Source organism: Bos grunniens, chromosome 27 (assembly GCF_055505025.1).
Source record: "Bos grunniens cultivar Pamir isolate PY7600 chromosome 27, Bosgru_T2T1.0, whole genome shotgun sequence".
Taxonomy (NCBI): domain Eukaryota; kingdom Metazoa; phylum Chordata; class Mammalia; order Artiodactyla; family Bovidae; genus Bos; species Bos grunniens.
The window spans coordinates 8,161,514-8,233,346 of NC_141191.1; the positions used below are offsets into that span (position 1 = coordinate 8,161,514).

General features: G+C 43.0%; 1 protein-coding gene, 1 long non-coding RNA gene and 1 pseudogene across 3 annotated transcripts; all 3 read left to right on the forward strand.

Moving 5' to 3' along the window:
- The first annotated feature begins 12,687 nt into the window (after positions 1-12,687).
- On the forward strand, positions 12,688-15,189 carry LOC147343481 (protein FAM90A15-like). Its single transcript, XM_086379665.1, has 4 exons — positions 12,688-12,790; positions 13,233-13,341; positions 13,842-13,947; positions 14,482-15,189. Exons 1-4 carry the CDS (start codon positions 12,688-12,690, stop codon positions 15,187-15,189), a joined length of 1,026 nt encoding a protein of 341 aa, XP_086235791.1.
- Positions 15,190-22,467: 7,278 nt separating this feature from the next.
- Positions 22,468-26,283, forward strand: LOC147343482 (uncharacterized). Of its 2 annotated transcripts, XR_015156233.1 has the most exons (3): positions 22,478-23,698; positions 25,920-26,025; positions 26,099-26,283. It is a non-coding gene; the product is annotated as an uncharacterized LOC147343482 (long non-coding RNA). The 2 variants fall into 2 exon arrangements; XR_015156234.1 differs by lacking the exons at positions 25,920-26,025; positions 26,099-26,283 and adding an exon at positions 24,721-25,125 and having other exon boundaries at positions 22,468-23,698.
- Positions 26,284-35,953: 9,670 nt separating this feature from the next.
- On the forward strand, positions 35,954-37,283 carry LOC147343483 (uncharacterized; annotated as a pseudogene).
- The last annotated feature ends 34,550 nt before the right edge of the window (positions 37,284-71,833 follow it).

The following is a 71,833-nucleotide window of genomic DNA, read 5'->3' on the forward strand; positions in this document are numbered from 1 at the left end:
ACCATCTCCCCAAGTTGCTCAAGTTCAGGTCCGGTGCATTGGTGATGCCATCCATCCATTCCATCCTCTGACACCCTCTTTTTCTCCTGTCTTCAATCTTTCCCAGCATCAGGGACTTTTCCAGTGAGTCAGCTGTTCGAATATGGAGAAGGCAATGGCAACCCACTCTATCACCATTTGCCCTGCTTCATTCCATACTCCAAGGCCAAATTTGCCTGTTACTCCAGGTGTTTCTTGACTTCTGACTTCTGCATTCCAGTCCCCTAATGAAAAGGACATGTTTTTTGGGTGTTGGTTCTAAAAGGTCTTGTAGGTCTTCATAGAACCATTCAACTTCAGCTTCCTCAGGGTTACTGGTTGGGGCTTAGGCTTGGATTATTCTGATATTGAAAGGTTTGCCTTGGAAACAAACAGAGATCATTCTATGGTTTTTGAGATTGCATCCAAGTACTGCATTTCGGACTCTTTGGTTGACCATTATGGCTACTCCATTTCTTCTAAGGGATTCCTGCCCACAGGAGTAGATACAATGGTCATTTGAGTTAAATTCACCCATTCCAGTCCATTTTAGTTCACTGATTTCTAGAATGTCGACGTTCATTCCTGCCATCTCCTGTTTGACCACTTCCAATTTGCCTTGATTCATGGACCTGACGTTCCAGGTTCCTATGCAATATTGCTCTTTACAGCATCTGATCTTGCTTCTATCACCAGTCACATCCATAACTGGGTATTATTTTTGCTTTGGCTCCATCCTTTCATTCTTTCTGAAGTTATTTCTCCACGGATCTCCAGTAGCATATTGGGCATCTACCAGCCTGGGGAGTTTCCCTTTCAGTGTCCTATCATTTTGCCTTTTGTACTGTTCACTGGGTTCTCAAGGCAAGAATACTGAAGTGGTTTGCCATTCCTTTCTCTAGTGGACCACATTCTGTCAGACCTCTCTACCATGACCCTCCGGTCTTGGGTGGCCCCACAGGGCATGACTTATTTTCACTGAGTTAGACAAGTCTGTGGTCCATGTGATCAGATTGGCTAGTTTTCTGTGATTGTGGTTTCTGTGTGTCTGCCCTCTCATGACCTCTCGCAACACCTACTGTCTTCCTTGGGTTTCTCTTACCTTGGACGTGGGGTATGACTTCACAGCTTCTCCAGAAATTGCAGCTGCTGCTCCTTACCTTGGACGAGGGCTATCTCCTCAGAGCCACCCCCCTGACCTTGAAGGTGGAGTACCTCCTCTCGGCCCTCCTGCACCCGCGCAGCCACCACTCCTTGGCTGTTGGGTAGCTCCTCTGGGCCACCGATGGTGTGATCACTCACCCAAAGCCAGACATCTTGGAATGTGAAGTCAAGTAGGTCTTAGAAAGCATCATTACAGACAAAGCTAGTGGAAGTAATGGAATTCCAGTTGAACTATTTCAAATCCTGAAAGATGATGCTGTGAAAGTGCTGCACTCAATATGCCAGCAAATGTGGAAAACTCAGCAGTGACCATGGGACTGGAAAAGGTCAATTTTCATTCCAATCCCAAAGAAAGGCAATGCCAAAGAATGCTCAAACACAGTTGTACCCATCTCACACGCCAGTAAAGTAATGCTCAAAATTCTCCAAGACAGGCTTCAGCAGTACGTAAACTGTGAACTTCCAAATGTTCAAGCTGGTTTCAGAAAAGGCAGAGTAAGGAGAGATCAGATTGCCAACATCTGCTGGATCATCGAAAAAGCAAGAGAGTTCCAGAAAAAAACATCTATTTCTATTTCATTGACTCTGCCACACCCTTTGACTGTGTGGATCACATTAAAGTGTGGAAAATTCTGAAAGAGATGGGAATACCAGACCACCTGACCTGCCTCTTGAGAAACCTGTTTGCAGGTCAGGAAGTAACGGTTAGAACTGAACATGGAACAACAGACTGGTTCCAAATAGGAAAAGGAATACATCAAGGCTGTCTGTTGTCACCCTGCTTATTTAACTTCTATGCAGAGTACATCATGAGAAACGCTGGGCTGGAAGAAGCACAAGCTGGAGTCAAGATTGCCGAGAGAAATATCAACAACCTCAGATATGCAGATGACACCAGCTTTATGGCAGAAAGTGAAGAGGAACTAAAAAGTGTCTTGATGAAAGTGAAAGAGGAGAGTGAAAAAGTTGGCTTAAAGCTCAACATTCAGAAAACGAAGATCATGGCATCTGGTCCGATCACTTCATGGCAAATAGGTGGGGAAACAGTGGCAGACTTTATTTTGGGGGTCTCCAAATTTACTGCAGATGGTGACAGCAGCCATGAAAGTAAAAGACGCTTACTCCTTGGAAGGAAAGTTAGGACCAACCTAGATAGCATATTGAAAAGCAGAGATATTACTTTGCCAGCAGTGATAGACTTCCAGTTGAGCTATCCCAGATCCTGAAAGATTATGCTGTGAAATGCTGCACTCAATATGCAATATGCACTCAATATGCAATATGCCAGCTCCCAGCATCTCCCCCTTTTTTATTTCTTAAAACAGCCAGATGCAGCTCAGTCGCGAGCTTCTGAATGTTCTGCCGAAGAATCCTGACAATACAAGGAAGAATGATTATGAGAAGCAAAATTAAAGCACCAGCAGTGACGTACACAAGGATATTATACAGGATGATTTTCCTGAAATGAAGTTAGAGAAAGTGTGAAAAAAGTCATTAGCTGCTCCAGCGGCGGTAAAATCCAGTCGAGAGTGTTCCAGGGTCTGTATTTGATTATGAAGTTTTCCTAAGTCCAGGCCAATGTCAGGGCTGTTCCAAACACCTGAAATACGATTTGTAATTTTTTTCCCATTTAATCTGTCTCGTTTACCTTTAAAGATGTCACGCATATCCACCAGTAATCAGCATGGCAAGACAGAGCCATTTTCACTTTTAAAGCCTGTAACTCAGTCCCAATATGCATTATTGCCTCTTCCAAGGCATCTACCCTCATCTCCAACTTTCTGTCTATAGCTTCCTGTGTTGCTAGAGTTAAAGAAACATTTTTAGACATGGTATCAACATATTGGGCAGTATGCACTTGTTGAGTCAATGATATTGCTCCCGCAGTAACAGAAGTAATTGCTGCTATTAAAGCTGATATTCCTAAAATAAGTAAGCCCACAAATCGTCATGATCACATTAAATCTTGTAGTTGTTGTAACACAGCAAGACTATAGTTATATCAATAAGTGGTTACATCATAAGATAAGGTGGATGTTGTAACACTACAAAGGAGCAAACATTATATTGAGGGTTTAAACAAGATGAGAGCATACATTGTTCACAAGTCACTACATTGGGTCCACCAGTGAAAGTCATATGTACATTAAGTTTTCCAGAATCGTTGGTAAAGAGAAAAACATAAGGAGAGGGTAGACAAGCCAAAACAGCATAAGTAGAATTATTTTCTGGTTGGAGTTCGTGCTGCAGCAGCCCCGTCGGTCTCGCTGGGATCTCGATGTTGAACTTGCCTCCCCTTCCGGTGGGCTCCTCTTTTGTGATCAAAGCAATGGGGCAACCGAATGTCTGGGGGACTGCAACATGGCGAATCAGTCTGTCTGGGATCTAAATTGGAGAATCTGCATCCTGTGGAAAAATACAAGCACATCCTCGACCACTAGTTAATAATGGGTCAGGACCCTTCCATTGTCCTGAGAGGAGGTCCTTCCATTTGACTAATGGTTTTGCATTCAATTCCTCTGGGCACCAATGGTGAAGCATTGCAGTAGTTCCGGCTGAATCAGTATTTAAAATATTTATTACGAAAAGAGCACATGGCAAGATTTGATGGGGAGAACTATACTTAAACTCCCATTCTTTTAGTTTTTGAATTTGGATTTTTAATGTTTGATGCGCTCTTTCAACAATGGCCTGTCCCTGGGGATTATAAGGGATGCTTGCATTATGTTTAATTTGAAACTTTGTACAAAATTCCTGAAAAGACTTAGAAGTGTAAGCAGGAGCATTGTCAGTTTTCAAAGCTTTTGGCAGGCCCAAATATGAAAAACAAGTAAAGAGATGTTGTATTACATCTTTAATTGCTTCCCCTGTACGAGCAGTTGCAATAATAACATGAGAAAAGGTGTCTACAGTTACATGAACAAAGGACAGTTTTCCAAATGAATAAACATGAGTTACATCCATTTGCCAGAGTACATTAGGTTTGAGACCGCGAGGATTAACTCCCATAGGTAGACTATTATAAACAGTGGGGCAGTGTAAGCAAGAACGCACAATCTCTCAAGCAGTCTCTCTGGGAATTTGGAATTGATGTCTTAAAGCAGTAGCATATTGATGATGAAGTGAGTGAGAGGCTCTGGCCTCCTCAATCACAGTAGCCATTTCATTTCTGGTTAACAAGTCAGCCAAATCAGTAAAGGCATTTAAAGGGCTGGGCAATCCGGAATGAGCCCGAATGTGTCCAGTGAAAAATATTGTATTTCTTTTCCAAATTTGTTGCTGTAATTTAGTTAACAAATGAAATATGGTAGTTTTATTTTCAGGCAAAACCACAGTTTTAATGTGTGGAAACAACCTGACAATATACTGAGAATCAGAATAAAGGTTAAATTCCTCATCTGCAAACATAGCAAAAGCCTCTATGACTGCTGTTATTTCAGCTCTTTGAGCTGAAGTTTCCTGTGTTTCTAAAACCTTTTGGTGATTTTTAGTAACTATGGAGGCTTTACCGTTTGCTGACCCATCAGTAAAAACTATTTGAGCATTTGGAATAGGAGATTGTTTACATCTGACAGGAAAAATAACTGGATGTCTGGATATAAAATTCAGCAAAACATGTGAAGGTAAATGATGCAAAAATTTGACCAAAATAGTTTCCTATAGCAATCTGTCAATTTTCAAACATTAGAAGAACATCAATTTGTTCTTTATTATATGGAATTACAATTTCTGATGGCTCTTTACCAAATAATTCAATGCTCTGCTTTTTTACTTTAATATCAAAGTAGCTATCAATCCTGGATAAGAAGCTGCTACTTTTTTACTTTGAGCAGGAAGATGGACCCACTCTAGGGGGCCGTTTTGCCGTAAAACCAATTTTTTGTCTGGCTACCCCAATTACATCTATGGGGGTTTTATGGCAAAGGAATTGTCAAGCAGTTGTCAATTTAATTTTTTTTTAATTTTTAAAATTTACATTTTAACAACATAAATTTAGAGATATGTTAATTTAGGTCTAATGTTTAGTTTAGGTCTCTGTATAAATTTAAATAATAAATGTATAACCTCCTTATCTCAGTTTGGTATACAGATATACCTAAATGCAAAATGTATTTATATATGTATTTATATATAGCAACAAGTATAAACTTATTGACATATAATATATATAAATCAATATACTTGAATTAATCTTTATAATTAATATATTAATTAACATATATTACAGCAATACAACATGTACACAGCTAATACCAACCAACACAAACCAATGTACTGCAATAATACATGTCACACATACACAATATAATTATACAGTATATAGAACATATATCATCACAGCACATCAATCCATACCAATTAATATCAGCCACACACACATTATATTACTGCAATATATATTTAATTATACAGTATATATATAATATGCATATATAGTATACATATTAATTTATATACAAATTAAGTATAGATCTATAAATAGAATTAGGTATACCTTTATTATATCCATACCTAATTAGGCAAACTGTAATTAGGCAAATATATTTATATTATGTATTTATAACAATATATAAAGTATTGTTAATTGTACCTCCTGTTGATAACTAAGAAATTGCGAAAACCCTTCTCTGAGTATCTCCTATTTGAGACAGCACGTCCCTCCCCCATAGGGTAAAGGGAACCGTAGGAACTACATAGGGTTGGAAAGTTCCACAGGTATCCTCAAACTACCAATCTAACATTTTTTAACTTTTAACTACTGTGGGGGCTTGAGGGCAAATGAAATAAAATTTGACCCCTGAACTCTATCAGGGCAACTTGCCAATCATCACTATTTTGTTAAAGACTTGTAGTTGATCCTTATTGAATGGAATTATTATATTTGCTACTTCTTTTCTAAAAACTTCCACACTTCTTTTTTCCTCCTTTTATAATTAATTGTGCCACCGAGCTGGGATAAGATAAAACTACTTTTCTTGGGGTCACTGGTAGATGGAACCAATGGGTCTTTTTGTCACAAGCACCTTGTAGGTGTATGTTTTGTGGCAAGAGTAATTAAATCTCATCTTCTGGTAATATTAATCCTAATTAACTGATCATTTAAAGTCTCATCTACTTTAACAAGAGCCGGCTCTGTCTCATTAGTCAACTTTCTCTTAGAACTGAAATTAGGATCGCTTTTTAAGCAATCAAACAAAGGCTTTAAATTTGCAGTAGTCAGTTTTAAATGTGGGCGTATCCAATTAATGTTCCCTAATAATTTTTGGAAATCATTTAAAGTTAATAAACAATCTCTCCACAGCTTCAAAGGGGCATTATCAGTTTTCAAAAGTTTTGGCAGACCTAAATATGAGAAGCAAGTAAAGAGGTGTTGCACATCTTTATAGGCTTCTCCAGTTATCATTTTGTAACTAAATCTGGTCTATAGCTTTTTAGATGACAAGCAACTATCTAATCTTTGCTTGAATACTTGGGGAACTCACTACTCTTCAAGGTTTTAAACTCTCCCTCACCTTTTTCTCTACAGCATTTCCACCCCGCATACCACTTTCTCTAATCCCACCAACTCATTTTCAGTAGTATATGTTGGCCAGGAGCTGGGTCAGTCTTTCCCAGCAATGTTGAGACGTCTGTTCCTGTGTCTAATAGCCCTGACATTTTATTTTCTTGAATTAAAAGATTTTTAAAGGCCTTGGAGCTGTAATTTCCTGCACCCAAAAGGCTAGATCACTAGATCTAAATGCTCTGTGGCTCTTAGCTTGAGAAGTCAAGTTTTTTTCCTGTCTGATAAGGTAAAAGCAAAAACTGTGTTATTCTTTGACCTTTATTAATTTGCACAGTTTTGGTAGGCGGCGAGATCAAAACTTTAATTTCTCCAATATAATCAGAATCTACTACACCATGCACCACCGAAATTTTTTGAAAAGAAAGCGAACTATGTCTCAGCACAAATCTTACAAGGCAGGGGGCCAGCCACTCCCGTTGGAATCGGAGCAACCAGCACGTCAGGGGTTAATATTGTTGCTAAATCCCCTTACCGTTCTAGTTTTCTCTTAGCCTTCGTGAGACCCCCCTGTGGGGGTTTTCTCCCAGGAGCATGCTCTGAATATTGTGCATGCAGTCTGTTTTAAAAGCTCCACAGTTGAAAAAACTTTTTATCTTCCTCAGGCTTAGGCAACACTTTGAGAGGCTTTGGGGGCAAAGTGGGAAACTCTTGGGCCCTGGAAGGCACAAACGGAGGCGGCAGCGATGGCCTTAAATCAGAAAGTGGTGGATAAGTTTTTTTTTTGTTTTTTTTTTAAGGTTTGCGCAGAGGGGGAGGGAGCTCTCCAGGGTGCCTGGTCGCAGCATCTCTTACAGTCTCTCTCTCTCTCTCTCTCCCTCTCTTCCTGCCTTTCTCACTTTTCTCTCCCCCTTCCTTTTTCGCTACCCTTCTCTTTCCTTCGTTTTTTTCCCTTTACCCTCTTTCTCTCTTTTTCTTCCCTCCTCCCTCTCTTTCTCTCTGTATCTCTTTTTCTAACTTCCTTTCTTCCTTTCTCTATCTTGATGCGTTCCCTGATACCTTCCTTCTCTGTTCCTCTCTCCTTTACACTCTTTAGCTCTTTCTCTATTTTCTTTCCTTTTTTCTTTTTCACTTTTTTTTTTCTTTTTATTTCTCTCTCTCTCTCTTTTTTTTTTTTTTTTTTTCGCCTGGGTGAGGCCCCCTTGAGGGGGTTTTCTGCAAGGAGCAGGCTCTGTATATTGTGTATTTTTTAAAAGTTCTTTTGTTTAAAAGAAATCTTTTTTATCTTTTTCAGCCTTAGGCAATGCTCTGGGAGACTTTGGATGTAAACTGGGGAATTCTTAGGCCCTGGGAGGTGCAAGCAGAGGTGGGGTAGTCTCCTTAAATCAGAAATTGTTGGATAAATTTTTAAAGATTTGTGTAGAGGAAGAGGGGGCTCGTCAGGGAGCCGAGCCGCAGCGTCCTGTAAGCCCTCTCCTTTCTCGGGTGGTAGAGCACAGTCTCCCTCCTTTCCTTTGTCAAGGGCAGAAAATATGATCTGCGCAGAAGGTGGAGACCCACTACCATCCACCGCTATAGCCTCTCCCATAGGCTATCCCACAGCCTCATGACGAGGGTCCAGAACATTTTAAATCATATTTATAGGATAAGTTTTTAGTTGTTTTTTTTTTACCTTCACCCAAGTATCTAAATTAACAGTACCCTTTTCTGGAAACCAAGGACACTGTTCTTGTACAAATGAAAAAAATGATTGAATGGTAGATTTTTAAACTTTGATTCCTCTCTTACTTAATAACTGCAAAATTACTCCTATAAAGAACTGTCTTTCATTTGATTTAGTGTTACCCATGTCAGAAAATTAAATATAGTAGAAGATATAGTTTTAGTTTTCAAAGATCAAGTTTCTTTCAACCTTTTAACTCTAGAAACTGGGTTTTCTCTCAAACCCCTTTGACACTTTCAATAAAAACCGGGTTTTCTCTCAAACCCCTTTAACACTTTCAATAAAAAATGGGTTTTCTCTCAAACCTCTTTAACACTTCCCACCACTACTCTCCCTGTCTGTCCTACAGGGGGGTCCGCGGCACCCTGGGTGGGGGCCTATCCGTCCCGTAAATTCAACACTTTCTCAACACTTTTTCTGAGGTACCTACCTTCGAATTAGCCTGTTTGGGCACCACCTGCCGGGGTCCAGCCCTGACTGATCCAGGGTATTCGAAGAAGAGACGGCATCGGCGACCTATTTATTTAAATATTCATCAAAGATATAAAGAGTAATAGAATGAGGATAGCTCAGTGAAGAAATTCAGTGGAGAAAAGAGGCTGAATAATTCAGCCAGAAAGTGAGAGAAAGAACGACATGGGGAGACCAAGTTTTGTTGAACAAGGCCCGCACTTTATTTTCCAAAGTAGTTTTTATACCTTAAGTTATGCATAGAGGATAATGGGGGAAGGGGAAGAGTCATGCAGTAAGCCAGGCTTTCTTCCTGCAAACTTATCATATGCAAAAGTTTAGGTGATTTGCATCATCTTCTGGCCCGGAGGCCTGTTAACATTTTAAGACCCTTTCTTCAGAAAACTTATTTTTCTCTAAAGGTGATTAGTCAAGCGCCACCCTCCAAAAGCATTAGATAAAGTTGCATTCCTACAGAGCAAAGGTGTGATGGGCTATAAAAAGACAAAGAATTAACTCAAGGGTCCAAGGTTACAAACACTGCCAGGGACACAGCAGGTAAGGGATATGGAGACTTAGCAGCAAACATTGGCCCAACAAGTGAAAAACCCTTCACCAATACAATTTCTAATCAATCTTTTAACTGCTCAAAGGAGTCTGTATTTAGACAGTTTAGAACATCTCCTGCCTCTCACAGTTGGGAGGCTCTGAGCAATCACATGTGGCCGGAACAACCTATTCAGGCAGGCTAGAGGACTTCCAAAGGAGTTTGTAGGTTGAAACACTATCACACCCAGGAACTTTATTAACTGGAGCTGTAAGTTAACTCTTTTTTTCAGAGAGAGGTAGCGGGGGACAGCCCCCCGTAAAGTCAGAGGTGTAGGTGAGAGCACAAAGCAGAAAGTAGGCAGACTCTGGTTTTGGGGGTAGATGCTCGAGAATTTCCAGGGGGATTCCAGAGGCTTGATCCCGCCTTTGCGTATGCCGAGCCTCCTTCCTCATGACCTTTGCCACAGGCAGAGTTCCTCACGCTGGCTCCCGGCAGTGATAGACTTCCAGGTGAGCTATTCCAGATCCTGAAAGATTATGCTGTGAAAGTGCTGCACTCAATATGCAATATGCAATATGAACTCAATATGCAATATGCCAGCTCCCAGCACACACATGTATGTCCATTGAGTCTGTGATGCCATCCAACCATCTCATCCTCTGTCATCCCCTTCTCCTCCTGACTTCAATCTTGTCCAGCATCAGGGTTTTTTCAAGTTAGTCACTTCTTCACATGAGGCAGCCAAAAGATTGGAATTTCAGCCTCAGCATCAGTCCTTCCAAGGAACACCCAGGACTGATTGCCTTTAGGATGGACTGGTTGGATCTCCTTGCAGTCCAAGAGTCTCTCAAGAGTCTTCTCCAACACCACATTTCAAAAGCATCAATTCTTCGGTGCTCAGCTTTCTTGAGAGTCCAACTCTCACAACCATACATGACTACTGGAAAAACCATAGCTTTGACTAGATGGTCCTTTGTTGGCAAAGTAATGTCTCTGCTTTTGAATATGCTGTCTAGCTTGGTCATAACTTTTCTTCCAAGGACCAATTGTCTTTTAATTTCACGGTTGCAGTCACCATCTGCAGGGATTTGGGAGCCCCCCAAAATAAAGTCTACCACTGTTTCCACTGTTTCCCCATCTATTTGCCTTGAAGTGATGGGACCAGATGCCAAGATTTTCGTTTTCTGAATGTTGAGGTTTAAGCCAACTTTTTCACTCTCCCCTTTCACTTTCATCAAGAGGCTCTTTAGTTCTTCAATTTCTGCCATAAGTGTGGTGTCGTCTGCATATTTGAGGTTATCAATATTTCTCCCGGCAATCGTCATCCCAGCTTGTGCTTCATGCAGCCCAGCGTTTCTCATGATGCACTCTGCATGTATGTTAAATAAGCAGGGTGACAATATACAGCCTTGACGTACTCCTTTCCTGGTTTGGAACCAGTCTGTTGTTCCATGTCCGGTTCTAACTGTTGCTTCATGACCTGCATATAGATTTCTCAGGAGGCAGTACAGGTGGTCTGGTATTCCCACCTCTTCAGAATTTTCCAGAGATTGTTTTGATCCACGCCATCAAAGCGCTTTGGCATAGTCAATAAAGCAAAGGAGGATGTTTTCTGCAACTCTCTTGCTTTTATGGTGATCCAGTGGATGCTGTAAGCATCCTCCCTACTGTGCGCTGCCTGTTCTCACATCTGTGTGTTACCTTTGTCTCTGCTGTGTTTGTCACTGTTCTGGTTTGTTCCTTCTTTGTTTGCTCTCACTCTTCTACCCAGGAGGGAAGTCCTCTTGTCTTTGCTTTCAGCCTCTGACTTAATTCATCAGCATCATAGCACTAAGGTCTCTCCATGTTCTGGAGAATAATAACATCTCAACTGTTTTTCTTTGTCTGGCTGATTCGATTTCCATTGAATATGCATACTATTGAAATCCCAAAACATTATTTGTTCATCCTTAGTTGAAACATGTATTTCACATGAGCTAGGTACAAATGAGACGCTGAGGACAAAAGTTCCAGGAAACAGACCCTCAGCCATGGATCATCTAAGCTAGTAGAGAGGAAGATAATTTGAAGTGAGTTTGTACTTGAAAATTGCCTTCCCTGATGTTGAATGGGAGAGCCCAGTTTTCCAAATAATCGCACTTATTTTTGATTTTCAAATGCCTATTCCTCAATATTAAGTGTAGCTGCCCCCTAGCACAAATGTTTGTGTACATGGGGGCAGATCTTTTATCTCCTAGATTGTGATACATGTAACCCAAATCTCTAAATTTAGTCTTCTGAGGATGCAAATCCAAATGCAAGTTAGTCTGGGTCCTAATCTGTGTGTCAGTAATCAGAGGAGAATATAGAAATGTCTGGGCAGTTCAGTTCAGTCGCTCCATCATGTCTGACTCTTTTGAACCCCGTGGACTGCAGCACACCAGGCTTCCCTGTCCATCTTCACCTCTGGGAGCTTACTCAAACTCATGTCGATTGAGTCAGTGATGCCATCCAACCATATCATCGTCTGTCGTCCCCTTCTTCTCCAGCCTTCCATCTTTCCCAGCATCCAGTCTTTTCCTGTGAGTCAGTTCTTAACATCAGATGGCCAAAGAATGGGAGTTTCAGCATCAGTCCTTCCAGTGAATATTCAGGACTGATTACTTTAGGATGGACCGATTGCATCTCCTGGCAGCCCAAGGGACTCTCAAGAGTCTTCTCCAACACCACAGTTCAAAAGCATCAATCCCTCAGCATTCACCTTTGTTTACAGTCCAACTCTCACATCCATACAAGACTACTGGAAAAACCATAGCCTTGACTAGATAGACCTTTGTCAGCAAAGGAATGTCTCTGCTTTTTAATATGCTGTCTAGATGGGTCATAGCTTTTCTTCCAAGGAACCAGTGTCTTTTCATTTCATGGCTGCCATCACCATCTGTAGTGATTTTGGAGCCCCCCAAAATAAAATCTGTCACTGTTTCCCTACCCATTTATCATGATCTTAGTTTTCTGAATGTTGAGTTTTAAGCCAACTTTTTCACTCTCTCCTTCCACTTTCATCAAGAGGCTCTTTAGTTCTTCTTCACTTTCTGTGAAGAGAAAGATCTGGACAGGAGAAGTCAAATTGTCAGAAACCTGGTCCCAATGTCATGATCCCCATTTGGGGTCGATAAGGCAGGGATGTCTCTGTGTCTCTGCATCAAAATGACAGTTTCTTCTTCCTTTTCACAGAGGAGATCCAAAAATTAAGATTGAGGAGAATCTCCAGTAGGTGTGGAAGATGGCTGGTCATTACGGATGGCTGAGAGCCTGCTGACTCTTTCAAGACCAGAAAGTGAGCAAGCAAAAGCCAGGACCTGGGAGGCAGATGGCTCCTGTACCACAGGAGAAAGACTCCATGGTGAGTGGAGGCATGGACCCGCAGGGAATCTGTGGGTGGCATGGACTGCGGAGACAGGGTTTAGACCTGGAATATTCTGGGTCCATAACTCATTAGTGCATTCACATCCAAAGATAGCTGCCTGGACCTCCCTCCCCAGCAGATCGGGCCACTCAGAGCCTGGGAGGGACCACTGGGGCTCCTCGGGGTTATGTCTGCCCTGGCTTCATCCAGATCTTTCAGTGGGGCTCTTACAGTTCACCTTAGACCGCCAGCCCCTCCTCCTCTGATGCTCCAGATGAGGGCTTTGGGAATCACAAGGTTGTAACTACCCTGGCACCTGAGGGACCACGTTCTTTCTCCAGAACCAGCATGCAACACTCTCCATCCGTCCTTTCATTCCCTTTGGCCTCGTGCCTGTGGCTTCTGATGACTCACTGGCCTAGTTCTCCTCCACCCACAGGTGAAGTGTACGGACTGTGGAGCCTTTGGGCACACAGCAAGGAGCCTCAGGTGCCCCATGAAGCGCTGGCAAGGGGCACTGGTCCCCCTGCCCTTGGGATCCAGATTTGGTAAGGAGAACCTGGCATGGAAGCTGCAGGACCCACTTAACCTTAAGGGACCCCAGGGACCCTTAACACGGCTGAGAGAGAGGAGGAGGAAAGGCAGAGGTGAGCGGCAAGGAGGTGGGACACAAGGTCTGTGCTGTAATCTGGAGAAGGTTCCTCTCCTTGTCGACACTGTGCTGAGCCATCTCTAGAAAGGACAGGGAAACTGGGGAGACAGAGACAGGAGCCACATCCTCAGTGGCCACACTCGGGAGCTCACACTAGGCCCTGAAGTCACTAAGGAGAGTGTGGAATACTCACAACTTTGCAGCTGACCAGCCTCAAAGCCCTGGAGGGGTCTCTGGAGATGGCGAAGGACATGGGGTGGGGGGATCTGCACAAAGGCAGAGGGGTTCAGGTCCTGTGTCACTCCCAAACTAGAAAAGGGGCTGGGCCACAGCACCGATGGTCCCAACTGTGGCAAGGACACTGGATTTCTGACACTTGACATGTTTGTGTTGCAGGAAAGAGGAGCAACAGAGGAAGCTCCTAAAGCGATTTCCCAGGAAGCCCCACAGTCGGCAGCCACAGAGCTGGAAGGAGGAGCTCGAGCCTGGCCTCTGCCTGAGGGTCAGTTTCTGCTGGGCCCCCTCTTTAATCCACTGGCCTTAGTTCTGTCTGTGGGAGGAAACGGTCATGTTCTTTCCTGACCAAAGTCATCATTTATTTTTCAGAGGCCATTTTTCATGGTGCTTTGATTTTGCATTCTTACACTCATGTCTGGTGAGATGCTGGCAGGGACATGGAAGTGATTTTATCAGCAGCTTCCAGAGTTGAATCCTTTAAGTTAGAACAGGAGTCTGTAAATTGTGATTCATCCTCCAAAACTGGACATGAAAACTCATTTTGCCATCAAGGCGCCTGCAAATCACCAATCTGTGTACAGTCTGGAGAAGAAGGTCTACCAAACACTTGCTTCCCCTTACTTAACAAGAGACATTGTTAGAAGATTTCCATTTGCCTTTGGATATATAAATGTATCAAGGTCACATGAGCATCCTGATGTTGAGGATCCTATCATATAAAATTAATGCCTGTGAGATGTTCTACTGAATGGAAAGAAGATTCTCACACCTGGCCTCTCTGTGTGGTCTTCTCTTACAGCACCCAAACATGCCTGTGCTTATCCACACATCCAAGAGGAAATCCTTCCAGGAAACAGATCACTCAAGAGGGTCACCCACGAGGAGAGATGATGTGAAATCCAGCCTCCATGCGGTGCCTCTCATCAACAGGAATTTGGCCCCGGCCTCCAAGGGCCGCATTGAGGCTCCAGGCAAGAGATGTGTGCAGACCCCCAGCCTGACACGTGTGAACCCCCCAAAGAAACCTAGACTCAGCCCCGTCCATACTCCCCAGCAGAGCACTCCAACAGCAGATCTGGGGGCCTTCCTGAATCTCCCTCCTCCACCTAGCACAGCTGGACGTGGACTGAGAGTGCCCGCCCATGTATCCATGGAGACACCTGCTCAGGGGCAGCACTTTGACCTCCAGCCTCCAGCGGACAGATCTCCCTCCGGGAGTGTGTGCGCCGTCTCCGCAGCCGACCCCCCACCCATCATCCGCGTCCCGGCCCAGCCTCTGAGGATGCTCTTCCTGAGAGACGGCGAAGGCTGCTGGAGCTGCTGGTACATGGCGCCCCCGTCTCCGCGGCCTGCGGAGCGGCCAGCCCCTCCTGCTCAGAGCCCGTCCGTCGACCAGGAGCCAGATGGACACGCTGTCCCCGGGCCCCCGAGCACCCTCTATGATGACCTCCAGGTGTCTTCTTCCTCAGAAGAAAGTGACTGGGACGAAGACACCAGTGGCAACTGAGACTCATCCTCCAGTGCCTAGTGCCCTGACGTGACTGTGACTCTGGCGGGTGGGCTGGGTGTTAGAGGGAGCAGCTGTTCCCGGTGAAGCAGGACTCCCCACCCTGGTGGGCGAGACAGCAGTGAGACTGGACCACCCTGGGGACACACAGCTGCACACACTGCCCTGTCTCCTCATGGAATCCGAGTCTGTCCCATGGCACTCATCCAACCGAATGTCAAGCTGTCAACCTAAAACTAGTACAAGTAATTGAGGCAAATTCTAGGAGTGACTTTAACCATTGTGTAGATAGGAAGTAATGGTAGTATCTGTAGGTGATGATGGTAGTGTCTGTGTTGGATGGTAGTATCTGTATCTGAACATTTGGAACCTGCCTAAAGAGCCTGACTCTGCTCTGCAGAAGGTCAGCCACGCCCTGTCCTGACAGAAGTCTAGTGGACTCTGTGGAGTCTTGCAGTATAAATCACAGTGGGGAAAATTCCCATGGCTGTGCTTATCAAGTGTCATTAAATGTTACTACAAAGTTTTGCTTTGAAATATTTCTTTCTGTGTTTTCAGAATAAACAAGAAAAATTACAGTCCTCTCAAGAGATGTAGAAAGATCATTTGGTCACATTCAACACCCTGGTCAGGCAGGCCCTGCACCCAGCCCCTGCAGGGCCTTCCTTCTGCCCTAAATCAAATCAGCAATAGGTCAAGATCCATTTCATATGTATATATAATTACATATTGTTGAATGTAATATGCTAATAGTTTATTAAGATCTTTTGTATTTATGCTCATCAGGAAATTTTTGATTTTGTTATTATGTATCATGTGACTTTGTTATCCTGGAATGCTACGCTTAGTTGCTCAGTCGTGTGTAACTCTTTTGGACCCCATGGACTGCAGTCCACCAGGCTCCTCTGTCCATGGGGATTCTCCAGGCAAGCATCCTGGAGTGGGTTGTCGTGCCCTCCTCCAGGGGATCTTCCCAACCCAGGGATTGAACCCAGGTCTCCTGCACTGCAGGCAAATTCTTTACAGACTGAGCCACTAGGGAAGCCCTATTATGTCATCCTGGTATGAAAAACTAGTTGGAATCAGTTTCCACCTTGCTTCTGAATGATACTTTTGGTAGGACTGATATACTGTCTCCCACAAATTTTATAAAATTTACCAATGAAAAAGTTTGAATTTTAATAACGTTTTACCATAGAAAACATTTTGTGTGTGGTTTTTATCTCTAAGCCTTGATGATCATCTTAATACTATTTTGACTCAAGACAGATCTTGTAATGGAGGGGAAAGAGGAGCCTGGGAGGACTTTATGAAAAACACAGAATCAGGGCCTCCCAGATCCTCAGGGCCACTTATGCACCTTAACAATGCCCCGAAGTCAGTCCCCTCCTTGGAGAATGTGGTCAGCCTGTGGAGTGCCTACAGCCACAGGAAGCCCCAGAATCAGCTCAGCCCTCATCCTCAGGTGCCCTGTGCCAGCTCTTCCTCCAGAACCCTGGGAGTCCAGACAGCAGGCTTCTGAGTATCTCAGCAGGGGGCTACAGGCAAGTGTCAGGGACTGTTGTTCCTGGACCAACATGGGCCAGCAGAGGCCACCACGAGTGGTTGGAGAACTCCCTGACCAACCAGGCACTTGTCTACCCTCGCTCAGGCTGAGGGTCACCACTCCCTTGTCTCTAAGTGAATTGAGTGAAAGTCACTCAGCTTTGTCCAACTCTTTGGGACCCCATGGACTGTATAGTCCATGGAATTCTCCAGGCAAGAATATTGGAGTGGGAGGCCTTTCCCTTCTCCAGGGGATCTTCCCAACCCAGGGATGGAACCCAGGTCTCCTGCATTGCAGGCAGATTCTTTTCCCGCTGAGTCACAAGGGATGCACTGAGGCATGGATAATGTAATTTTTAAGTACTTCTTTTTCTAGGGTATCTTTGGGTTACAATAGTACATGTTTTATTTGTATAAAAATAGATTTCAACTCTAGTATGCCATAAAACTGACCAGCACCAAAAGATAGGTTTTTCTTTTACTACCCTGTGGGCCTCTTTTACTGCATCCCTCTGATACCCGCTGCTCTGTTCTGTGAGTATGTCTTTATTCTTGACATAGACTGCAGCACACAAGGCCTCTCTGTCCCTCACCATCTCCACAAGTTGCTCAAGTTCAGGTCCGTTGCATTGGTGATGCCATCCAGCCATTCCATTCTCTGACACCTTCTTTTCCTTCTGTCTTCAATCTTTCCCAGCATCAGGGACTTTTCCAATGAGTCAGCTGTTCGAATCCAGAGAAGGCAATGGAAACCCACTCCAGTACTCTTGCCTGGAAAATCCCATGGATGGAGGGGCCTGGTGGGCTGCAGTCCATGGGGTCCCTAGGAGTCGGACACGACTGAATGACTTCAATTTATTTTTTCACTTTCATGCATTGGAGAAGGAAATGGCAACCCACTCCAGTGTTCTTGCCTGGAGAATCCCAGGGACGGGGGAGACTGGTGGGCTGCCGGCTGTGGGGTCGCACAGAGTTGGACACGACTGAAGTGCCTTAGCAGCAGCAGTAGCTGTTCGAATCAGATGACCAGAATACTGGAGTTGCAACTTCAGCATCAGTCCTTCCAATGAGTATTCAGGGTGATTTCCCTTGAATTTGACTGGTTTGATTTCCTTGCTGTTCAAGGGACTCTGAGAGGTCCATAATGGATCATACTCCATATAAAATAATTATAAAATATTGGCTATATTCCCCATGCTGTGCATTGCATCCCTGTTAGTTATCTGTTTCATACATTGATTATCTGTTAGTAGAATCAAGTGTTGATTCTGCTCCTGGAGGCCAGTTTGGAGTATTTCAGGAAGCTCCTGGAAACACTTCCCCAAAAACCGTGTCCCCTCAGTGTTGTATATTAACAGCCACAATGGACTATAATAGACAGTAATGGGAATAATGGGAATAATGAAGATTAACAAAATAACAATGAGGACGATGATGAATGTGTGGAGGGAGATGTGCTTATTATATCAATGATGGTGATAAACCTATAGCAAAGGGGATGAAGGGACAGGCTTCCCGAGTCCGTGACAAGGTCATGATATCAGTCCTCGAGGCAGCAGAGGTCTAGATTTAACAGGGAAATATGTTCTGGGGCAAAGCCTAGGAGCAGGAAGAGAAAGGAATCCATGTCCACAGGAAGGCATGGGGGCGCTAATCCTATTGCCAGCCATGGAAGGAGGGGCTTCTGGGCACAGAGAGGCCTGGTCCGGGACCCCCACAGGACACCACCAGCTCTCTGGAGTGAGGATAGCTGGCTGGCAGGGCGGCCGCCTCCTGGGACAGGCAGTTCCTAGTTTTGTTTCCCCCTGCCCCGCTAATTGTGGCTGAATTCCGGCCATCTGCCCTGACTGGGCCTGCAAGGGTCTGTTGTTGAGACTGCCCACTCTGACCACAGAGAATGGAGGGTGTTGTCCTCACAGCTCTCTGAGCTGCAGGGTGATGGGGCCCACACTCCCCAGGGGAATTTACCAGTCAGCACACACAGGCGGGGATGCATCAGCAAAGAGGTGCCTGTCTCAAGGTGACATCCTCCCTCCTGGGGCTGACCACAGGGATGGAGGTCAGCTCTGGACATTGTGGCCCGACTAAGGACACACACACAGGGCCATGTAGGTGCAGTGGTCACTGTGTGCTAGGCCAGGACTTGCTGTTGGGCTGAGATGAAGCCGGGCTTCCTGACTGCATGGATTTCTTCCTTCTCATCCTTTCCCAACACGGTTATCTTGAGATCACTCCGAAATAAATAATCAGCACAGGAAACTTCATCTCCTCTGCCCTCTGGTATCCAAAACTGTGACGAAAGTGATAAGATTCCAGGGAAAATGGGGCTCACAACAGAAGGAATCGACTTCTGCTCAGGATGGAAATAACATGGAGACTGATGGCATCTCATGAGACTTGAATTTTGATCCGACATGAGCTTTGCTGGCAAGAATCATGTCTATGAATTAATGAGGAAAAACCCAAGATTGTTTGAGGAGGGGAGAAATGCTAAAAAGCTCTACCCTCAGTCTAGATTAAAGAGGGTATGAGAGGGAAACCATTAGAAATAAAAGAAATCCAAACTGTTTGCTTATATATTTTTTTGTTTCATTTAAAATTTCATGTTGGGTGATGCCATAACATATCTGAATACAAATAAGAGGGTTCAGAGAGAAGGAGTGGTTTAAAGTGTATATGGTTTGTTTGCAACTCATACAACTCAATATCAAAAAAAAAAAAAAAAAAACCCAAACAAAGCAAATAACAATTGAGCAGAGGTCTGAACAAATCTTTTTATAAATAAGAAATACACTTGGCCACAGGCACATGAAAAGATGCTCAACAATGTTAATCAAAGAAATGGAAGTCCAATCCACAATGAGATCTCACCTCACACTTTATCACATGGTTACCATCAGAATTCTATGGCTAGTAGGTGTCGGCTAGAATATGGAGAGAAGGGAACCCTCCTACACTGTTGGTGGGAATGCAAATTGGTGTAGCCACTGTGAAGAGCAGTGTGGATCTTCTTCAGAGTACTAAGCAGAACTACTGTATCATCCAAAATTCCTCTCCTGGGTAAAATCTGAGAAGAGGAAAACATGAATTCTAATAGATACATGCACCTCTCATGTTCACATTAGTATTGTTCACAAAAGCCCAGATATGGAAGCGCCCAAGTGTCCATCCATAGGTGAACCGATAATACCCTCCAGTCCACGCTTGTTGCTGCAAATGGCAAACTGCTTTCATTTTTATGGCTGAGTAATATTGCACTGTGTATTATGCCAAGTGAAATAACTCAGAAAGACAAACACTGTGTGTGTTATCATTTATGTGTGTAATCTGAAATAAAATAAAACAGAAACACACAGATATAGACTACAAAGCAGTGGTTATCACTGGGGAAGGGGAGCTGGGAGGTGCAAGTTAGGGGTTGGAAATTAAGATGAACAAGCTGCCTTGTATAAAAGAAATGAGCTGCCAGTATATATTACAAAACACAGGGAATACAGATGATATTTTATAGTAACTTTAGTGGGGCATAATCTATAAGATACTGCATCACCATGCTACATCTGAAACGAATATCATACTTTACATCAACTATCTTTAAAAACTAGATGAAAATAAAATACAGTGCATGCATTTTAAATCATAACATACATTCTGATGCCAGGAGACAATAGGGGAAAACACAGGTAGAGAAATAAATTCCCGAGTGAGATGAAAGGCAATTCCTTTCCTTTTATGTGGGAGATGGCATAAATAATGAATAATCCTACAAGAGTTCTTTAAAACTTGTGGTGGAAAATGTCCACTCCCAAATGATCTATTTCATTTAGGAAATGGTCTACACAAAATCTGATGAGCCATAGAGAAAAGGATGAGCCCTTGAAGATTGAGTGGTAATGGGGAAAGTTAAAAATATTCTTTTTTAAAAAAATTAAAATATAGTGGATTTACCTTAATATACTAGCTTCAGATGAAATTTCCTTTTTTAAAATATTTTATTTTATTTTTAAACTTTACAATATTGTATTAGTTTTGCCAAATATCAAAATGGATCCGCCACAGGTATACATCTGTTCCCCATCCTGAACCCTCCTCCCTCCTCCCTCCCCATACCATCCCTCTGGGTCGTCCCAGTGCACCAGCCCCAAGCATCCAGTATCATGCATCAAACCTGGATTGGCAACTCGTTTCATACATGATATTATACATGTTTCAATGCCATTCTCCCAAATCTTCCCACCCTCTCCCTGTCCAACAGAGTCCATAAGGCTGTTCTATACATCAGTGTCTCTTTTGCTGTCTCGTACACAGGGTTATTGTTACCATCTTTCTAAATTCCATATATATGCGTTAGTATACTGTATTGGTGTTTTTCTTTCTGCCTTACTTCACTCTGTATAATTGACTCCAATTTCATCCACCTCATTAGAACTGATTCAAATGTATTCTTTTTAATGGCTGAGTAATACTCCATTGTGTATATGTACCATAGCTTTCTTATCCATTCATCTGCTGATGGACATCTAGGTTGCTGGTCAACCACTTGTAAAAGAATGAAACTAGAACACTTTCTAACACCATACACAAAAATAAACTCAAAATGGATTAAAGATCTAAACCTAAGACCAGAAACTATAAAACTCCTAGAGGAGAACATAGGCAAAACACTCTCCGACATACATCACAGCAGGATCCTCTATGACCCACCTCCCAGAATATTGGAAATAAAAGCCAAAATAAACAAATGGGACCTAATTAAACTTAAAAACTTCTGCACATCAAAGGAAACTATAAGCAAGGTGAAAAGACAGCCTTCAGAATGGGAGAAAATAATAGCAAATGAAGCAACGGACAAACAACTAATCTCAAAAATATACAAGCAACTCCTACAGCTCAATTCCAGAAAAATAAATGACCCAATCAAAAAATGGGCCAAAGAACTAAATAGACATTTCTCCAAAGAAGACATACAGATGGCTAACAAACACATGAAAAGATGCTCAACATCACTCATTATCAGAGAAATGCAAATCAAAACCACTATGAGGTACCATTTCACGGCAGTCAGAATGGCTGCGATCCAGAAGTCTACAAGCAATAAATGCTGGAGAGGGTGTGGAGAAATGGGAACCCTCTTACACTGTTGGTGGGAATGCAAACTAGTACAGCCACTATGGAGAACAGTGTGGAGATTCCTGGAGCCTATTATACAGAGTGAAGTAAGCCAGAAGGAAAAACATCAATACAGTATATTAACGCATGTATATGGAATTTAGAAAGATGGTAACAATAACCCGGTGTACGAGACAGCAAAAGAGACACTGATGTATAGAACAGTCTTATGGACTCTGTGGGAGAGGGAGAGGGTGGGGAGATTTAGGAGAATGGCATTGAAACATGTAAAATATCATGTAAGAAACAAGTTGCCAGTCCAGGTTCGACACACGATACTGGATGCTTGGGGCTAGTGCACTGGGACGACCCAGAGGGATGGTATGGGGAGGGAGGAGGGAGGAGGGTTCAGGATGGGGAACACATGTATACCTGTGGTGGATTCATTTTGATATTTGGCAAAACTAATACAATTATGTAAAGTTTAAAAATAAAATAAAATTAAAAAAATAAATAAATAAAATAGAAATAAAAAAATAAATAAAGAATATTCAGTCCATCTAAAAAAAAAAAAAACTGGAAATAGCACTGCCTTATGATCCAGCAATCCCACTGCTGGGCATACACACTGAGGAAACCAGAAGGGAAAGAGACACGTGTACCCCAATATTCATCACAGCACTGCTTTTAATAGCCAGGACATGGAAGCAACCCAGATGAAATTTCTTTAATGAACATGGGAGATGGAACTGAAACGCATGAAATAATAGGATTCCCAGGCGTTATATGGGGTATAAGCAAAATGTCCTCAGATACAATGAAATACTCACTATGTCCTCTGGTGTAATTTTTTCCATTTGGGAACCAGGAACTTTTAGCTTAAAGAACCATTGCCATACCGGTAATATTTCTACTCCAATATAGAAATCAACTGTGCATGGCATGGAAGTAAAATAAATTACAATAGTTTACTATGTAGGAAAATTTTTTGTTGATTTCCCCACTAACCAACAAATAGAGGATAAAATTGTCTTCCCATTTTCTGTGCACAGTTAATAAATTTTTAACATGTTCTTAAAGGCCCTGTGTGGCCAGTGCTTTAATGAGTCATGCTCTGCAGTCCAGCAGTAGGTCCTATATGGTCACCTCAGTATTTATCTTTCAAGTGTTCAGTTCTTCATTTTGCATTTTATTTTTAATTTCTCCTAGAGAATCCCAGCTTCGTTTCCCCAGAATCCCAGTGTATCTGATGTCCTGCTTGTTTTGAAGACATAGTATGGTTCATGGTGCAGAAAATGCACTCAAAATATTTATGGATGAAGAAGGAAATAATGGATCATCTCACTGTCCCTGGACAATGTCATTACATCCTTGTTCTTCAACATGCTTGAGGGTTATACTTTCCTATTAGTTTGGGAAACCTAATCTGGTGCCTCAGATGGTAAAGCATCTGTCTACAATTCGGGAGACCTGGGTTCAATCCCTGGGTCGGGAAGATGCCCTGGAGAAGGAAATGGCAATCCACTCCAGTACTATTGCCTGGAAAATCCCATGGACACAGGAGCCTGGTAGGCTACAGTCCATGGGGTCGAAAAGAGTCGGACAGGACTGAGTCAAGGCAAAGCAAAAGCAATAATCAAATTGAAGAGGGTTCCTGATAAGGTGAACCATAGCCTAAATTGGATTATAGGCTGTTATTCAGGTATAAAAGGAAATCAAACAGACAGAGGGATGTGTCTGTTCAGAGAAGAAGAAGCTGCACTGCTTGGGACCTTGAAGAAAGAGAAATCAGCTGCTTGCTGTGGAGCCCTCAGAATCCGCTTGGCTTCATCAGCTCCTGCAATTTGGGGTTTTGGTGAGTCCTCCAAACTGAGATAGGAGTGTGTTCCTTTCCCTTAAATGTTATTTCTTATCTGTCTCTAGACACTGGTGTCAAAGCAGCCTCTTATGGTCTCTGACTCATACTGTGTCAACATTTTCTTTGCCATTCTCATTTCCAAATTTTGACTGGTCACATCCCTTTTTTTCAACTCCAACACTGTTGTCTTAAATCTATTTAATTATTTCATCTGCCTAACCGAAGATCCTAGCCATGTGCTCTCCAATACAGCCCCATGTGGCTGGAATATTTAAATTCCTGCAACCGAATAGCTAACTTTCACATCGTTGGTAGTGCCATCCAGATTTCAAGTCTCTTGTCATGATATACATGTGGCACAGCAGTTTCTGTATCATACAACGCTGGTATAGAGCATGCCCTTCATCTTGGAAAGTTCTACTGGCTGTTGATCTCCATCTGATGTTTTTACTAATTTGTTTCTAAATACTTCATTTTCTGCCTCTCTGAATTACTCTCCTTTTATGGGTTTCATCAAGCAATTTTCTTCCTTTCTTATGTGACTTGAGATAGATTTTTATGTTGAAATAATTATTTCAAGATGGAAGGTCTCTTGAAATGTGTCCACTGGTGTGACTGCCCTTTTGCATATGACTGGGGCTTCCTTCCATATCATAGGAATTTACCTGTTCCTCTTATCAGTAGAAGGAAAATTCTAAGAGTGAAAAAGAACATGTCACTTCACTCTGAAATTATCTTTAAGTCAAAATGAAAGGCAAATCTTGATCAGTTTTCCTGGACAGCCCCTCATGATCCATGGGGTTGCAGAATTGGACACGACTAAAGTGAGAATCCCTGGGATGGTGGAGCCTGGTGGGCTGCCATCTATGGGGTCGCACAGAGTCGGACACGACTGAAGGGACTTAGCAGCAGCAGCAGCAAAGTGACTTAGCAAGCACACACAGTCCATCCCACGGGTAATCCAATCAGTGATTCAATCACTTCCTTGAGTGGATTTTGGGGTTTGTGCTTTGTCCTAGACACTTGATTCCTCTCGACAGTTAGCAGAGGCATGGATCCAGGAATTCATTTCTGATAGGAAATGATCCCTAGGCTTTCATTTTGATTGTGAATGGAGGACTGGTGAGCAGGAGCCTGAGAGCAAATATCTTTAGGGAGATTTCTGTTTCAAGACAGAGGGGATGTGATGAAGGGATCGACTGTGGATATATGGAGAGGTTCCTCCCAAACTGGGTGATAAACATGAAGAGAGATTACAGGGAGCTTCTTCTGATTGCTAATGTTAGAGGTCATATTACAGGTAAAACCAGGGAGACCTTTGTTACCCTAAAGTAATTTGATCACAGAACACTGACTGAGCAAAATTAAATGACAGCTGCTCCTTCCTCTAGTGTAACTCTGTCATATTAAAGTTTTTGGAATCTTTGGGTGTCATTGGTAAATTGGCAAATAAAGCAATTTCTTCCCAAACCTGTTTTTCCATATTTTTTAACATCCTTGATCTAGAGAACTGCAACAGTCTATGACAGTAACACTGTGACTCCTGGGTGCCAGCTACCTTCTGGTTCGGAGGATGTTAAGGATGAGGCTGGCCAGATAGGTGCTATGGTTTCTCCAAATGGAATAAGTCCTCGAATCAACTCCATCTAAAATAGGTCCTTCAGTTCAGTTCAGTTCAGTCACTCAGTCGTGTCCGACTCTTTGCGACCCTGTGAATCACAGCACGCCAGGCCTCCCTGTCCATCACCAACTCCCACAGTTCACTCAGACTTGTGTCCATCGAGTCAGTGATACCATCCAGCCATCTCATTCTCTGTCGTCCCCTTCTCCTCCTGCCCCAAATCCCTCCCAGCATCAGAGTCTTTTCCAAAGAGTCAACTCTTCGCATGAGGAGGCCAAAATACTGGAGGGGACTGATACTCATGTGCCTGTGGGACAGAACTAATGTCAGGGCTGAGGGGAGCTGGAAGGCAGTGTGTTTCCAGAGGACTGCCAGGGCTGTTGGAGAAGCACTGTGGGCGCATAAGGCAGGAGATGATCTGGGGGCTTCCAGAGTGTTTACCTACAGCAGTAAACCATCATCCACTCTGGCGAGAGTCAGGGTCCCCGAGGGTGGGAACCCAGGAGGACACTGAGCGATTCTGGGTGCCACGGGCTGATGAAAACAAAGTCAACGCTTAGCACGTTCTTATTTGCAGACTCTGACTTTCTTTGTTAGCAACCGCAGCTCTAGCTCTTCACATGGGATCTGGAAGAGAAGAAGCTGCATAGTATTCCCTGGACGCACCACCGGTTTCTGAGTGCTGGGCTGGAGCTACACCCAGGTGAAGGTTGGGGCTTGAATTCAGGTGGGTGTGGAAGCACAGGACTGGGGTCTCATGGCTTCTCCATCCTCAGGTTGGCCTGCCTAGTGCATGATCGGCTGTGAGTGAGATCCTGAGAAAGGCTTCCGGTGACTGAGCTTAAGGATGGAGCCCCTGGTGAGTAGTGATGCTTCCTCCTGAAGCTGCACCCAGTCCCCATCATTCCTCAGCTCAGCCGCCCATTCTGGACAGTGGTAGGGCTGCTCTGTCTGAACCAGAACATCCAGTTTTTTAGGAATTGGTGACATATAAAGATGTAGCAGTCAACTTCACCCAGGAAGAGTGGAGCCTGCTAGACAAGTCCCGGAAAAACCTGTTCAGAAATGTGATGCTGGAAACTGTCACCCACCTGGTCTCTGTAGGTGAGTCTGTCAACAGGGATGTGCCTGCACCTGTGTCCATTCTGTTCAATCACTCACTGAACAAGCATTTAGAACAGCTTCCCTGTGTCCTACTCCTGCTGCTTCCTGATTCTCTGATAGTCTTCATAATTACTTAAAGGAAGACATTCCTTTTCATGGCACTTTTCATTACCACACTGAAAGGTTATCTTGGCCAGGTTTCATATTTTTATTTTTTTTAATTTATTTAATTTTTAAACTTTACAATATTGTATTGGTTTTGCCAAATATCAAAATGAATCCACCACAGGTATACAAGTGGTCCCCATCCTGAACCCTCCTCCCTCCACCCTCCCCATACCATCCCTCTGGGTCGTCCCAGTGCACCAGCCCCAAGCATCCAGTATCATGCATCAAACCTAGACTGGCGACTTGTTCCATATATGACATTATACCTATTTCAATGCCATTCTCCCAAATCATCCCACCCTCTCCCTCTCCCACAGAGTCCAAAAGACTGTTCTATACATCAGTGTCTCTTTTGCTGTCTCGCATACAGGGTTATTTTTACCATCTTTCTAAATTCCATATATATGCGTTATTATACTGTATTGGTGTTTTTCTTTCTGCCTTACTTCACTCTGTATAGTAGGCTCCAGTTTCATCCACCTCATTAGAACCCTTTCAAATGTTTTCTTTTTAATGGCTGAGTAATACTCCGTTGTGTACATGTACAACAGCTTTCTTATCCATTCATCTGATGATGGACATCTAGGTTGCTTCCGTGTCCTGGCTATTATAAACAGTGCTGCGATGAATATAGTGGTACACGTGTCTCTTTCCCTTCTGGTTTCCTCAGTGTGTATGCCCAGCAGTGGGATTGCTGGATCATAAGGCAGTGCTATTTCCAGTTTTTTAAGGAACCTCCACACTGTTCTCCATAGTGGCTGTACTAGTTTGCATTCCCACCGACAGTGTAAGAGGGTTCCCTTTTCTCCACACCCTCTCCAGCATTTATTGCTTGTAGACTTCTGGATTGCAGCCATTCTAACTGCCGTGAAATGGTACCTCATAGTGGTTTTGATTTGCATTTCTCTGATAATGAGTGATGTTGAGCATCTTTTCATGTGTTTGTTAGCCATCTGTATGTCTTCTTTGGAGAAATGTCTATTTAGTTCTTTGGCCCATTTTTTGATTGGGTCATTTATTTTTCTGGAATTGAGCTGTAGGAGTTGCTTGTATATTTTTGAGATTAGTTGTTTGTCCGTTGCTTCATTTGCTATTATTTTCTCCCATTCTGAAGGCTGTCTTTTCACCTTGCTTATAGTTTCCTTTGATGTGCAGAAGTTTTTAAGTTTAATTAGGTCCCATTTGTTTATTTTTGTTTTTATTTCCAATATTCTGGGAGGTGGGTCATAGAGCATCCTGCTGTGATGTATGTCGGAGAGTGTTTTGCCTATGTTTTCCTCTAGGAGTTTTATAGTTTCTGGTCTTAGGTTTAGATCTTTAATCCATTTTGAGTTTATTTTTGTGTATGGTGTTAGAAAGTGTTCTAGTTTCATTCTTTTACAAATGGTTGACCAGTTTTCCCAGCACCACTTGTTCAGGAGATTGTCTTTAATCCATTGTATATTCTTGCCTCCTTTGTCAAAGATAAGGTGTCCATATGCACGTGGATTTATCTCTGGGCTTTCTATTTTGTTCCATTGATCGATATTTCCGTCTTTGTGCCAGTACCATACTGTCTTGATGACTGTGGCTTTGTAGTAGAGCCTGAGGTCAGGTTGGTTGATTCCTCCAGTTCCATTCTTCTTTCTCAAGATAGGTTTGGCTATTCGAGGTTTTTTGTATTTCCATACAAATTGTGAAATTATTTGTTCTAGCTCTGTGAAGAATACCGTTGGTAGCTTGATAGGGATTGCATTGAATCTATAAATTGCTTTGGGTAGTATACTCATTTTCACTATATTGATTCTTCCAATCCATGAACATTGTATATTTCTCCATCTATTAGTGTCCTCTTTGATTTCTTTCACCAGTGTTTTATAGTTTTCTATATATAGGTCTTTAGTTTCTTTAGGTAGATATAGTCCTGAGTATTTTATTCTTTCCATTGCAATGGTGAATGGAATTATTTCCTTAATTTCTCTTTCTGTTTTCTCATTATTAGTGTATAGGAATGCAAGGGATTTCTGTGTGTTGATTTTATATCCTGCAACTTTACTATATTCATTGATTAGTTCTAGTAATTTTCTGGTGGAGTCTTTAGGGTTTTCTAGGTAGAGGATCATGTTATCTGCAAACAGTGAGAGTTTTACTTCTTCTTTTCCAATTTGGATTCCTTTTATTTCTTTTTCTGCTCTGATTGCTGTGGCCAAAATTTCCAAAACTATGTTGAATAGTAATGGTGAAAGTGGGCACCCTTGTCTTGTTCCTGACTTTAGAGGAAATGCTTTCAATTTTTCACCACTGAGGATAATGTTTGCTGTGGGTTTGTCATATATAGTTTTATTATGTTGAGGTATGTTCCTTCTATTTCTGATTTCTGGAGAGTTTTTATCATAAATGGATGTTGAATTTCATCAAAGGCTTTCTCTGCATCTATTGAGATAATCATATGGTTTTTATTTTTCAATTTGTTAATTGATTGATTTGCGGATATTGAAGAATCCTTGCATCCCTGGGATAAAGCCCATTTGGTCATGGTGTATGATGTTTTTAATGTGTTGTTGGATTCTGATTGCTAAAATTTTGTTAAGGATTTTTGCATCTATGTTCATCAGTGATATTGGCCTGTAGTTTTCTTTTTTTGTGGCATCTTTGTCAGGTTTTGGTATTAGGGTGATGGTGGCCTCATAGAATGAGTTTGGAAGTTTACCTTCCTCTGCAATTTTCTGGAAGAGTTTGAGTAGGATAGGTGTTAGCTCTTCTCTAAATTTTTGGAAGAATTCAGCTGTGAAGCAATCTGGACCTGGGCTTTTGTTTCCTGGAAGATTTCTGATTACAGTTTCAATTTCTGTGCTTGTGATGCATCTGTTAAGATTTTCTACTTCTTCCTGGTCCAGCTTTGGAAAGTTGTACTTTTCTAAGAATTTGTCCATTTCTTCCACGTTGCCCATTGTATTGGCATATAATTGTTGATAGTAGTCTCTTATGATCCTTTGTATTTCTGTGTTGTCTGTTGTGATCTCTCCATTTCCATTTCTAATTTTATGGATTTGATTTTTCTCCCTTTGTTTCTTGATGAGTCTGGCTAATGGTTTGTCAATTTTATTTATCCTTTCAAAGAACCAGCTTTTGGCTTTGTTGGTTTTTGCTATGGTCTCTTTTGTTTCTTTTGCATTTATTTCTGCCCTAATTTTTAAGATTTCATTCCTTCTACTAACCCTGGGGTTCTTCATTTCTTCCTTTTCTAGTTGCTTTAGGTATAGAGTTAGGTTATTTATTTGACGTTTTTCTTGTTTCTTGAGGTATGCCTGTATTGCTATGAACTTTCCCCTTAGGACTGCTTTTACAGTGTCCCACAGGTTTTGGGTTGTTGTGTTTTCATTTTCATTCGTTTCTATGCAAATTTTGATTTCTTCTGTGATTTGTTGGTTATTCAGCAGCGTGTTGTTCAGCCTCCATATGTTGGAATTTTTAATAGTTTTTCTTCTGTAATTGAGATCTAATCTTACTGCATTGTGGTCAGAAAAGATGCTTGGAATGATTTCAATGTTTTTGATTTACCAAGGCTAGATTTATGGCCCAGGATGTGATCTATCCTGGAGAAGGTTCCATGTGTGCTTGAAAAATTGGTGAAATTCATTGTTTTGGGATGAAATGTCCTATAGATATCAATTAGGTCTAACTGGTCTATTGTATCATTTAAAGTTTGTGTTTCCTTGTTAATTTTCTGTTTAACTGATCTGTCCATTGGTGTGAGTGGGGTATTAAAGTCTCCCACTTTTATTGTGTTCTTGTTAATTTCTCCTTTCATACTTGTTAGCATTTGTCTTACATATTGCGGTGCTCCCGTGTTGGGTGCATATATATTTATAATTGTTATATCTTCTTCTTGGATTGAACCTTTGATCATTATGTAGTGACCGTCTTTGTCTCTTTTCACAGCCTTTGTTTTAAAGTCTATTTTATCTGATACGAGTATTGCTACTCCTGCTTTCTCTTGGTCCTTATTTGCATGGAAATTCTTTTTCCAGCCCTTCACTTTCAGTCTGTATGTGTCCCCTGTTTTGAGGTGGGTCTCTTGTAGACAGCATATGTAGGGGTCTTGTTTTTGTATCCATTCAGCCAGTCTTTGTCTTTTGGTTGGGGCATTCAACCCATTTACGTTTAAGATAATTGTTGGTAAGTATGATCCCATTGCCATTTACTTTATTGTTGATACACTGTTTTTGTGTTTCTGGTCTAGAGAATATCCTTTAGTGTTTGTTGGATAGCTGGTTTGGTGGTGCTGAATTCTCTCAGCTTTTGCTTGTCTGTAAAGCTTTTGATTTCTCCTTCATATTTGAATGAGATCCTTGCTGGGTACAATAATCTGGGCTGTAGGTTATTTTCTTTCATCACTTAAAGTATGTCTTGACATTCCCTCCTGGCTTGAAGAGTTTCTATGGAAAAATCAGCTGTTATCCTTATGGGAATTCCCTTGTGTGTTATTTGTTGTTTTTCCCTTGCTGCTTTTAATATTTGATCTTTGTGTTTGGTCTTTGTTAATTTGATTAATATGTGTCTTGGGGTGTTTCACTTTGGGTTTATCCTGTTTGGGACTCTCTGGGTTTCTCGGACTTGGGTCATTATTTCCTTCCCCATTTTAGGGAAGTTTTCAACTATTATCTCCTCAAGTATTTTCTCATGGTCTTTCTTTTTGTCTTCTTCTTCTGGGACCCCTATGATTCGAATGTTGTAGCATTTAATATTGTCCTGGAGGTCTCTGAGATTGTCCTCATTTCTTTTAATTTGTTTTTCTTTTATCCTCTCTGATTCATTTATTTCTACCATTCTATCTTCTAATTCACTAATCCTATCTTCTGCCTCTGTTATTCTACTATTTGTTGCCTCCAGAGTGTTTTTTTATCTCATTTATTGCATTATTCATTATATATTGACTCTTTTTTATTTCTTCTAGGTCCTTGTTAAACCTTTCTTGCATCTTCTCAATCCTTGTCTCCAGGCTATTTATCTGTGATTCCATTTTAATTTCAAGATTTTGGATCAATTTCACTATCATTATTCGGAATTCTTTATCAGGTAGATTCCCTATCTCTTTGGCTTTTGTTTGGTTTGGTGGGCATTTATCCTGTTCCTTTACCTGCTGGGTATTCCTCTGTCTCTTCATCTTGTTTAAATTGCTGAGTTTGGGGTGTCCTTTCTGTATTCTGGCAGTTTGTGGAATTCTCTTTATTGTGGAATTTCCTCACTGTGGGTGGGGTTGTACAGGTGGCTTGTCGAGGTTTCTTGGTTAGGGAAGCTTGTGTCGGTGTTCTGGTGGGTGGAGCTGGATTTCTTCTCTCTGGAGTGCAATGAAGTGTCCAGTCGTGAGTTATGAGATGTCTATGGTTTTGGGGTGACTTTGGGCAGCCTGTGTCTTGGAGCTCAGGGCTGTGTTCCTGTGTTGCTGGAGAATTTGCCTGGTATGTCTTGCCCTGGAACTTGTTGTCTCTTGTGTGGTGCTTGGTTTCAGTGTATGTATGGAGGCGTTTGATGAACTCCTGTCAATTAATGATCCCTGGAGTGAGGAGTTCCCTGGAGTCAGGGTTTGGACTTAAGCCTCCTGCTTCCAGTTATCGGTCTTATATTTACAGTAGTTTCAAAACTTCTCCTTCTATACAGCACCATTGATAAAACATCTACATTAAAGATGAAAAGTTTCTCCACCATGAGGGTCACCCAGAGAGGTTCACAGTGTTACATGGAGAAGAGGGAGGAGGGAGTTAGAGGTGACCCGAATGAGATGAGGTGGAATCAATAGAGGAGAGAGTGGGCTAGCCAGTAATCGCTTCCTTATGTGCACTCCACAACTGGACCACTCAGAGATGTTCATGGAGTTATACAGAGAAGAGAAGAAGGAGGAAGGAGACAGAGGTGGCCAGGAGGATAAAAGGGGGAAACGAAAAAGAGGGAGACAGATCCAGCCAGTAATCAGTTCCCTAAGTGTTCTCCACCGTCTGGAAAACACAGAAATTCACAGAGTTGGGTAGAGTAGAGAGAGGTTAGGGAGGAGACACAGGCAACCCGGTGGAGAAAAAGGAGAGTCCAAAGGGAGAGAGAGCAGTCAAGCCAGTAATCTCGCTCCCTAGTGAAAAATGGGTACTGAAGATTGGGTTCTTAAAGGTACAAAATTCGTAACAAATACATAAAAGCAAAAGTTAAAAATCTAGAGTAGAGTTTGGAATTTCAAAAATACAATGTTAAAGAAAAGAAGAAGGAAAAGAAAGAGAGAAAACAAACAAACAAAAAGTCACAAAAATTATAACGAAAATATAGGTACAAAATTGATAACAAATACCAAAAATCTAAAATTAAAAATCTAGAGTAGAGATTGGAATTTCAAAAATACAATGTTAAAGAAAAGAAGAAAATAAAAAAAAAGGTCACAAAAATTATAAAAAAAAAATATGAAGTTTGCTTTAAAAAATAGGGTCTTTTTTTTTTTGCAAAGTAATAGTAGGTTATAAAAGTGAAAATTAAAGGAATAATAGAGGACTTAAATTTTTTTTAATTAAAAAATAAAGAAAGAAAGAATGATCATAAAAATATAAAAATGTATCTAGGACTTCCTCTGGTTTTGTTGTGAGTATTGTGGGGTCAGTTCACTTTTGGCTAGTTCCTTGGTCCAACTTATATTTCTCAAGATCTATAGGCCCCTTCCTATGTAGTCGGTACTAACCACAGGTTTTAATCTATGGCCTGTAGCTTGCAAGGCGATTCCCTCTGTTATAGCTTCTTCTGTTTGCTGGTCTCTTTGGTGTCTGGTTTCCGCCCAGACACAAAGGGAACGGTGGTGGACACTTTTATTTTTTTTTAGGCTCACTTGTTCAGTCGAGCAGTGGGGAGGGAGGGACGCTGCAAACAAATAACACTGGCGTGTGCTCACAGTGCCTCAGCCACACTGGGTCTGCCCCCAGTCATGGCGCGTGTAGCCTCCCTGCCCACACTGCTCAGGCTCTAGGTTGTTCCCCCAGAACCATCCATGGCTGGCCCTGGGCTGCTTGCACCTCCCGGCTCCAAGCCGCTCAGGTTCAGGCACTTGGGTAGTCTTCAGAGGCGCAGACTCGGTTAGGCCTGCTTTTTGTGCCCTTCCCAGGTCCGAGCAGCTCAGGTGATGAGGTGTTTGGCGAGCACTATTGCTGCGACTTATCGCCTCCCCGCTGCTCGGTTATCTAGGTGTACAACCGGTGCACCTTCTCAGGCGGATGTTGACTGTCCAGACCCCCAAGAAGTTTTAGTTAGCAAAAAAGCCTGCTTACAGTTTTATAGATAATGTCTCTGTGGGGCTGCAATTGCCCCCTTCTGGCTCTGGCTGCCTGTCACCAGAGGGGGATGGTCTGCAGCCAGCTATCTCTGTTTAGTTCTTTGTTCCATGTGCGGGCCTGGCAGTGTCTTAGGTTAGGGCTGGCTTTTCACGTGGTAGATATCCCACAGTCTGGTTTGCTAGCCTAAATTATTTCGCTCAGATAGCACTCTGGGTATTCAGGCCAGATCCTTACTCTAAGCAATGCAGCCTGTGCCGCACCTCCCTGCCCAGCCCCCGCTTTCATATCTTTATTGGTACTTAGTCTCAACATTCAGAACAGGACTGGGGATTCAATGGACATTTTAATGCATAAATAAAAGGATCACATATTTAAAATAATAATTCTTCTGTTCGAATCACTCCATGAAGACTTACCACCGGAGTCCTGTATATGACATAATTTCGATTCTTCCTATAAGGTGAATCACTACTGGATCCTGTTTGACAGGAATATTCAGCCCACTGTAGAGTCTTTTGATCTTTCCCATTTGGAAAAGAATGAGGATTCTGTGGCCTCTCTCTGAACTGGTGCACGGGCATCAGCCTTAGACAGCCTCACTGTTTTTGCTGCTGCTCTGGGTTTCCTCCTGGTCTGCTGAAGGACCTTCACTGTTCTGTCCGGTGAAGATGTTACCTGCACTAACCTTCAATTATCTCTTTATTGTCTTCACTACCTTACCCATGACTTGAGCACAGCAAAGGGTAATTAGTCCACACTCAAAATCCACATTTGTTTTTTTTTTTTTTAATCAAACAGGATATCAAATTAGCAAATCAGATATGATTTCATAGCTGAAACAAGGAACAGAGCTGTGGACTGAAGGAGCAGGAGGTCTCCAAGGTCAGAGTCCAGGTGAGCGTCAGGGGCCTGGGCTTCAGGGCAAAACAGTTTCAGCTGGTGTGTTAAGTTCTTGGAGATACAAGATGAAAGTCTGATGAAGGCAGGGATATATTCCAAAGTGGAAGTGAGGACATTGGGGCATATTCCTCGTGTTGTCATCATTCTGGGCCCCTATCATCACAATTCATATTACTTCCTGCCATTTTCTCGTATTTAAGGAAGAGGTTTCTTATGGAGTTATTGCACTTAAATTTTCACATAGTGATTCTTGTCTTGAACCTTCCATTTCATGTTTTTTCCACCATTTTCTGACCCAATGTCACCTGCCCACATTACATTGTTATATTTTCATTCTGTTTTTATTTTCTAATAGACAATGATTTTTAAAATATTTCTTTCAAATACTACATTGAGTAATTCCTTGCTATATACAGTTTCTCCAACTGAGTGCCAATATTTGAAACATACTCAATGATCTTAGTGGTTGTCTACATTTTATTTCCCTAATGCCATTCTAAAATCTATATTTTTTCCATTCTTTAGGCAGTGAACGATCCCTTAAACAACAAGAAATTATATTCATGTGAAGTGTCTCCAGAAAGCACATATCCTCTACTATGTCAGTAGTAAGTTTCAGGGGTGGGAACCTCAGTCATCCAAATGAAAGACCCAGCAGTGTGATAAGTTGGTAATTGAGCACAGTTGCCTATGTGTAAGTTGAGATAAAGCTCTTTCAGAGCAAATTTTTGGATAGTCTGAAATTGGTTAACTGATTATGAGCTTAAAACTAATGTAAGGAAAAAAGTCAATAGCATGAACATTGTTCATCTCCTAGTCTTTAGAACACACTGAAGTTTTCAAAATTAATCTGATATCTGGGGTTTGGAAACTATAAAAGAGAATGTTTGTGCCTGAAGGGGAGTATCACAACATGATTGCAACTAACACGGGAGACATTTTACCAGGAGACTATTCCTGGTTGATGCTCTAGGGTGAACATGTAGAAGAACAAGTGTCTGCCTAGACATGGGCAAACCAGCAACAGCCTCATATCTCCTTTCCCAAAACAGGTTTCTCACCAGCAAGGGGATCCTGCTGCATGAACTAATTTGAGAGATGAATTAGCTTCTAGATCTTCACTTCAACATTCATCAATTCACTTAAGAAGGTAACATGTCAGCAAACAGTGTGGAAAATCATGTAGTCAAGGATCATTTCTTAATGCATAGGGTCCTATTCACACTAGAGGAAAATCATGTGAATGTCCTCTATGTAGAAAAGTCTTTAATAATTACTTTAACCTCAGATGACACAGGATGATTCACATGGGAGAGAAACCAAACAAATGCAGTCTCTGTGGAAACGGCTATTTTCTGAGAAACCACAACCGGGTCCACATTGGAGAGAAATGATTCGAAGGCCACTTGTGTGGGAAACTCTTCAAAGTTCCTACCTGAAACATGAGAAAACACACAGGAGAGAAGCCCTATAAATTTCACCTGTGTGAGAAAAATTTTCATCAAATCTCTTACCTTAGAAAACATGAGACAAACAATCCCAAAGAGAAGCACTATGAATGTTGTCAGTGTGGGAGTCTTTAGCCAAAGCTCTGGCCTTAGTCAGCACAAGAGAATCCATGCTGGAGAGAAACCTCACGTGTGTCTTGTGTGTGGCAAGGCCTTCAGTCAGTGTTCTGGATTGACTCTGCACAAAAGAACCCACACAGGAGAGAAACCCTATACATGTCAGGGGTGTGGGAGCACCTTCAGTCAATATGCAAACCTGAGAAGGCATGAGAGAACACACACGGGTGAACAACCCTATGAGTGTCAGCTCTGTGGGAAATGCTTTAGTCATGGCTCTTTCCTTAGAAAACATGAGGGAACCCAGCACCAGAGAGAAAACCAGGAAGGCTCTCAGTAGACTTTCTCACCTGAGGTGACATGCTGTTCCTTCCACATTCCACACATGAGGAATGTGGGAGGAACAGCAGCCATAGCATTAGCATTTAAACTCACCAAGTTCACACTCACTGAAGTAACTGTCTGTAATCAATATGGAGGCTCCTTCAGGCATCACACTCCCCGGTCCAGACACGAATCACCTGTGGACATGGATCCACATGTGCATTATCTCTGTGGCAAAGCCTTTAGTCGTTGGCCTGACCTCAGGTAACTTAGCAGCTGCTGCTGCTACTAAGTCTCTTCAGTTGTGTCTGACTCTGTGAGACCCCATGGACTGCAGCCTACCAGGCTCCTCCATCCATGGGATTTTCCAGGCAAGAGTACTGGAGTGGGGTGCCATTGCCTTCTCCAACTTAGCAGAACTCCCTATAAATACAATATGGGTGTTTTCAACATCAACTCCCAACTCTTAAAGACCCTAGAGGATGTGAGCAGAGGATAAGAATGCCTAGTTTTTCTTTCATAATTACTGTTCAACGTGAGCCAACTCCATGTGGAGAACCACTAGGACTTTGATAACTGTCAACAAACATTTGTCCAAGCCCCAGGCTTGATGTGCACAAGAAATTCCATGAAAAAAATAAGCACTAAAACAAGAACAAAGATGAAGACCTTTGAGAAATACTAAAATGTATTAAGCAGCACCAAAGCATACTTCTGAACAATTTATTCTAGAGAAATGATTCACAGAAGGTTCTAAGAAATTCTCTCTCCATAGAGCAACCCCTCTGGTCCACATGTACTCAGACTATACAACATACTGTCAGTGTCATGAAGGAAGGGAAGTTTTCGGTGATCACTTATTTCTCAGTCAGCACAAACTTATTGCACTGAGGATGCAGAAATCCTAAAATCACAGTGGAGTTACAGCTAGATTTCATATCAGAAAAAAAAAAAAATCCTGTGTAGGAGGTGTAGTGTTAGTCACTCAGTTGTGTCAGACTCTTTGTGACCCCACAGACTGTCGCCCACCAGGCTCCTCTGTCCAAGGAATTCTGCAGGCAAGAATAGTGGAGTGAGTTGCCATTCCCTTCTTCAGAGGATCTTCCTAACCCAGGGATCGAACCCAGGTCTCCTGCATTACAGGCAGGTTCTTTGTGTAGCAGGGCAAACCCCCGAAAAATCCTTTGTGCAAGCCCCTAAAAAATCCTGTAACATACAATCAGGTCTCCCTGGTGGCTCAGTGGTAAAAAAATCCACCTGCAATGCAGGAGACATGGGTTTGATCCCTGGGTCCAGGAGATCCCCTGGAAAAGGAAATGGCAACCCACTCCAGTATTCCTGCCTAGAGAACCCCATAGAAAAAAGAACCTGGGTGGGTACAGTCCATGGGGTTGCAGAATTAGTCACAATCTAGCAGTGGAACAACAACAACAGCAAACACGTGAGTAGATTGTGATTTGGGGAAAGACCTATTCATGAAAACGTGGCATGAAATGGAGAATGAAGAGACCTGGTGACGTGGATGTAAAATTCTGTAAGAAGTTAAAATTTGTGTGTACAATAATAGTTGTAAATATTTAAACAATCGTTTGTGGCCAAAGGAGCTCAGTATTGCTGTCTGGTTGCTTTGTCTGTGGGCATGCTGATCGCTTCAGTCATGTCCAGCTCTCTTTGATCCCATGGACCAGAGCCTGTCAGGCTCCTCTGTCCATAGGATTCTCTAGGCAAGAATACTGGAGTGGGTTCCCATGCCTTCCACCGGGGGATCTTCCCAACTCAGGGATCAAGTTCATGTCTGTTTATGTCTCCTAAACTGGCACGTGGGTTTTTATCAGTTGTGCCACCTGGGAAGTCTGGTTTCTTTGGTCCCCTGTAAACACAAGGATGCAGGTCTGCACTCTGAGAAAGTGGGCAGAGACTCAGCCCCATTCTCTGAGTCCCCCTTTCTCCACTGCTCTTCACACACATCTCAGCTCCACTCATTTCAACATCTCCCCACCCTATCTACCCCTTCAGGCCCTGGGGTGACACAGCTCTGATCTTCAGCTCCACTGGCAAGGTTTCCCAGAATGTCATGACCTGCTCAAGCAAGGACTTGGGAGGAGTCTCAGAGACATCTGGTCTTGTATTATTTGAGGACCTTCAACCTATGTCAGCAGATGGAAACCACCTGGGGCTCAAGAGACAGACATCTGATCTCTACCCTCCCGGACCTCAGAAATCTTTGTTATTTTGTCCCCAAATCTCTGAACTGAGCCAAGTGGATGAAGAGTTCCTTCCATGATTGTACTCTTTATCTTATTCAGCTGATTCCTGAATTATGCACACAGCAGTCTCAACAGAAACCCAGTCGTGTTACCCTCACATAAGCTCATGGGATAAATCTGCAAGAATATAAAATATCTAAAACTATCACCCATCGCACAAGCAGGTTTTTAAAAGAATTAGTGCAATGTCCTTTTCCAAAGAAAGAAATGAATGTCATCACAAAGCAAATCGCCCCTCTTGTCTGTAGGACTTGGAAAGTTATCTTCTGACACATATCCATCCTGAACCCATATCTCCTGGGAGAGTCTTCCCAGATATCCACTCGGAGGAGGTGTGTTCCTGCCAGAGCAGCACAATTCCCCAAGAAGGCCCAAGTCCATCACAGAAACACACACAAGGATGGTACTGATACCTCACTACTTTTCTTTTCTTTTTTTCTTAGTTATTTATTTAATTTTAGCTATGCTGGTATTTTTGCTATGAGGGCTTTTTCTCTAGTTGCAGTGAGCCAGGGCTACTCTCTGGTTGCACTGTGCAGGCTTCTCCTTGCAATCGCTTCTCTTGCTGCAGGGCACAGGCTCTATGGTGCGTGGACTCAGTAGTTGTATCTCCCGGGTGCTAGAATGCAGGCTCAATAGTGGCACATGGGCTTAGTTGCTCTGTAACATGTGTGATCTCCCCACACCAGGGATCGAACCCATGTCTCCTTCACTGGCAGGTGGAGTCCTGTCCTCTGAACTACCAGGGAGACTCCATCATTAGCTTTCAAAATCTCCACGAGGAATTCTGGGGACAGTCAGGTGGTAAAACTGAGCAAGGGTAAGGGGCAACCAATTGTCTTGCCTGTCTATTGTCATGCATTTCATTCCTTGGGTACAAATGGCTCAACAAGGTCGTGTGACCTTGGAGTAGCATGAAGGTCAGTTTGCAAAGACAACTTTCCCCATGGACACATCCTCGGCCTCCTGAGTAGCTTCATGTCATCCAGTGAAGTTTGTCCAGCACCCATTTTTCTGAGATTCTACTGAACAGATAGGAGGAGTGCACCTGGATTTCAGGTTGCTTTGAAATATATGTGGTGTTCAGCTACACCCCCAGAGAAATGGAACAGCAGTCAAAATATGTAGTGATGTGGGTGACAATGGGGTGAAGATTCTTTAATTTTTTTTTAATTTTAATTTTTCTGAGGTATTCTGTTATAATATTAGATGAGTTTTAGGTTTGCAACAATATATTTCAGCTCCTGCATACGGTGCACCTGCTCAGCACCAACACGTTATCTTCCCTCCTTTACTCTCCGTGACTGTGTTACCCTTGGGTCCTCCCACCTGCCAATTCCCCGCTGCATCCACTACTCAGTTCCGAGTATCTGGTATGTGTTCTTGTGTGATTTGTTTTGTTCCTTGATTTTTTTCACTTGTTTTCTTTCTGTTTCTTGGTTTCTTCCTGCTTCACACATGAGTAGAGTCAATAGGTGTTTCTCCTCTCTTAATCTGTTTTCAGACATGGAAGGAACAAAGCTAATATATGACTTGGATTGGCCAGGAAAATCTTAACAAGGTCACACGACCTGGGAGCAGTAACAAGTTAGCTAAGAAAGGGAAATTCCACCACGGACCCTCAGCCACCTCCAAGGCTGCATCTCCTCCAGTGCACAGAGTCCAGTGCTCACCATTCTGAGTATCTACTGACAGATGGGAAGTACCCAGCTGGATTTCAGGTTGTTTGTTTTTATTTGGTGTTCAGTTTATCCCCCAGAGAAACGAGACGTAAATAAAATATGTACACAGGTGGCTTTATGCACTGTGAAAGTCGTTCAGTCCTGCCTGACTCTTTGCGATCCCATGGACTATATAGTCCGTGGAATTCTCCAGGCAAGAATATTGGAGTGGGTAGCCTTTCTCTTCTCCAAGGAATCTTCCCAACCCAGGGATCGAACCCAGGTCTCCTGCATTGCAGGCAGATTCTTTACCCACTAAGTCACAAGGGATGCACTGAGGCATGGATAATGTCATTTTTAAGTACTTCTTTTCTAGGGTATCTTTGGGTTACAATAGTACATGTTTTATTTCTATAAAAATAGATTTCAACTCTGGCATGCTATAAAACTGACCAGCACCAAAAACTGGATTTTTCTTTTACCATCCTGTGGGCCTCTTTTACTGCCACCCTCTGACACCCGCTGCTCTGTTCTGTGAATTTGTGTTTATTCTTGTGTTGTTTGCTGTCTATTAATAATCTTTTGCACCAAATATGCGTGAATTTATAAGGTATATCTCTTTTCAGAAAATGTCTGCAAGGTGTTTTTAGATCAAAAGTGATACTTAACCTTGATTGGATTAATACAACCTCATCAAGGTCAAGTGATGTGGGAGCAGACTCAAAGGCAGCAGGAAAGGGAAAGGACCCCTCTGACCCTCCTTAGCCACCTTCAAATGTGCACAGAGTGTCCAGCACCAACATTCTGAGCATTTACTGACAGGTAAGAGGTATGCGGCTGGGATTTAGGCTGATTTAAATTTGGTGGTGTGTGTACATAGGAGAAATGGAACAGTAGACAAAAGAGGTACCCATGTGGTCTAGGCGATGGGGTATGGATACTTTAATGTTTACATTTCATGATTTTTGTAGGGTGATTTTCTTGAAGAGGTCTCTAGTCTCCCATTCGGTTGCTTTCCTCTCTTTCTTTGCATTGATCGCTGAGGAAGGCTTTCTTATCTCTCCTTGCTATTCTCTGGAACTCTGCATTCAGATGCTTATATCTTTCCTTTTCTCCTTTGCTTTTGGCTTCTCTTCTTTTCACAGCTATTTGTAAAGCCTCCTCTGACAGCCATTTTGCTTTCTTGCGTTTCTTTTCCATGTGGACGGTCTTGATCCCTGTCTCCTGTATAATGTCACGAACCTCCGTCCATAGTTCCTCAGGCACTCTGCCTATCAGATCTAGTCCCTGAAATCTATTTCTCCCTTCCACTGTATAACCATAAGGGATTTGATTGAGGTCATACCTGAATGGTCTAGAGGTTTCCCCCACTTTCTTCACTTTAAGTCTGAATTTGGCAATAAGGAGTTCATGATCTGAGCCACAGTCTGCTCCCAGTCTTGTTTTTGCTGACTGTAAAGAGTGTCTGCATTTTTGGCTGCAAAGAATAGAATCATTATGATTTCAGTGTTGACCATCTGGTGATGTCCATGTGTAGAGTCTTCTCTTGTGCTGTTGGAAGAGAGTGTTTGCTATGACCAGTGCGTTCTCTTGGCAAAACTCTATCAGCATTTGCCCTGCTTCATTCTGTACTCCAAGGCCAAATTTGCCTGTTACTCCAGGTGTTTCTTGACTTCCGACTTCTGCATTCCAGTCCCCTAATGAAAAGGACATGTTTTTTGGGTGTTGGTTCTAAAAGGTCTTGTAGTTCTTCATAGAACCATTCAACTTCAGCTTCCTCAGTGTTACTGGTTGGGGCATAGGCTTGGATTACCGTGATATTGAAAGGTTTGCCTTGGAAACAAATAGAGATCATTCTGTGATTTTTGAGACTGCATCCAAGTACTGCATTTTAGACTCTTTGGTTGACCATGATGGCTACTCCATTTCTTCTAAGGGATTCCTGCCCACAGGAGTAGATACAATGGTCATTTGAATTAAATTCACCCATTCCAGTCCATTTTAGTTCACTGATTTCTAGAATGTTGACGTTCATTCCTGCCATCTTCTTTTTGACCACTTCCAATTTGCCTTGATTCATGGACCTGACGTTCCAGGTTCCTATGCAATATTGCTCTTTACAGCATCGGACCTTGCTTCTATCACCAGTCACATCCATAACTGGGTATTAATTTGCTTTGGCTCCATCCTTTCATTCTTTCTGGAGTTATTTCTCCATGGATCTCCAGTAGCATATTGGGCACCTACCAGCCTGGGGAGTTCCCCTTTCAGTGTCCTATCATTTTGCCTTTTGTACTGTTCACTGGGTTCTCAAGGCAAGAATACTGAAGTGGTTTGCCATTCCCTTCTCCAGTGGACCACATTCTGTCAGAGCTCTCTACCATGACCCTCCGGTCTTGGGTGGCCCCACAGGGCATGACTTATTTTCACCGAGTTAGACAAGTCTGTGGTCCATGTGATCAGATTGGCTAGTTTTCTGTGATTGTGGTTTCTGTGTGTCTGCCCTCTCATGACCTCTCGCAACACCTACTGTCTTCCTTGGGTTTCTCTTACCTTGGACGTGGGGTATGACTTCACAGCTGCTCCAGAAATCGCAGCTGCTGCTCCTTACCTTGGATGAGGGCTATCTCCTCAGAGCCACCCCCCTGACCTTGAAGGTGGAGTACCTCCTCTCGGCCCTCCTGCACCCGCGCAGCCACCACTCCTTGGCTGTTGGGTAGCTCCTCTGGGCCACCAATGGTGTGATCACTCACCTAAAGCCAGACATCTTGGAATGTGAAGTCAAGTATGTCTTAGAAAGCATCATTACAGACAAAGCTAGTGGAAGTAATGGAATTCCAGTTGAGCTATTTCAAATCCTGAAAGATGATGCTGTGAAAGTGCTGCACTCAATATGCCAGCAAATGTGGAAAACTCAGCAGTGACCGCGGGACTGGAAAAGGTCAGTTTTCATTCCAATCCCAAAGAAAGGCAATGCCAAAGAATGCTCAAACACAATTGTACCCATCTCACACGCCAGTAAAGTAATGCTCAAAATTCTCCAAGACAGGCTTCAGCAGTACGTAAACTGTGAACTTCCAAATGTTCAAGCTGGTTTCAGAAAAGGCAGAGTAAGGAGAGATCAGATTGCCAACATCTGCTGGATCATTGAAAAAGCAAGAGAGTTCCAGAAGAACATCTATTTCTATTGAATTGACTCTGCCACAACCTTTGACTGTGTGGATCACATTAAAGTGTGGAAAATTCTGAAAGAGATGGGAATACCAGACCACCTGACCTGCCTCTTGAGAAACCTGCATGCAGGTCAGGAAGTAACAGAACTGAACATGGAACAAGAGACTGGCTCCAAATAGGAAAAGGAATACATCAAGGCTGTCTGTGGTCACCCTGCTTATTTAACTTCTATGCAGAGTACATCATGAGAAATGCTGGGCTGGAAGAAGCACAAGCTAGAATCAAGATTGCCGAGAGAAATATCAACAACCTCAGATATGCAGATGACACCAGCTTTATGGCAGAAAGTGAAGAGGAACTAAAAAGCGTCTTGATGAAAGTGAAAGAGGAGAGTGAAAAAGTTGGCTTAAAGCTCAACATTCAGAAAACGAAGATCATGGCATCTGGTCCGATCACTTCACGGCAAATAGGTGGGGAAACAGTGGCAGACTTTATTTTGGGGGTCTCCAAAATCACTGCAGATGGTGACAGCAGCCATGAAAGTAAAAGATGCTTACTCCTTGGAAGGAAAGTTAGGACTAACCTTGATAGCATATTGAAAAGCAGAGATATCAGTTTGCCAGCAAAGGTCCGTCTAGTCAAGGCTATGGTTTTTCCAGTCGTCAAGTATGGATGTGAGAGTTGGACTGTGAAGAAAGCTTAGAGCCAAAGAATTGATGCTTTTGAACTGAGGTGTTGGAGAAGACTCTTTGGAGACTCTTGGACTGCAAGGAGATCCAACCAGTCCATCCTAAAGGAGATCAGTCCTGGGTGTTCATTGGAAGGACTGATGCTGAGGCTGAAACTCCAATCTTTGGCCATGTCATGCAAAGAGTTGACTCATTGGAAAAAACCCTGATGCCGGGAGGGATTGGGGGTAGGAGGAGAAGGGGAAGACAGAGGATGAGCAGGCTGCATCGCAATCCCGACTTGATGGACATGAGCTTGAGTGAACTCAGAGAGTTGGTGATGGACATGGAGGCCTGGCCTGGTGCTGTGATTCATGGGGTCACAAAGAGTCAGACACCAATGAGCGACTGAACTGGACTGATTCATTGAATTTGTTAGATTAAACGTTATGTGTACAAAAAATATATTCCAATTCCAGTAGATCATAAAACTGGTGAGCACCAACAACTTGGGAGTTTTGTTACCATCCTGTGGACCCATTTCACTCGCTGGCCGTCCCCTTGCCACTATCGTCTGACATGCCCTGCTCTGTTCTGTGAGAATGTTTGCTTTTGTGTCATTTGCTTTCCTTTCTTTTTGTTTTGACTTATTTGCTTTTAAAATTTGTGTTTAATGTTCCACATTGAAGTGAATTCACAAGATATTTCTCTTTTGTAAATGGGTCTTCAAGACACTGAGAGATACAGGGTGAGTATTGTTGTTCAGTCACTCAGTTGTGTCTGACTCCCTGTGACCACCTGGGCTGCAGCCTACATAACGTTGATTGGTTAAGAAAACCTCATCAAAAAAGAAAAGAAAAAAAAAAAAAAAAAGGAAAGAAAAACCTCATCAATGTCATGTGACCTTAGGGGAGTATCAAGTCAGGGGGAAAGGGGAATTTCCCCTCTGACCCTCCTCAGCCACCCTGGAAGCTGCATCTCCTCAGCTGGAGTGTCCAGAACTCATGATTCTGAGCATCTGCTGACAGACAGAGGCTCACAGCTGAATTTCAGGTTGTGTGGTTTAAATTTTGTGTTTGGCTAGTCCCTCAGGGAAATGGGACAAGAGTAAAATCATGTAGTGATGTGGCTTTAGGCAGCTGGGGACGGATTCTCTAGTTTCTTTAGAATTTTATTTTAATTGTTTTAAGTTTTGGTATTATTCCAATATAATTTTAGTGAAGTTTTAGGTGCATCGCCATACATTTCAGCTTCTGTGAACTACACACCTTCTCAGCACCAAAAACTGCAGTTTTCCTCTGTTAGTATCTGCTGCCCCATTTCCTTTGAGGCTTGTCTTCTGATTTCCTTTACTCAGGTCTGTGTATCTTTGTATTTGCTATCATATCCATGTTGTCTTCTTTAAAATTCTTTTTCCTTATTTTCTTTTTGTTTGTCTTTTGTGTTCCACACCTGAGTGAGATTGTGAATTATTTCTTTCTCTTCACATGTCTTCAGATGTGGTTAGACCAAAGGGAATAGATGATGTCACTTGGCTAAGAAACTCTCGACAAGTTCATGCAACCTTGGAGCAGCCTCAGGTCAGCTGGGAAAGGGACCTTCCTTCTTGACTGGTCTCAGCCACCATCAAAGCTGCATCTCCCTCAGTGAGAGCATTCCTCCCCCACCTCTATGATCATCTTCTACAGAGAGGAGGAGCACAGCTGGATTTTAGGATGGTTTGCTTTTTAAAGCTGGTGTTCAGCGTATTGTTCAGAAAAAAGTCCATAGTAAACTTATGTAGTGGTGTGGCCTGGCAAGAGCGGAAGGTGTCTTGAACTTTAAAGGTTCATTTTTTAAACTGAGTAAACATTGATGTTAATATTAGATGTTTCATTTGTACTTTTTTTTTTTTTTTTGCAATTACAAAGCTAATTTTAAAACTTTGGGGTGACCTCCACAGGAAAAAAAAAAAAAAAAGACTGGGAAAGTATAACCCCCTCACCCTCTGAGAGTGGCTGAAAGGGAAAGAGGCTACCTGAGGGGAAGGAAGCACAAAAGGGACTCACTGCAGACTCATGGCAAAGGGAACGCCATCAGTCCTGGGCCCGGAGCCCTGCGGCAGGAAACCCCAGCATGGGGGCACTGGCTTCAGGTGCACAGGCCAAGGGCAAGAGGGTTGCACACAAAGCTGCAAAGCTACTTGGCTTCCCCCTTCCCTTTTGCCTTTTTCAGCTTCTGCTGCGTGATCTGCATGTCCCTGTGCTTGGGGAACAATCGTCCCAGCAGCTCAGTGCTTTCCCTTAACCGAGCTGCTCTGCCTTTTCTTATTCTTCTGGCGGGCAAGTTCCTGCTGGCTACCTCGTGTCATGCTGACTGCAGTGACTCTGCCCTTTTGTACATTATTATATTTCAGCTTTTGGAACTTTATTCATGTTCACCACCCAGATTATCCTCTCTCACTGACACTACACATTTGACTGCCGTGACTCTCCTGCCTTCTTCCCTGAAGCTTCCTCCCTCAGTTCAGTTCAGTAACTCAGTCATGTCCGACTCTTTGTGACCCCATGGACTGCAGAACGACAGGCTTCCCTGTCCATCACCAACTCCTGGAGTTTCCACAAGTGCCGGGGTCCAGCCATGGCTGATCCAGGGTATTCAAAGGAGAGACGGCATCAGCGACCTATTTATTTAAATATTCATCAAAGATATTAAGAGTAATAGAATGAGGATAGCTCAGTGAAGAAATTCAGTGGAGAAAAGAGGCTGAATAATTCAGCCAGAAAGTGAGAGAAAGAACGACATGGGGAGACCAAGCTTCAGTGAACAAGGCCCGCACTTTATTTTCCAAAGTAGTTTTTATACCTTAAGTTATGCATAGAGGATAATGGGCGAAGGGGAAGAGTCATGCAGTAAGCCAGGCTTTCTTCCTGCAAACTTATCATATGCAAAAGTTTAGGTGATTTGCATCATCTTCTGGCCCGGAGGCCTGTTAACATTTTAAGACCCTTTCTTCAGAAAACTTATTTTTCTCTAAAGGTGATTAGTCAAGCGCCACCCTCCAAAAGCATTAGATAAAGTTGCATTCCTACAGAGCAAAGGTGTGATGGGCTATAAAAAGACAAAGAATTAACTCAAGGGTCCAAGGTTACAAACACTGCCAGGGACACAGCAGGTAAGGGATATGGAGACTTAGCAGCAAACATTGGCCCAACAAGTGAAAAACCCTTCACCAATACAATTTCTAATCAATCTTTTAACTGCTCAAAGGAGTCTGTATTTAGACAGTTTAGAACATCTCCTGCCTCTCACAGTTGAGAGGCTCTGAGCAATCACATGTGGCCGGAACAACCTATTCAGGCAGGCTAGAGGCCTTCCAAAGGAGTTTGTAGGTTGAAACACTATCACACCCAGGAACTTTATTAACTGGAGCTGTAAGTTAACTCTTTTTTTCAGAGAGAGGTAGCGGGGGACAGCCCCCCGTAAAGTCAGAGGTGTAGGTGAGAGCACAAAGCAGAAAGTAGGCAGACTCTGGTTTTGGGGGTAGATGCTCGAGAATTTCCAGGGGGACTCCTGAGGCTCGATCCCGCCTTTGCGTATGCCGAGCCTCCTTCCTCATGACCTTTGCCATGGGCGGAGTTCCTCACGCTGGCTCCCGGCAGTGATAGACTTCCAGTTGAGCTATTCCAGATCCTGAAAGATTATGCTGTGAAAGTGCTGCACTCATTATGCAATATGCCAGCTCCCAGCACACAAGTGTATGTCCATTGAGTCTGTGATGCCATCCAACCATCTCATCCTCTGTCATCTCCTTCTCCTCCTGACTTCAATCTTGTCCAGCATCAGGGTCTTTTCAAGTTAGTCACTTCTTCACATGAGGTAGCCAAAAGATTGGAATTTCAGCCTCAGCATCAGTCCTTCCAAGGAACACCCAGGACTGATCGCCTTTAGGATAGACTGGTTGGATCTCCTTGCCGTCCAAGAGTCTCTCAAGAGTTTTCTCCAACACCACATTTCAAAAGCATCAATTTTTCGGTGCTCAGCTTTCTTGAGAGTCCAACTCTCACAACCATACATGACTACTGGAAAAACCATAGCTTTGACTAGATGGTCCTTTGTTGGCAAAGTAATGTCTCTGCTTTTGAATATGCTGTCTAGCTTGGTCATAACGTTTCTTCCAAGGACCAATTGTCTTTTAATTTCATGGTTACAGTCACCATCTGCAGGGATTTGGGAGCCCCCAAAAATAAAGTCTACCACTGTTTCCACTGTTTCCCCATCTATTTGCCTTGAAGTGATGGGACCAGATGCCAAGATCTTCGTTTTCTGAATGTTGAGATTTAAGCCAACTTTTTCACTCTCCCCTTTCACTTTCATCAAAAGGCTCTTTAGTTCTTCAATTTCTGCCATAAGTGTGGTGTCATCCGTATATCTGAGGTTATCAATATTTCTCCCGGCAATCGTCATCCCAGCTTGTGCTTCATGCAGCCCAGCGTTTCTCATGATGCACTCTGCATGTATGTTAAATAAGCAGGGTGACAATATACAGTCTTGACGTACTCCTTTCCTGGTTTGGAACAAGTCTGTTGTTCCATGTCCGGTTCTAACTGTTGCTTCATGACCTGCATATAGATTTCTCAGGAGGCAGGATAGGTGGTCTGGTATTCCCACCTCTTCAGAATTTTCCAGAGTTTGTTGTGATCCACACCATCAAAGGGCTTTGACATAGTCAATAAAGCAAAAGTGGATGTTTTCTGCAACTCTCTTGCTTTTATGGTGATCCAGTGGATGCTGTAAGCATCCTCCCTACTGTGCGCTGCCTGTTCTCACATCTGTGTGTTACCTTTGTCTCTGCTGTGTTTGTCACTGCTCTGGTTTGTTCCTTCTTTGTTTGCTCTCACTCTTCTACCCAGGAGGGAAGTCCTCTTGTCTTTGCTTTCAGCCTCTGACTTAATTCATCAGCATCATAGCACTAAGGTCTCTCCATGTTCTGGAGAATAATAACATCTCAACTGTTTTTCTTTGTCTGGCTGATTCGATTTCCATTGAATATGCATACTATTGAAATCCCAAAACATTATTTGTTCATCCTTAGTTGAAACATGTATTTCACATGAGCTAGGTACAAATGAGACGCTGAGGACAAAAGTTCCAGGAAACAGACCCTCAGCCGTGAATCATCTAAGCTAGTAGAGAGGAAGATAATTTGAAGTGAGTTTGTACTTGAAAATTGCCTTCCCTGATGTCAAATGGGAGAGCCCAGTTTTCCAAATAATCGCACTTATTTTTGATTTTCAAATGCCTATTCCTCAATATTAAGTGTAGCTGCCCCCTAGCACAAATGTTTGTGTACATGGGGGCAGATCTTTTATCTCCTAGATTGTGATACATGTAACCCAAATCTCTAAATTTAGTCTTCTGAGGATGCAAATCCAAATGCATGTTAGTCTGGGTCCTAATCTGTGTGTCAGTAATCAGAGGAGAATATAGAAATGTCTGGGCAGTTCAGTTCAGTCGCTCCATCATGTCTGACTCTTTTGAACCCCGTGGACTGCAGCACACCAGGCTTCCCTGTCCATCTTCACCTCTGGGAGCTTACTCAAACTCATGTCGATTGAGTCAGTGATGCCATCCAACCATATCATCGTCTGTCGTCCCCTTCTTCTCCAGCCTTCCATCTTTCCCAGCATCCAGTCTTTTCCTGTGAGTCAGTTCTTAACATCAGATGGCCAAAGAATGGGAGTTTCAGCATCAGTCCTTCCAGTGAATATTCAGGACTGATTACTTTAGGATGGACCGATTGCATCTCCTGGCAGCCCAAGGGACTCTCAAGAGTCTTCTCCAACACCACAGTTCAAAAGCATCAATCCCTCAGCATTCACCTTTGTTTACAGTCCAACTCTCACATCCATACAAGACTACTGGAAAAACCATAGCCTTGACTAGATAGACCTTTGTCAGCAAAGGAATGTCTCTGCTTTTTAATATGCTGTCTAGATGGGTCATAGCTTTTCTTCCAAGGAACCAGTGTCTTTTCATTTCATGGCTGCCATCACCATCTGTAGTGATTTTGGAGCCCCCCAAAATAAAATCTGTCACTGTTTCCCTACCCATTTATCATGATCTTAGTTTTCTGAATGTTGAGTTTTAAGCCAACTTTTTCACTCTCTCCTTCCACTTTCATCAAGAGGCTCTTTAGTTCTTCTTCACTTTCTGTGAAGAGAAAGATCTGGACAGGAGAAGTCAAATTGTCAGAAACCTGGTCCCAATGTCATGATCCCCATTTGGGGTCGATAAGGCAGGGATGTCTCTGTGTCTCTGCATCAAAATGACAGTTTCTTCTTCCTTCTCACAGAGGAGATCCAAAAATTAAGATTGAGGAGAATCTCCAGTAGGTGTGGAAGATGGCTGGTCATTACGGATGGCTGAGAGCCTGCCAACTCTTTCAAGACCAGAAAGTGAGCAAGCAAAAGCCAGGACCTGGGAGGCAGATGGCTCCCCTACCACAGGAGAAAGACTCCATGGTGAGTGGACGCTTGGACCCACAGGGAATCTGCGGGTGGCATGAACTGCAGAGACAGGGTTTAGACCTGGAATATTCTGGGTCCATAACTCACTAGTGCATTCGCATCCAAAGATAGCTGCCTGGACCTCCCTCCCCAGCAGATTGGGCCACTCAGAGCCTAGGAGGAACCATCGGGGCTCCTCGGGATTATGTCTGCCCTGGCTTCATCCAGATCTCTCAATGGGGCTCTTATTGTTCACCTTAGACCGCCAGCCCCTCCTCCTCTGATGCTCCGGATGAGGGCTTTGGGAATCACAAGATTGTAACTACCCCGGCACCTGAGGGACCACGTTCTTTCTCCAGAACCAGCATGCAATGTTCTCCATCCATCCTTTCATTCCCTTTGGCCTCGTGCCTGTGGCTTCTGATGACTCACTGGCCTAGTTCTCCTCCACCCACAGGTGAAGTGTACGGACTGTGGAGCCTTTGGGCACACAGCAAGGGGCCTCAGGTGCCCCATGAAGCGCTGGCAAGGGGCACTGGTGCCCCTGCCCTTGGGGTCCAGATTTGGTAAGGAGAACCTGACATGGAAGCTGCAGGACCCACTTAACCTTAAGGGACCCCAGGGACCCTTAACACGGCTGAGAGAGAGGAGGAGGAAAGGCAGAGGTGAGCGGCAAGGAGGTGGGACACAAGGTCTGTGCTGTAATCTGGAGAAGGTTCCTCTCTTTGTCGAGACTGTGCTGAGCCATCTCTAGAAAGGACAGGGAAACTGGGGAGACAGAGACAGGAGCCACGTCCTCAGGGGCCACACTCAGGAGCTCACACTAGGCCCTGACTTCACTAAGGACAGTGTGGAACACTCACAACTTTGCAGCTGACCAGCCCCAAAGCCCTGGAGGGGTCTCTGGAGACGGGGAAGGACATGGGAGGGATCTGCACAAAGGCAGAGGGGTTCAGGTCCTGTGTCACTCCCAAACTAGAAAAGAGGCTGGGCCACAGCACCGATAGTCCCAACTGTGGCAAGGACACTGGATTTCTGACACTTGATATGTTTGTGTTGCAGGAAAGAGGAGCAACAGAGGAAGCTCCTAAAGCGATTTCCCAGGAGGCCCTGCAGTCGGCAGCCACAGAGCTGGAAGGAGGAGCTGGAGCCCGGCCTCTGCCTGAGGGTCAGTTTCTGCTGGGCCCCCTCTTTAATCCACTGGCCTCAGTCCTGTCTGTGGGAGGAAACGGTCATGTTCTTTCCTGACCAAAGTCATCATTTATTTTTCAGAGGCCATTTTTCATGGTGCTTTGATTTTGCATTCTTACACGCATGTCTGATGAGAAGCTGGCAGGGACATGGAAGTGATTTTATCAGCAGCTTCCAGAGTCGAATCCTTTAAGTTAGAACAGGAGTCTGTAAATTGTGATTCATCCTCCAAAACTGGACATGAAAACTCATTTTGCCATCAAGGCGCCTGCAAATCACCAATCTGTGTACATTCTGGGGAAGAAGGTCTACCAAACACTTGCTTCCCCTTACTTAACAAGAGACATTTTTAGAACATTTCCATTTGCCATTGGATATGTAAATGTATCAAGGTCACATGAGCACCCTGATGTTGAGGATCTTATATAAAAGTAATGCCTGTGAGGTGTTTTACTGAATGGAGAGAAGATTCTCACACCTGGCCTCTCTGTGTGTGGTCTTCTCTTACAGCACCCAAACATGCCCGTGCTTATCCACACATCCAAGAGGAAATCCTTCCAGGAAACAGATCACTCAAGAGGGTCACCCACGAGGAGAGATGATGTGAAATCCAGCTTTCCTGCGGTGCCTCTCATCAACAGGAATTTGGCCCCGGCCTCCAAGGGCCGCATTGAGGCTCCAGGCAAGAGATGTGTGCAGACCCCCAGCCTGACACGTGTGAACCCCCCAAAGAAACCTAGACTCAGCCCCGTCCATACTCCCCAGCAGAGCACTCCAACAGCAGATCTGGGGGCCTTCCTGAATCTCCCTCCTCCACCTAGCACAGCTGGACGTGGACTGAGAGTGGCCGCCCATGTATCCATGGAGACACCTGCTCAGGGGCAGCACTTTGACCTCCAGCCTCCAGTGGACAGATCTCCCTCCAGGAGCGTGCGCGCCTCTCCACAGCCCACCCCCCACCCATCATCCGCGTCCCCGCCCAGCCTCTGAGGATGCTCTTCCTGAGAGACAGCGAAGGCTGCTGGAGCTGCCGGTGCACTGTGCCCCCGTTTCCGCGGTCTACGGAGCGGCCAGCCCCTCCTGCTCAGAGCCTGTGCGTGGACCAGGAGCCAGACGGACATGCTGTCCCCGGGCCCCCGAGCACCCGCTATGATGACCCCCATGTGTCTTCTTCCTCAGAAGAGAGTGACTGGGATGAAGACACCAGTGGCAACTGAGACTCATCCTCCAGCGCCTGGTGCCCTGACGTGACTGTGACTCTGGCAGGTTGGCTGGGTGTTAGAGGGAGCAGCTGTTCCCGGTGAAGCAGGACTCCCCACCCTGGTGGGCGAGACAGCAGTGAGATCGGACCACCCTAGGGACACACAGCTGCACACACTGCCCTGTCTCCTCATGGAATCCGAGTCTGTCCCATGGCACTCATCCAACCGAATGTCAAGCTGTCAACCTAAAACTAGTATAAGTAATTGAGGCAAATTCTAGGAGTGACTTTAACCATTGTGTAGATAGGAAGTAATGGTAGTATCTGTAGGTGATGATGGTAGTGTCTGTGTTGGATGGTAGTATCTGTATCTGAACATTTGGAACCTGCCTAAAGAGCCTGACTCTGCTCTGCAGAAGGTCAGCCACGCCCTGTCCTGACAGAAGTCTAGTGGTCTCTGTGGAGTCTTGCAGTATAAATCACAGTGGGGAAAATTCCCATGGCTGTGCTTATCAAGTGTCATTAAATGTTACTACAAAGTTTTGCTTTGAAATATTTCTTTCTGTGTTTTCAGAATAAACAAGAAAAATTACAGTCCTCTCAAGAGATGTAGAAAGATCATTTGGTCACATTCAACACCCTGGTCAGGCAGGCCCTGCACCCAGACCATGCAGGGCCTTCCTTCTGCCCTAAATCAAATCAGCAATAGGTCAAGATCCATTTCATATGTATATATAATTACATACTGTTGAATGTAATATGCTAATAGTTTATTAAGATCTTTTGTATTTATGCTCATCAGGAAATTTTTGATTTTGTTATTATATATCATGTGATTTTGTTATCCTGGAATGCTACGCTTAGTGGCTCAGTCGTGTGTAACTCTTTTGGACCCCATGGACTGCAGTCCACCAGGCTCCTCTGTCCATGGGGATTCTCCAGGCAAGCATCCTGGTGTGGGTTGTCATGCCCTTCTCCAGCGGATCTTCCCAACCCAGGGATTGAACCCAGGCCTCCTGCACTGCAGGCAAATTCTTTACAGACTGAGCCACTAGGGAAGCCCTATTATGTCATCCTGGTATGAAAAACTAGTTGGAATCAGTTGCCACCTTGCTTCTGAATGATACTTTTGGTAGGATTGATATACTGTCTCCCACAAATTTTTTAAAGTTTACCAGTGAAAAAGTGAATTTTAATAAAGTTTTAACATAGAAAACATTTTGTGTGTGGTTTTTATCTCTAAGCCTTGACGATCATCTTAATACTATTTTGACTCAAGATAGATCTTGTAATGGAGGGGAAAGAGGAGCATGGGAGGACTGTGTGAAAAACACAGAATCAGGGCCTCCCAGATCCCTGGGCCACTTATGCATGTTGACAATGCCCCCGTGTCAGTCCCCTTTTTGGAAAATGTGGTCAGCCTGTGGAGTGCCTACAGCTACAGGAATCCCCAGAATCACCTCAGCCCTCATCCTCAGGTGCCCTGCGCCAGCTCTTCCTCCTGAAACCTGGGAGTCCAGACAGCAGGCTTCTGAGTATCTCAGCAGGGGACTACAGGCAAGTGTCAGGGACTGTTGCTCCTGGACCAAGAAGGGCCAGCAGAAGGCAGCACAAGTGGTTCAAGAACTCCCTGACCAACCAGGTACTTATCTACGCTTGCTAAGGCTGACGGTCACCACCCCCTTGTCTCTCAGTGCAGTGAGCGAAAGTTGCTCAGTTGTGTCCAACTCTTTGCGACCCCATGGACTGTGTACTCCGTGGAATTCTCCAGGCAAGAATATTGGAGTGGGAGGCCTTTCTCTTCTCCAGGGGATCATCTCAACCCAGGGATGGAACCCAGGTCTCCCTCATTGCAGACAGATTCTTTACCTGCTGAGTCACAAGGGATGCACTGAGGCATGGATAATGTAATTTTTAAGTACTTCTTTTTCTAGGGTATCTTTGGATTACAATAGTACATGTTTTATTTCTATAAAAATAGATTTCAACTCTGGCAAGCCATAAAACTTACCACCACCAAGAACTGGGTTTTTCTTTTACTGTCTTGTGGGCCTCTTTTACTGCTACCCTCAGAAACCTGCTGCTCTGTTCTGTGAATGTGTGTTTATTCTTGTGTCGTTTGCTATCTCTTAATAATCTTTTGTACTTATTCCCTCTTTATCTTTGCGTTTAGTGTTGCACATATGAGTTAATTTATAAGGTATTTCTCTTTTCAGAAGGTGTCTTCAAGATGTTGTTAGATCAAAGGTGATACTTAACCTTGATTGGATTAATACAACCTCGTCAAGGTCAGGTGATGTGGGAGCAGACTCAAAGGCAGCAGAAAAGGGAAATGACCCCTCTGACTCTCCTTAGCCACTTTCAAAGGTGCACAGAGTGTCCTTCACTGACATTCTGAGCCTTTACTGACAGATAAGTTATATGTGGCTGGGATTAAGGCTGATTTAAATTTGGTGGTGTGTGTCCATCAGAGAAATGGGACAGTAGACAAAAGAGGTACCGATGTGGTCTAGGTGATGGGGTATTGATACTTTAATGTTTACAGTTCATGATTTTTGTAGGGTGATTTTCTTGAAGAGATGTCTAGTCTTTCCCATTCTGTTGTTTTCCTCTATTTCTTTGCACTGATCACTGAGGAAGGCTTTCTTATCTCTCCTTGCTATTCTCTGGAACTCTGCATTCAGATGCTTATATCTTTCCTTTTCTCCTTTGCTTTTGGCTTCTCTTCTTTTCACAGCTATTTGGAAGGCCTCCTCTGACAGTCATTTTTTTGCATTTCTTTTCCATGGGGATGGTCTTGATCCCTGTCTCCTGTACAATGTCAGGAACCTCTTTCCATAGTTCCTCAGGCACTCTGCCTGTCAGATCTAGTCCCTTAAATATATTTCTCCCTTCCACTGTATAATCATAACGGATTTGATTGAGGCCATACCTGAGTGGTCTAGTGGTTTTCCCCACTTTCTTCACTTTAAGTCTGAATTTGGCAAGAAGGAGTTCATGATCTGAGCCACAGTCAGCTCCCATTTTTGTTTTTGCTGACTGTAAAGAGTGTCTCCATCTTTGGCTGCAAAGAATAGAATCAGTCTGATTTTGGTGTTGACCATCTGGTGATGTCCGTGTGTAGAGTCTTCTCTTGTGTTGTTGGAAGAGGGTGTCTGCTATGACCAGTGCGTTCTCTTGGCAAAACTCTATCAGCCTTTGCCCTGCTTCATTCCGTACACCAAGTCCAAATTTGCCTGTTACTTCAGGTGTTTGTTGACTTCCTACTTTTGGATTACAGTTCCCTATAATTAAAAGGACATGTTTTTTGGGTGTTAGTTCTAAGAGGTCTTGTAGGTCTTCATAGAACCATTCAACTTCACCTTCCTCAACCTTACTGGTTGGGGCCTAGGCTTGGATTATCGTGATATTGAATGGTTTGCCTTGGAAACGAACAGAGATTATGCTGTCGTTTTTGATATTGCATCCAAGTACTGCATTTTGGACGCTTTTGTTGACCATTGTGGCGACTCCATTTCTTCTAAGGGATTCCTGCCAACAGTAGTAGATATAATGGTCATCTGAGTTAAATTCTCCCATTCCAGTGCATTTTAGTTCACTGATTCCGAGAATGTCAATGTTCACTCTTGCCATCTCCTGTTGGACCACTTCCTATTTGCCTTGATTCATGGACCTGACATTCCAGGTTCCTATGCAATATTGCTCTTTACAGCATCGGAGCTTGCTTCTATCACTGGTAACATCCACAACTGTGTATTTTGTTGCTTTGGCTCCATCCCTTCCCTCTTTCTGGAGTTATTTCTCTAAGGATCTCCGGTAGCATATTGGGCACCTACCAGCCTGGGGAGTTCCCCTTTCAGTATCCTATCATTTTGCCTTTTCATACTGTTCATGGGATTCTCAAGGCAAGAATACTGATGTGGTTTTCCATTCCCTTCTCCAGTGGACCAATTCTGTCAGACCTCTCCACCATGACCCTCCCGTCTTAGGCAGCCCCACATGGCATGGCTTAGTTTCATTGCCTTAGACGAGGTGTGGTCCGTGTGATCAGATTGGCTAGTTTTCTGTGATTGTGTTTTCCGTGTGTCTTCCTCTGATGCCCTTTTGCAACACCTACCATCTTCCCTGGGCTTCTCTTACCTTGGACGTGGGGTATGTCTTCACGGCTGCTCCATAAAGTGCAGCTGCTGCTCCTTACCTTGGACGAGGGCTATCTCATTATGGCTGCCCCTCCTGACCTTGAAGATGGAGTAGCTCCTCTCAGCCCTCCTGTGCCCACGCATTTGCCACTCCTCGGATGTGGGGGAGCTCCTCTCAGCCACCAATGGTGTGATCACTCACGTAGAGCCAGACATCTTGGAATGTGAAGTCAAGTGGACCTTAGAAAGCATCACTACGAACAAAGGTAGTGGAGGTGATGGAATTCCAGTTAAGCTATTTCAAATCCTGAAAGATGATGCTGTGAAAGTGCTGCACTCAATATGCCAGCACATTTGGAAAACTCAGCAGTGGGCACAGGACTGGAAAAGGTCAGTTTTCATTCCAATCCCAAAGAAAGGCAATGCCAAAGAATGCTTAAACTAATGCATGATTGCACTCATCTCACATGCTAGTAAAATAATGCTCAAAATTCTCCAATCTAGGCTTCAGCAATACATGAACCATGAACTTACAGTTGTTCAAGCTGGTTTTAGAAAAGGCAGAGGAACCTGAGACCAAATTGCCAACATCTGCTGAATCATAGCAAAAGCAAGAGAGTTCCAGAAAAACATCTATTTTGGCTTTATTGACTATGCCAAAGGCTTTGACTGTGTGGATCACAATAAACTGTGGAAAATTCTGAAAGAGATGGGAATACCAGACCACCTTACCTGCCTCTTGAGAAATTTGTATGCAGATCAGGAAGCAAAAGTTAGAACTGGACACGGAAAAACAGACTGTTTCCAAATAGGAAAAGCAGTACGTCAAGGCTGTATATTGTCACCCTGCTTATTTAACTTATATGCAGAGTACATCATGAGAAATGCTGGACTGGAAGAAGCACAAGCTGGAATCAAGATTGCCAGGAGAAATATCAATAACCTCAGACATGCAGATGACACCATCCTTATGGCAGAAAGTGAAGAAGAACTCAAAAGCCTCTTGATGAAAGTGAAACAGGAGAGTGAAAAAGTTGGCTTAAACCTCAACTTTAAGAAAACGAAGATCATGGCATCTGGTCCTATCACTTCATGGCAAATAGATGGGGAAATAGTGGAAACAGTGTCAGACTTTACTTTTGGGGGGCTTCCAAATCACTGTAGATGGTGACTGCAGCCATGAAATTAAAAGACACTTACTCCTTGGAAGAAAAGTTATGACCAACTAGATTGCATATTGAAAAGCAGAGACATTACTTTGCCAACAAAGGTTCATCTAGTCAAGGCTATGGTTTTTCCAGTGGTCATGTATGGACTGTGAAGAAAGCTGAGCACCAAAGAATTGATGATTTTGAACTGTGATGTTGGAGAAGACTCTTGAGAGTCCCTTGGACTGCAAGGAGATCCAACCAGTCCATTCTGAAGGAGATCAACCCTGGGATTTCTTTGGAAGGAATGATGCTAAAGCTGAAACTCCAGTACTTTGGCCACCTCATGGGAAGAGTTGACTCCTTGGAAAAGACTCTAATTATGGGAGGCATTGAGGTCAGGAGGAGAAGGGGACGACAGAGGATGAGATGGCTGGATGGCATCACTGACTCAATGGATGTGAGTCTGAGTTAACTCCGGGAGTTGGTGATGGACAGGGAGGCCTGGCGTGCTGTGATTCATGGGGCCACAAAGAGTTGGACACAACTGAGCGATTGAACTGAACTGAACTGATAATGAGTGATGAGTCTGGTGGCACACCCAGGCAATCTGGGAGAGAGTTTGAAAACTTCAGCTGGAAAGAAAGTGTTTGTATTCCTACCACAGATGTTCAGCTGGGCCTGGGCCTAATTTGAGGATGTTTCATTTATGGACACATGGTCCAAGTGTTTGCCTGTCGTAAAGGAAGTGGTTTGTAGGAAGTCAGGGTTACCACATTGATTCTCACTTCTGCTTATGGATCTGAGGTTTGGTGCATTTTTTGGAGAAAAATCATGAAACATTGAATTCTGTTATAAAATTATTCATTTCTTTTTTTCAACTTTATTTCATGTCTCTCCATCTGTCCCTTTCTCTTTTCAGAATAGACACCTTCAATCCACGGGTCGCTAAGAATTGGACACAACTGATTGACTGAACAACAACAACCCAACACACATACACCTTTTACAATCGAAAAATGAGAAGGAATTTTGGAAATTAAAATGATCTTTTTTCACTCTCAACATTTTTTTTTTTTTTGCTACCATTTGCAGAGAGAATTGATCCATCCTAAGCAAACTATTGCACAGACCACAAGCAGGTGAGGCTTCATGGGCTAGAGTATTTCTTAATACAGGTAATTCATCAATGTATTCTTGAGTGCAAAGCACCAAAGGATACCAGATAAGGGGCTTCGCAGGTGGGCCTAGTGACAAAGAGCCCATCTGCCAATGCAGGAGATGCAGTTTTGATCCATGGGTCGGGAAGATCCCCTGGAGAAGGGAATGGCAACCCATTCTGGTATGCTTGCCTGGAGAATCCCATGGACAGAGGAGCCTGGTGGGCAACAGTCCATGGGTCACAAACAGTGGGCCACAACTGAGTTACTAAACAACTGGACCTGCTTGGTTAATGAATTCTGAGCAGAACTGATGTTTCCCTTTAGGCCTGGGGCCTTTATTCGCCAGCGTCCTGAGAGTGCTTTGCTCAACAAAGGACCAGCAGCACCCACAGTAGTGGCTGCTCCTCGGGGGTGGGGGGTCTGATCAAAGGACCCGGTTCCTCCCGGGTTGGCATCATTTAAGCGAGAATTAACTTTGGCTCTTTGAAGATGCTAAGATCTGGAGGCAATGTTACCACAGCACAGCCTGGAGCATGCTGTCACCTGAGGAGGGCTGCAGGGAAAATACAGGACACCCAGTTTAGCTTGGATTGCAGGTGAGCAACACATAACCTTGTAGGATAAGTATGTCCCGAGTGATGCACAGATCACACTTGAGCTAAAGTATTTGTTGATTTTATGTAATTCAGTAGATACATTAGTTTTCTGGGATTGTTGAATATTTAATAAATCAAGGTCTTTGGAGTCAAATCCACTTGGGCTTGAGTTCAAGTGCTCCTTACATTCAATCTGCACTCCTTTGAACAAATTACTTCATTTCTTAATCCCATCTTGTAAAATGGCCTACCCCTATATATTGCTATAAGGAATATATTTGGGATAAGACATCGTTTCATTGTTTTATTAAGGAGGAAGTTCAGTTCAGTTCAGTTCAGGTGCTCAGTCATGTCTGACTCTTTGTGACCCCATGAATCGCAGCACGCCAGCCCTCCTTGTCCATCACCAACTCCCAGAGTTCACTCAAACTCTTATCCATCGAGTCAGTGATGCCATCCAGCCATCTCATCTCTGTCGTCCCCTTCTCCTCCTGCCCCCAATCTGTCCAAGTTCAAGGTCTTTTCCTTTTTTTAAAAACATTTTTATTTTATTTTTTAACTGTAAAGTATTGTATTGATTTTGCCATATATAAAAATGAATCTGCCACAGGTATATATGTGCAGATATATATGTGCCATATATCAAAATGAATCTGCCACAGGTTCACCATCCTGAACCCTCCTCTGTCTTCCCTCCCCATACCATCCCTCAGGGTGGTCCCAGTGCACCAGCCCCAAGCATGCAGTATCATGCATCAAACCTGGACTGGTGACTCGTTTCATACATAATATTATACATGTTTCAATGCCATTCTCCTAAATCATCCCACTCTCTCCCTCCTCCCCAGAGTCAAAAAGACTGTTCTATACATCAGTGTCTCTTTTGCTGTCTCATATACAGGGTTATTGTTACCATCTTTCTAAATTCCATATATATGCATTAGTATACTGTATTGGTGTTTTTCTTTCTGCCTTACTTCACTCTGTATAGTAGGCTCCAGTTTCATCCACCTCATTACAACTGATTCAAATGTATTCTTTTTAATGGCTGAGTAATACTCCATTGTGTACATGTACAACAGCTTTCTTATCCATTCATCTGCTGATGGACATCTGGGTTGCTTCCGTGTCCTGGCTATTATAAACAGTGCTGCGAAGAACATTGGTGTACACATGTCCCTTTTCCTTCTGGTTTCCTCAGTGTGTATGCCCAGCAGTGGGATTGCTGGATCATAGGACAGTTCTATTTCCAGTTTTTTAAGGAATCTCCACACTGTTCTCCATAGTGGCTGTATTAGTTTGCATTCCCACCAACAGTGTAAGAGGGTTCCATTTTCTCCACACCCTCTCCAGCATTTACTGCTTGTAGACTTTTGGATCACAGCCATTGTGACTAGTGTGAAATGGTACCTCATAGTGGTTTTGATTTGCATTTCTCTGATAATGAGTGATGTTGAGCATCTTTTCATGTGTTTGTTAGCCATCTGTATGTCTTCTTTGGAGAAATGTCTATTTAGTTCTTTGGCCCATTTTTTGATTGGGTCATTTATTTTTCTGGAATTGAGCTGTAGGAGTTGCTTGTATATTTTTGAGATTAGTTGTTTGTCAGTTGCTCCATTTGCTATTATTTTCTCCCATTCTGAAGGCTTTCTTTTCACCTTGCTTATAGTTTCCTTTGATGTGCAGAAGCTTTTAAGTTTAATTAGGTCTCATTTGTTTATTTTTGTTTTTATTTCCAATATTCTGGGAGGTGGGTCATAGAGGATCCTGCTGTGATGTATGTCGGAGAGTGTTTTGCCTATGTTCTCCTCTAGGAGTTTTATAGTCTCTGATCTTACATTTAGATCTTTAATCAATTTTGAGTTTATTTTTGTGTAAGGTGTTAGAAAGTGTTCTAGTTTCATTCTTTTACAAGTGGTTGACCAGTTTTCCCAGCACCACTTGTTAAAGAGATTATCTTTAATCCATTGTATATTCTTGCCTCCTTTGTCAGAGATAAGGTGTCCATATGTGTGTGGATTTATCTCTGGGCTTTCTATTTTGTTCCATTGATCTATATTTCTGTGTTTGTGCCAGTACCATACTGTCTTGATGACTTTGGCTTTGTAGTACAGCCTGAAGTCAGGCAGGTTGATTCCACCCGTTACATTCTTCTTTCTCAAGATTGCTTTGGCTATTCGAGGATTTTTGTATTTCCATACAAATTGTGAAATTATTTGTTCTAGCTCTGTGAAGAATACCGTTGGTAGCTTGATAGGGATTGCATTGAATCTATAGATTGCTTTGGGTAGTATACTCATTTTCACTATATTCATTCTTCCAATCCATGTACATTGTATATTTCTCCATCTATTAGTGTCGTCTTTGATTTCTTTCACCAGTGTTTTATAGTTTTCTATATATAGGTCTTTACGTTCTTTAGGTAGATATATTCCCAAATATTTTATTCTTTTCGTTGCAATGGTGAATGGAATTTTTCCCTTAATTTCTCTTTCTGTTTTCTCATTATTAGTGTATAGGAATGCAAGGGATTTCTGTGTGTTGATTTTATATCCTGCAACTTTACTATAGTCATTGATTAGTTCTAGTAATTTTCTGTTGGAGTCTTTAGGGTTTTCTATGTAGAGGATCATGTCATCTGCAAACAGTGAGAGTTTTACTTCTTCTTTTCCAATTTGGATTCCTTTTATTTCTTTTTCTGCTCTGATTGCTGTGGCCAAAATTTCCAAAACTATGTTGAATAGTAATGGTGAAAGTGGGCACCCTTGTCTTGTTCCTGACTTTAGAGGAAATGCTTTCAATTTTTCACCACTGAGGATAATGTTTGCTGTAGGTTTGTCATATATAGTTTTATTATGTTGAGGTATGTTCCTTCTATTTCTGACTTCTGGAAAGTTTTTATCATAAATGGATATTGAATTTTGTCAAAGGCTTTCTCTGCATCTATTGAGATAATCATATGGTTTTTATTTTTCAATTTGTTAATGTGGTGTATTACGTTGATTGATTTATGGATATTGAAGAATCCTTGCATCCCTGATATAAAGCCCACTTGGTCATAGTGTATGATGTTTTTAATGTGTTGTTGGGTTCTGATTGCTAGAATGTTGTTAAGGATTTTTGCATCTATGCTCATCAGTGATATTGGCCTGTAGTTTTCTTTTTTTTTGTGGCATCTTTGTCAGGTTTTGGTATTAGGGTGATGGTGGCCTCATAGAATGAGTTTGGAAGTTTACCTTGCTCTGCAATTTTCTGGAAGAGTTTGAGTAGGATAGGTGTTAGCTCTTCTCTAATTTTTTGGTAGAATTCAGCTGTGAAGCCATCTGGACCTGCGCTTTTGTTTGCTGGAAGATTTCTGATTACAGTTTCAATTTTCGTGCTTGTGATGGGTCTGTTAAGATTTTCTACTTCTTCCTGGTCCAGCTTTGGAAAGTTGTACTTTTCTAAGAATTTGTCCATTTCTTCCACGTTGCCCATTGTATTGGCATATAATTGTTGATAGTAGTCTCTTATGATCCTTTGTATTTCTGTGTTGTCTGTTGTGATCTCTCCATTTCCATTTCTAATTTTATGGATTTGATTTTTCTCCCTTTGTTTCTTGATGAGTCTGGCTAATGGTTTGTCAATTTTATTTATCCTTTCAAAGAACCAGCTTTTGGCTTTGTTGATTTTTGCTATGGTCTCTTTTGTTTCTTTTGCATTTATTTCTGCCTTAATTTTTAAGATTTCTTTCCTTCTACTAACCCTGGGGTTCTTCATTTCTTCCTTTTGTAGTTGCTTTAGGTATAGAGTTAGGTTATTTATTTGACGTTTTTCTTGTTTCTTGAGGTATGCGTGTATTGCTACGAACTTTCCCCTTAGGACTGCTTTTACAGTGTCCCACAGGTTTTGGGTTGTTGTGTTTTCATTTTCATTCGTTTCTATGCAAATTTTGATTTCTTCTGTGATTTGTTGGTTATTCAGCAGCGTGTTGTTCAGCCTCCATATGTTGGAATTTTTAATAGTTTTTCTTCTGTAATTGAGATCTAATCTTACTGCACTGTGGTCAGAAAGATGCTTGGAATGATTTCAGTTTTTTTGAATTTACCAAGGCTAGATTTATGACCCAGGATGTGATCTATCCTGGAGAAGGTTCCGTGTCCACTTGAGAAAAAGGTAAAATTCATTGTTTTGGGATGAAATGTCCTATAGATATCAATTAGGTCTAACTGGTCTATTGTATCATTTACAGTTTGTGTTCCCTTCTTAATTTTCTGTTTAGTTGACCTATCCATAGGTGTGAGTGGGGTATTAAAGTCTCCCACTATTATTGTGTTATTGTTAATTTCTCCCTTCATACATGTTAGCATTTGTCTTACATATTGCAGTGCTCCTATGTTCGGTGCATATATATTTATAATTGTTATATCTTCTTCTTGGATTGATCCTTTGATCATTATGTAGTGACCTTCTTTGTCTCTTTTCACAGCCTTTGTTTTAAAGTCTATTTTATCTGATATGAGTATTGCTACTCCTGCTTTCTTTTGGTCTCTATTTGCATGGAAAATCTTTTGCCAGCCTTTCACTTTCAGTCTGTATGTGTCCCCTGTTTTGAGGTGGGTCTCTTGTAGGCAGCGTATGTAGGGGTCTTCTTTTTGTATCCATTCAGCCAGTCTTTGTCTTTTGGTTGGGGCATTCAACCCATTTACGTTTAAGGTAAATATTTATAAGTATGATCCCCTTGCAATTTACTTTATTGTTTTGGGTTCGAATTTATAAACCGTTTTTGTGTTTCCTGTCTAGAGAATATCCTTTAGTATTTGTTGGAGAGCTGGTTTGGTGGTGCTGAATTCTCTCAGCTTTTGCTTGTCTGTAAAGCTTTTGATTTCTCCTTCATATTTGAATGAGATCCTTGCTGGGTAGAATAATCTGGTCTGTAGGATATTTTCTTTCATCACTTTCAATATGTCTTGCCATTCCCTCCTGGCTTGAAGAGTTTCTATTGAAAGATCAGCTGTTATCCTTATGGGAATTCCCTTGTGTGTTATTTGTTGTTTTTCCCTTGCTGCTTTTAATATTCATTCTTTGTGTTTGATCTTTGTTAATTTGATTAATATGTGTCTTGGGGTGTTTCACCTTGGGTTTATCCTGTTTGGGACTCTCTGGGTTTCTTGGACTTGGGTCATTATTTCCTTCCCCATTTTAGGGAAGTTTTCAACTATTATCTCCTCAAGTATTTTCTCATGGTCTTTCTTTTTGTCTTCTTCTTCTGGGACTCCTAGGATTCGAACGTTGGGGTATTTAACACTGTCCTGGAGGTCTCTGAGATTGTCCTCATTTCTTTTAATTCGTTTTTCTTTTTTCCTCTCTGATTCATTTATTTCTATCATTCTCTCTTCTAATTCACTAATCCTATCTTCTGCCTCTGTTATTCTACTATTTGTTGCCTCCAGAGTGTTTTTTTATCTCATTTATTGCATTATTCATTATATATTGACTCTTTTTTATTTCTTCTAGGTCCTTGTTAAACCTTTCTTGTATCTTCTCAATCCTTGTCTCCAGGCTATTTATCTGTTATTCCATTTTGATTTCAAGATTTTGGATCAATTTCACTATCATTATTCGGAATTCTTTATCAGGTAGACTCCCTATCTCTTCCTCTTTTGTTTGATTTGGTGGGCATTTATCCTGTTCCTTTACCTGCTGGGTATTCCTCTGTCTCTTCATCTTGTTTAAATTGCTGAGTTTGGGGTGTCCTTTCTGTATTCTGGCAGTTTGTGGAATTCTCTTTATTGTGGAATTTCCTCACTGTGGGTGGGGTTTACAGGTGGCTTGTCAAGGTTTCTTAGTTGGGGAAGCTTGTGTCGGTGTTCTGGTGGGTGGAGCTGGATTTCTTCTCTCTGGAGTGCAATGAGGTGTCCAGTAATGAGTTATGAGATGTCAATGGTTTTAGAGTAACTTTGGACAGCCCCTATATTGGAGCTCAGGGCTGTGTTCCTGTGTTGCTTGAGAATTTGCATGGTATGTCTTGCTCTGGAACTTGTTGGCCCTTGGGTGGTGCTTGGTTTCAGTGTAGGTGTGGAGGTGTTTGATGAGCTCCTGTCAATTAGTGTTCCCTGGAGTCAGGAGTTCTCTGGTGTTCTCAGGGTTTGGACTTAAGCCTCCTGCTTCTGGTTTTCAGTCTTATGTTTACAGTAGTCTCAAGACATCTCCTTCTATACAGCACCATTGATAAAACATCTAGGTTAAAGATGAAAAGTTTCTCCACAGTGAGGGACACCCAGAGAGGTTCACAGATTTACATGGAGAAGAGAAGAGGGAGGAGGGTGTTAGAGGTGACCCAAATGATATGAGGTGGAATCAGTAGAGGAGATGGCAAGCTAGCCAGTCATCACTTCCTTATGTGCACTCTACAACTGGACTGCTCAGAGATGTTCACAGAGTTATACAGAGAAGAGAACAGGGAGGAAGGAGACAGAGGTGGCCAGGAGGATAAAAGGGGGGAATCAAAAGGAGAGAGACATATCCAGCCAGTAATCTGTTTCCTAAGTGTTCTCCACCATCTGGAACACACAGAAATTCAGAGTTGGGTAGGCAAGAGAGGGCATAGGGAGGAGACACAGGCGACCTGGTGAGGAAAAAGGAGAGTCCAAAGGGGGAAAGAGCAGTCAAGCCAGTAATCTTGTTCCCAAGTAAAAATGGGTACTGAAGATTGGGTTCTTAAAGGTACAAAATTGATAACAAATACCAAAAAGCAAAGATTAAAAATCTAGAGTAGTGTTTGGAATTTCAAAAATACAATATTAAAGTAAAGAAGAAAAAAAGAGAGAGAGAAAAAAAAAACAGAGTCACAAAAAGTATAATATATATATATACACACACACATGAAGTTTGCTTTTAAAAAATAGGATCTTTTTTTTTTTTGGAAAGTAATAGTAGGTTATAAAAGTGAAAGTTAAATGAGTAATAGATGACTTAAATTTTTTTTAAATGATCATAAAAATAGTGAAAATATATCTAGTACTTTGTCTGGTGTTGTTGTGGGTAATGTGGGGTCAGTTCATTTTTGGATAGTTCCTTGATCCTGCTTATATTTCTCAAGATCTATAGGCCCCTTCCTATGTAGTCGGTACTAACGACAGGGTTTTAATCTATTGCACCTGTTACTTCTAAGGCAGTTCCCTCTGTTTTAGCTTCTTCTGTTTGCTGGTCTCTTCATTGTCTGATTTCTACCCTGACACAAAGGGGGCAGTGGTGGACACTTTTTTTAGGTTCACTTATTCAGTCACGCTGTGGGGGAGGGAGGGATGCTGGAAACAAATAACACTGGCGTGTGCTCACAGTACCTCAGCCACACTGGGCCTGCCCCTGCTCACGGTGCAGGTACCCTCCCTGCCCACACTGCTCAGGTTCTAGGTTGCTCCACCAAGAACTGTCCGAGGCTGGCCCTGGGGTGCATGCACCTCCCAGGTCTAGCTGCTCAGGTTCAGGCACTTGGGTAGTCCTCAGAGGTGCAGACTCCGTTGGGCCTGCGTTTTGTGCCCTTCCCAGATCTGAGTAGCTCAGGTGATGAGGTGTTTGGAGAGCACAGTCACTGCGACTTATTGCCTCCCCTATCCCTGCCACTTGGTTTTCTGGGTGTATAACCGGCACACCTTCTCAGGTGGATGTTGACCATCCAGAACCTTAAGAAGTCTTAGTTAGCAAAGAAGCCTGCTTACAGTTTGGTATATAATGTCTCTCTGGGGCTGCGATTGCCCCCTTCTGGCTCTGGCTGCCTGTCACCAGAGGTGGGTGGTCTGCAGCCAGCTATCTCTGTTCAGTCCTTTGTTCTGTGCGCAGGCCTGGTGGTGTCTTAAGTTAGGGCTGGCTTTTCACGTGGTAGTTATCCCACAGTTTGGTTTGCTAGCCCAAGTTAGTTCGCTTAGATTGCGCTCGGAGCATTCAGGCCAGATCCTTACTCTAAGCAATGCAGCCCATGCCTCCGTGCCCAGCCCCCACTTGCTAGTGGAAGTTACAGGCTTCTGCGCTGCTTCTCCGCTGGGGGACTTACCGTTGGGCTCGTAATCTGTGGGTTTTAATTAGTTATTTAGTTTTCCTCCTTGTTATGTTGCCCTCTATGCTTCCAAGGCTCGCCACAGACTTGGCAGTGAGTGTTTCCTGGTGTTTGGAAACTTCTCTTTTTTTAAGACTCCCTTCCTGGGATGGAGCTCTGTCCCTACCTCTTTTGTCTATTTTTTTGTCTTTTTTATTTTTTCCTACCTCCTTTTGAAGAGAATGGGCTGCTTTTCTGGGTGCCTGATGTCCTTTGCCAGCATTCAGAAGTTGTTTTGTGGAATTTACTCAGCGTTTAAAAGTTCTTTTGATGAATTTGTGGGGGAGAAAGTGGTATCCCCGTCCCATTCCTCTGCTATCTTAGGACCACCCATGAAGATCATCTTAATACTATTTTGAATCAAGATAGATCTTGTAATGGAGGGGAAAGAGGAACATGGGAAGACTGTATGAAAACCACAGAATCAGGGCCTCCCAGATCCCCAGGGCCACTTATGAACGTTAACAATGCCCCCATGTCAGTCCCCTGCTTGGAGAATGTGGTCAGCCTGTGCACTACCTACAGCCACAGGAAGCCCCAGAATCAGCTCAGCCCTCATCCTCAGGTGCCCTGCGCCAGCTCTTCCTCTAGAACCCTGGGAGTCCAGACAGCAGACTTCAGAGTATCTCAGCAGGGGGCTACAGGCAAGTGTCAGGGACTGTTGTTCCTGGACCAACTGGGGCCAGCAGAGCCCACCACGAGTGGTTCGAGAACTGACCATAAAACTGACCAGCACCAAAAATTAGGTTTTTTTTTTTACCATCCTGTGGACCTCTTCTACTGCCACCCTCTGACACCCGCTGCTCTATTCTGTGAATGTGTATTTATTATTGTGTCATTTGTTGTCTCTTAATAATGTTTTGTAGTTATTCCCTCTTTTTCTTTGTATTTAGTGTTCCATATATGAATGAATTTATAAGGTATTTATCTTTTTGGAAAGTGTCTGCAATACTTTATTAGATCAAAGGTGATACTTAACCTTGATTGGATTAATACAACCTCGTCAAGGTCAGGTGATGTGGGAGCAGACTCAAAGGCAGCAGGAAAGGGAAACGACCCCTCTGACTCTCCTTAGCCATCTTCAAAGGTGCACAAAGTGTCCAGCACCGACATTCTGAGCATTTACTGACAGGAAAGGGGGTATGTGGCTGGGATTAAGGGTGATTTAAATTTGGTAGTGTTTGCCCATCAGAAAAATAGGACAGTAGACAAAAGAGGTACCGATGTGGTCTAGGCAATGGGGTATGGATACTTTATTGTTTACAGTTCATGATTTTTATAGGGTGATTTTCTTGAAGAGATGTCTAGTCTTCCCCATTCTGTTGTTTTCCTCTCTTTCTTTGCATTGATTGCTGAGGAAGGCTTTCTTATCTCTCCTTGCTATTCTCCGGAACTCTGCATTCAGATGCTTATATTTTTCCTTTTCTCCTTTGCTTTTTGCTTCTCTTCTTTTCACAGCTATTTGGAAGGCATCCTCCGACAGCCATTTTGCTTTTTTTGCATTTCTTTTCCATGGGGATGGTCTTGATCCCTGTCTCCTGTACAATGTCAGGAACCTCCATCCATAGTTCCCCAGGCACTCTATCAGATCTAGTCCATTAAATCCATTTCTCCCTTCCACTGTATAATCATAAGGGATTTGATTGAGGTCATACCTGAATGATCTAATGGTTTTCCCCACTTTCTTCACCTTAAGTCTGAATTTGGTAATAAGAAGTTCATGATCTGAGTCACAGTCAGCTCCCCGTCTTATTTGCTGACTGTAAAGAGCATCTCCATCTTTGGCTGCAAAGAACACAATCAATCTGATTTCGGTGTTGACCATCTGGTGATGTCCATGTGTAGAGTCTTCTCTTGTGTTGTTGGAAGAAGGCGTTTGCTATGACCAGTGCATTCTCTTGGCAGAACTCTATTAGCATTTGCCCTGCTTCATTCCATACTCCAAGGTCAAATTTGCCTGTTACTCCAGGTGTTTCTTAACATCTTACTTTTGCATTCCAGTCCCCTATAATGAAAAGGACATGTTTTTGGGGTATTAGTTCTAAAAGGTCTTGTAGGTCTTCATAGAACCTTCAACTTCAGGTACCTCAGCATTACTGGTTGGGGCCTAGTCTTGGATTACCATGATATTGAATGGTTTGCCTTGGAAATGAAAAGAGATCATTCTGTCGTTTTTGAGATTGCATCCAAGTACTGCATTTCAGACTCTTTTGTTGACCAGGATGACGACTCCATTTCTTCTAAGCGATTCCTGCCCACAGGAGTAGATATAATGGTCATCTGAGTTAAATTCACCCATTCCAGTGCATTTTAGTTTGCTGATTCCTAGAATGTCGACGTTCACTCTTGACATTTCCTGTTTGACCACTTCCAATTCACCTTGATTCATGGACCTGACATTCCAGGTCCTATGCAATATTGCTCTTTACATAATCGGACCTTGCTTCTATCCCCAGTCACATCCACAACTGGGTATTATTTTTGCTTTGGCTCCATCCCTTCATTCTTTCTGGAGTAATTTCTCCATGGATCTCCAGTAGCATATTGGGAACCTACCGACCTGGGGAGTTCCCCTTTCAGTATCCTATCATTATGCCTTTTCATACTCTTCATGTGGTTCTCAAGGCAAGAATACTGATGTGGTTTTCCAGTCCCTTCTCCAGTGGACAACATTCTGTCAGACCTCTCCACCATGACCCTCTGGTCTTGGGCGGCCCAACATGGCATGGCTTAGTTTCATTGAGGTAGACAAGGCTGTGGTCCATGTGATCAGATTGGCTAGTTTTTTGTGATTATGGTTTCAGTGTGTCTGCCCTCTGACACTGTCTTGTAACACCTACCATCTGCCTTGGGTTTCTCTTACCTTAGACGAGGGCTATCTCCTCACGGCTGCCCCTCCTGACCTTGAAGGTGGAGTAGCTCCTCTCAGCCCTCCTGTGCCCGTGCAGCCGCCACTCCTTCGACGTGGGGCTGCTCCTCTCGGCCGCCTCCCCTGACTTTGGGCATGTGGTAGCTCCTCTCAGTCACTGATGGTGTGATCACTCACCTAGAGCCAGACATCCTGGAATGTGAAGTCAAGTGGGCCTTCGAAAGCATCACAACAAAAAAAGCTAGGGGAAGTGATGGAATTCCACTTGAGCTATTTGAAATCCTGAAAGATGATGCTGTGAAAGTGCTGCACTCAATATGCCAACAAATGTGGAAAACTCAGCAGTGACCATGGGACTGGAAAAGATCAGTTTTCATTCCAATCCCAAAGAAAGGCAATGCCAAAGAAGTGCTGAAATTAACAGACAATTGCTCTCATCTCACATGTCAGGAAAGTAATGCTCAAAATTCTCCAAGCCAGGCTTCAGCAGTGCCTGAACCCTGGACTTCCAGATGTTCAAACTGGTTT

What these genes read in the sequence shown, in the direction of transcription:
- LOC147343481 (XM_086379665.1), top strand. Translation starts at nt 12,688, where the DNA reads ATGGCTGAGAGCCTGCTGACTCTTTCAAGACCAGAAAGTGAGCAAGCA. An exon ending in CACAGGAGAAAGACTCCATG is followed by an intron (nt 12,791 to 13,232) that starts GTGAGTGGAGGC and finishes CTCCACCCACAG; the next exon opens with GTGAAGTGTACGGACTGTGG. An exon ending in AGCCTGGCCTCTGCCTGAGG is followed by an intron (nt 13,948 to 14,481) that starts GTCAGTTTCTGC and finishes CTTCTCTTACAG; the next exon opens with CACCCAAACATGCCTGTGCT.